This window comes from Pseudopipra pipra, chromosome 4 (genome assembly GCF_036250125.1).
Source record: "Pseudopipra pipra isolate bDixPip1 chromosome 4, bDixPip1.hap1, whole genome shotgun sequence".
Classification (NCBI taxonomy): domain Eukaryota; kingdom Metazoa; phylum Chordata; class Aves; order Passeriformes; family Pipridae; genus Pseudopipra; species Pseudopipra pipra.
This window is the reverse complement of record NC_087552.1, coordinates 57,169,885-57,220,450: the sequence shown is the minus strand read 5'-3', so window position 1 is coordinate 57,220,450 and position 50,566 is coordinate 57,169,885. Positions and strand designations below refer to the sequence as shown.

Here is a 50,566-nt window from a genome sequence, read left to right as displayed (position 1 = left end):
CAGCCCTCTGGGGTATCGGCCACTCCTCCCGGTTTTGTGTGGTCAGTGAACTTGCTGAGGAGGCATCTGCCCCTTTATCCACTGATGAATAAGTTAGACAATACTGGGCCCAATATTGAACCTTGAGGAACAGCACTAGTGAAAGGCCTCCACCTAGACCCTGTGCCACTGAATATGTCCCTCTGGGATCACTATTCAGCCAGGTCTCAATCCATCCCACTGTTCACTCATTCGGTCCACACTGCCTGAGTTTGCCTATGTGGATATTGTGAGAGACAGTGTCAAAAGCCTTCCTGAAGTCAAGGTAGGCAACATCCACTGCTCTCCCCTCATCCATCCAGGTAGTTGTTTCATAATAAAAGGCAGTTAGGTTGGTCAAGCATGATTTACCTTTACTGAATCCATGCTGACTACTTCTGATTACCTTCTTGTCATCCATGTGGATAGAGATGGCCTCCAGAATGAGGCGCTGCATCACCTTTCCAGGGGTTGAGGTGAGGCTGACTGGCCAGTCATTCCCTGGATTCTCCTCCTTGCCCTTTTTGAAGACTAGGGTGACATTTGCTTTCTTCCAGTCCTCAGGCACCTTTTCTGATTGCCACAGCCTTTCAAAGATGATCATGAGGGGCCTAACTGTGGTGTCTGCCAGCTCTCAGCACTCATGGAAGCATCCCATCAGGCTCATGGACTTGTGGATGTCAAGTTTGCCTAGGGGTTCTTGAACCCAATCCTCCTTGACCTAGGGAAATTCTTCCTTCCAACATTTCCTTACCCTGGTCTCCTGGTTAGAGATTCCTGAGGTCTGCTCTTGTCAGTGAAGGCCAACTCAAAGAAGGCATCCAGTAACTCTGCCCTCTCTGCATCCTCTGTTACCAGGTTCTCCCTCTATTTTGTAACAGGCCCACGTTATCCTTTGTTTTCCTTTGGTATTTGAAGAAACCCTTCATGTTGTCCTTGACATCCTTGGCCAGATTTAATTCCAGATGGGCTTTGGCCTTCCTTGTCTCATTCGTATTTACTCTGACAATATTAATTTCAAGTGCCCTGACTCTGCTTCCGTCTCCTATGTGTTTCCTGCTTACACTGGAGTAATGACAGGAGTTCTTTATTCATTCACACAAATCTCTTGCCCTATTTGACTGACTTCTTGCTCATTGGGATGCACTGTTCCTGAATCTGGAGGAAGTGATCCTTAAATACCAACCAGCTCTCTTGAATCCTTCTTCCCTCCAGAGCTTGTTTCCTTGGGGGTCTTCCAAGATCCCTGAACAGGCTAAAATTAGCCCTCCTGAAGTCTGTGGTTGCACTCTTACTTGCAGCCGTGCTTCCTCCTTGCCTGATACTGAACTCCACAATTTCATGGTCACTGCAGCCAAGGCTGTCCCCTTCCCACCTTCACACCTCCAACATTGGAGGCCTTCCCTCTTTGTTAGTATGAGTTTGGCAAGCATGCTATTCCTTCTGGGATACTCCACTACCTCTGCCAGAATCTGTCGTCATTGCATAACCTGGACTGTTAGTGCTTTGCTGTGTTGCTTCTCCAGCTGATGTCAGGATAGTTCAACTCCCCCATAAGAATCAGTGCCTGTGACTTTGAGGCTGCTTCTATCTGACTGCAGGCATCTTCATCTACTTGCTCCTCCTGATCAGGCTGCCTGATCCTCCAAAAATTCTCATATTTGTGTAACAAAAATAGTCTAGAATTTTCTACATTAGAGCAGGTATATCTAGGTTTCCCCTCTTGGTATTTTAACCAACTGAACTGCATTGGTTAACTTCTTTCCTGGGACTAGCATGCTGTGGTTGACTCAAAAATGAAATCAGAAGAGCTGTCCAAGCACAGCTGGAGCCTGCCCATTTGAGAAGAATCCTCCTAGACAAACAATGGCCAGGCACCATTAGGGAAGGTTTATGGACCAGGACTAATTCCAACGAGCAGCAGAGGAGTTAAATGAATTTCCAGGAAGAATTCAACTCCTTGCAGCCAGACATTAATACATATCTAGCCAGGGAGATTTGCTTCTAACTTGCACAGGTACTTGCTGTGTAAATCCATTACTCAGGCTGTGCTGTAACAAACAGACAGAAAATGCCAAGCAGGTATCTCGGTTCCTGCTTTGGCAGACTGTCATAAAAGGGTTCTGGGTTCTGCTAACAGACTTGTGCCTTTTCCTGCTCACCTGGCAGAACTGATCAGAGCAAATAGCAATGCTGAGTATTAGGAGTTATCTAGGAGGTTGATAAGTGATTAATGAGAGGTCACTGGGGACAAATGAAAGAAACAACAGGAATCAGAAAATGCAAACTGGGAAGGGAAGTAAGGTCAAGGAATACGTTAGCAGAAAGATCACTGAGCACAGTTATAAACAAACCTGTTGCAGCCAGTTTTCTTCTAAGTGGTTATTAAGATGCCCAAAGGTGGATGGGTATCTGATAGCACTGGCTAAACAACCCAAGTCCCTTAAGTCAATGGGTACACAACACTTCTGGTGCAATTTAAGTTTGGAACAACAGTGCTTCAGAATATCTAATCTGCTGCAGGTGGTTGGGTTTTTGCTTGGGTTTTGTTTTTTTTTTTTTTTTTTAAATACATATTTAATGTTTACTGTAACTGCAATTATGCAAGTGATCGTCTCCTTTCCATTTTGGTTACTCATTACTCCTGATCTTGCCTACTTTTCATGCTCACTTATCTGTATGTGGCTGCTTTTACACAAACACCTTCTATTAGGCATAGACTCACTGCTACTTTTCTTATTCCAAATAATATTTTGGTCTTTTGGCATAGGAATTAGGTATTTTGATAAACATTGAAGCTGTGATGCATTTTTTCTTTTTTCTTCATTTACAATATTCTGTTGATTATTCAGGAATTGCTCCTGCCACCTACATCTTAGAAGATAGCATAGGAAATTGCTCCATGCTCGGATTCCCCTTGATATTCTTTAGTTTCCTTACCCTTGGGCTTGTTCTACAAAAATTCCAGACTTTTCTTTTACTTTTGTTCTCTTCCTACATCCCAGTCTTCTAATGCAGTTCATTCATTTACGGAAAGAAGGAGAGGGTATGTGGGTGGAATTTTCCAGGCAAAGCTTATTCAACTTGTTTTGCACCTTTGTGCTGTCACTCATCCACGATAAGGGTCAACAGCCAGTGTTAAATGTCATAGTCCATTAGTCAATGGGGACAGCTTATATAGACAAGAATCTGCTATAAATCAATTCTCTTCACAGATAATCCATGTTTCACACGTGGTTTTTAAAGACCATCTAATCTTTCCCAGTAGCTCAAATGGGAGCTATACCAATGAAGGGTATACTTACTGTAGGTAATCAGTACACCAGGACTAATTCCCATGTATTGCCCCCTCTATCACTGAATAAAATTTCTGTTGCAAGATATTAATATAGAACTTTGAATCCGTCCTCATGCCTATTTATTGGGATGTAATGCTCATCACTGCATGGACTGGGAAGCAGCAGCATGCAGTTAGTGGTTGCAGACATGCCCATAAGGATGCCCCCTACATTTGAGGCTGTCCTGCTACTACCATACTGTGCAATTCTAAGATGAACAAACTTTTCAGCATAGTTTCAAATCTTTCATAACTGGTTTGAACTGTCTCCTTTATAACCTTGTAGTTGTTAACTAGTCAGAACTGATCAACATTGATTTATTTTTTTCAGCTTATCTTCACGTATCTAATCCTCCCTTCTTCCCATAGTGCTTTGATACGTTGCATGTAACAAATTCTCTCCCTTGTCACTTGCTGTAACACGCAAATTGGTTTACTTGGTGTAAATTGCATTAATTTCAGATAATTGGGCACCTATTTTGTAAATAACCCTCTGAAATTCTCTGTTGTCTCTAATTCATTTGCTGAAGACGATTCTGGGCTCAAACAAGAGAGAAAGAGAAAAATGGGCATCACTTGAACTGCCTTACACATGACCTGTGTTGTTCAGAAGACTGGACTGCTATCAAATGTGTATAAGCCAGGTATATAGAGCATTTTAGCTCTATAAGGGTGATTTATTATTTCCTCATCCCCATCCTAATCACCCAGCACCAGCTGCAGAATCTATAAACTTCAGTGATCTGTTTCAATTTAAGAAAAACAGTTCTTGATACAGCAGCTCTCCTCCCTCCCACTCTCCCCCCCATTCCTTGTGGATATAGCAGAATTACGTAGCTGCTTCGCTTAACTAACCATTCACTCTTTTTCTCTGAGAATTGGTTGATTCTCCAGGTTGTCAAATAATAGCCCCCTGGATCTTACATTATGATCCTTCACCTCTTGTAACTTATTATTTTAGCCTTAAGGATTGCCAGTTTATTGTGAAGAGCTGCTTATCTTAACATACTTTAAGTATGCTTTGGTAGAACTTCTGATGTTATAGGTAACAATAAACAAAGACTGAACTATTAACTGCTGGCGTCAAGAAATATATTGCAGCTTCAGCAACTGCCTTCTGAAATACAGGTGTGAAATTATGTTTCTGGCAGACGTCCCCAAATTAGTTAATTACTAGAGAATATTGGCTTTGGAGAGGAAAATGGAGTCAGCCTGACTGCTAACACTTAACTCTAACCTGTATGTACACAATCTAAACTCCTGGATTGCAACACATGGGTTGCAATAACACCACCACCACTGACAAACTCCCATGGGATTAATATTTCACCAGGGGCTTCAATTTTGCTACATGTGACATTTGTAGTAAAATACACCTTGCATATGTAGCTAACTACAAGCAAAATTTGCCATATGCATGTCCAAATAGTTTTTTGTGACCATTTAGCTCTACTTGCCATTTGGTACCTAACACCATGACTATGTTGTGACAATTGTCTACTTGTCTTCAAGGGCTACGCTTGACTTTCTGCAATACTTCAGGGTTTACCATCTAAACCTGTCCCAGTTTTAATATAGATGCATACTGCTTTTCTTTATTAGGTGATAAAAGTAAAGTTGAAAGAGCTCCTGAAATATCCATACATTTGTGTTAAGGAATTTGAAGTAATTAAATTTATCAAATTTTGCAACTCAAAACAGACTCAAAAATAATGGGAATCCATTTGCAATGGATATCAAAAGCACAGCATCTAACCCCAGCAAGTCAACAACTTATATGTAAAAGTCAAGCTCCTTTGTAACACATCAAAATACCTACCTATACATAAAAAGAACAAAAGATGTATCTACAACTTTACTAAGAACAAAAAGTACTCTTTGCACAGTTCTTGATCAATTAAATGAAAAACTCAGTACCATGGCCCATAATTTACTTTCTGAGCTGGAGGAAGGAGGGAGCTTCAATATCTTAATTTTTTTCCCATGATTTGTCAACAGAACTTCTGCTTCAAAGCATCAAGTCTCCTCTCAACATTTTGGAATTTTCAGTTTTCAGCAAGTGAAACATGCCCTGATGATATGTGTGTATGGACACACACATATATATATATGTATGTATGTATGTATATGAATCTCTCTTGAAGGTCAGAGCTTTTTTTCTTTTCAATCAATCCTTTTTGACTGAAACCTCCTATGTCTTGCTTGAAAAACAAAACAAAAACTCTTCCAGGTCTGGTCTGTGAGAACGCTGCATTCCTCAAATAAAGTGCAGCTGATTGTCCCATTTGCAGATAAGAAAACAGACATGTAAATAATGATCTGGAGAATTGGCAACTATTTCATCTGACTGGTGCTTTAAAAGAAATTCTTCCACATACAGGCTGAATTAGAAAAATATTTTTATTTACAAGAGTAAATAATGTAGTGCAAGGCGAGTGGATTTAACCCTCAATAATGCATAGATTGATGCAATTTAGTCTGTGATCTACATCATTTTGCAGAGGTGATTGCACACCTGCTATAAAGGTTAGACCTCTCCTATAGCCACTTTACAGATAGCTTTAAATCAGACAGAAGGTATTTGCACTCCATACATGTTATCCATCTATCCCATCCAACATTTATAAAATTAAATAGGTGCCTTTAAGAGTTACAGTAAAACACAAAATAAATCCTTTCCAGTGTTATCTATGGAAGAATCCAAAACCAAAATGTTTGTCCAATTTGCGTCACCTGATCACACTTAAATGTTCTTTTATTTATTCATTAGGGGAGCTACTTGCTCTAATCAGTTGCTCTTGGCAGGGAAGGAAATATTCTGTTGTGTCCACCAGGGAACTGCTGATGCTTGTAAAACTTTGACTAGGGCTTAGCCAGCAGAACTACTATGTTATGACCATATTGCAAATATTCCTGGTGTGTTTTCTTTCAAAATAAAACACTTTTTGCATAGAAAAAATAGGAAGCAATATAAAATACAAAACACCTAAATGTTACCATTGCATGTATTAAAGTCCTGGCTGCTGTGCCACAGAACTTGGAAAGTGCTGGTCACTGGGTTTCACTTTTATGTAATTTCCATGATTTCAACTTGGAAAACTTTGGTAACTTGACCAATAAATAAGCTCAAATACAGTAAAGGCAATTTAATAAGAGATTAGATATGTAAGTAAAACTTCTTCATCAAAACCTGTGGGATGTTTTCTCATTCTTCAATTAGGCAAAGACTCTGCATATTTCCTTCCAGGTCCTTCAATGACATACAATGATCATGTGTTTGGTATAGTGAGATACTCTGCATTATCTGTTCGGAGTGTTAAATAAATTATAGGGATGGTTTTCCTCTATAACAGAGAAATCAGATCAGTGAATTTCCCTACAAGTTCAGCTGTTGGATTGCATTATTAATGTCACGTACAGGGTTGGTTGCCAGTTCTTAGATTTGTAGTTGTTCATATCCCATCTTCCCAATGGATGTCAACCTTAAGAAAACTATGCTTCAGCTTGTAACAAGAGGATTCTGAGGGTTTGACTCCTGCTGTACTAAATCATTTGAAAAAGTAGTTTCATCTTGCTGTACAAGTCTGGCAGCATCCTCGTTGCTATTCCCTGAGGAAGAAGGGGCATCATCTGACAACGGTTCTGATCTTCCAGGAGAATTACGGGCTTCAGAAAAATGTCAAAAGAAATTATTAAAAAATACCCCACTGTGCCTAGGAAGTCTATTAATCAATATTTAAATATTATGTGGATATAAAGTTACATACAAAGATAATATTCAAAGATTAGGAAATACTGAAAGAAGAATATCTAACTATATACTTTATACATATGTTGCATGATTCCCAACTTACATAAATTATAGCTAGTAAGAAAAGAAAGCAGGATTTCAGAATTACTTCCATATTCAGCATATTACTTACAGCTACATGTCTTAATTCAAATCTTTTGATTTAATGGTGTTGGGTTTTTTAATACTATTTCCTATAGGTTTAGGTTGTCAATGTGAAAGTAATTTTTTCTGTATTTTATTACAGAAATATGTCAGAAAACATTATTTTCTGACATAGGATTAAGCTGCCTATTGGGGTTAAAACACAATGTAAGAAAATTTATTTAATGGAAGAAATTATTTTCATAACTGGTCATATTCATTTCACAATTTCCTTATCGAGAACAAGTCTTGTGATTTGAATTGAAACACTTGATTGAAGCTGAAAGTGCTTTTTAGACGATTCCTCATCATTTTTGTATGTGATGGTAGGGGTTTTCTCCCCGTTCATCAGCAATGTTGTTTTGTCTCTGATATCTCTTTCAATGTGGTAAAAAAAGTGATGTGAGTGTCAACAGACTGAAGTCTGGCATTTGATTTTCTGTCCCTTAATATTCTCCATCCCACCAGAAAAGACAACATAGAGCAGAACTTTCTAATTTAGGACAGGAGAAGTCTGCAACTCCTGACTAAATGCATTTACTGATTCTGTTACTGGCCAGAAAAGGCTGAACTGACTCTTCCTAAGTTACTCCAAAGTACCAGCTCTTGGAACCATACTTTTTCTCCGAATGGAGGAAATCAAAGTCATATAATTACTCTAACAATACTGCATGCTGAGAGATGGGAAATAATCTCATGCACTTAATGTTTTTATTAACCACCTTCTCTATCAAGGGAAATTCTCCAGAAACCTTAGAGCTAAGCTTTGCTTCACCCACCCCTTTTCAACAATAAAAAAATGACTTGCATGTCAAAGAAGCTACTGTTCAGAGGTAACTCTCTCAAATCTAGAATTCTTGCTTTTATTTTTGAAGTTTTTTCCGAAATAAAAAGATCACTCCTCTTTCTTCAGTTTTGCTGTGACACATACTTACCAGATAATGACTGAAAAGACTGCACTGCAAATGCAACAAGAATCGATAAAAGAAAGGTTCCCATGAAGTATATCTGTGACAGTAATTTTAAAAACATAATTAGAGCAGTGCAAAGCCAAGGCAGTGTTCCAAATGAACTGTACATGCATTAAAAGAGCAATACATACCAGAGTAGACTGTATAATATTGTTCCAGACAACTCTCATGTAAAAATAAAGCAATGCTAATGAGCATGGACTAATTGATTCTTGGTTACTACTATTCCAACACCTACAAGAAGAAGATTAAAACAACTCATTAGTCCTCCTCTACAATTCTGTGGTATCAGTCATCTGGGAATCTCAATGGGTTTGCAGAAAACCTCAGTAACCCAGAAAAACAAATAAATATCATCATCACTACTTCACAGATGGTGAAGAAAAATTCAGAGAAATTCCAGATTAAATTTATTAAGCATAGAATACCTTACCCTAGGAGTGTATTTTTTATATTCTTATTAGTCAGCAATGGGTCTAAGCATCCAAGCTATGCTTGCCAAGCAGTCAGAGCACAAGTTCTACTAATGTGAGTCAACAGCAGTAGGACTTGATTTAAGACTATATGTACAAAATTTAGTTGCCTAAGCAGGATGCTGGTGCCTAAACCTCCTTTAGAGACAACGGAGTACGACAGTACAAGCAGTTAGAGCCTGAAGAGTGCTTTAGCTGACTAGCACAAGGTACCTCCTGGGGGGTGAGCTGAGCAGCTCTCTCAATTAGGACTCTACCTACAAGGGGAGTTAAGAAAGTTAAATCACAGGCACCTATTTTAAACTTCAATTGACTCTTTTTACCAAGCTGAGGAAGGAGGCGTGGGGTGTGTATATATAGAAACAAATTTTCTCTATACATTTTATTATAAATATACATATAAATTAGTTATAAAGTTATAAATTCTATATATATATTATATATATTTAAAAAATAGAAATATATAAAAGTACATGCCCTTCTGGATGAAAGTGTATGATGATGGAAAAACCCTTCAGCACTCTCAACTCTGGAATTATTCTCGCAACAAAGCAGACAGATTCAGCTCAAGTGAAGGCAGAATTCAGACTCAAGCTTACAATCCCAGATGGTCCAGAACCCTTGTTTATCTAACCAGCAGTCTCATATGGAATGAAAGTAATTTAGGGTACAAGTTCAGGCTAACTGCAGTGCAGAACAATTTCACCAGATTTTGGTGAATAGACAAATGAGGTTTTAGTGTTGGTATCATCTCCACTTTTTTGGGGTCACACAACACTCAGTAGAAAAACAGATGACAAACCACTCATTCTTGGTTCACAGCGTCATGTATTAAACATTAGCTTCTCCTTCTTTAAATATTTGAAAGGCAAATCCAGCAAAGTTTAAGCTTCCCATTCCCACTGTGCTTTCCAACACATGTTGCTTTACCTGGATAAAGGAAACTCAAGTTCTGTACCGGAACCAGAGCTCACTAGGTGGTTTGTGCATGAATAGTGCTGGCACAGGTAGTTCAGGCAGCAGACCTGTACCCTTCTCAGAAATCTAGTGCTCTGTGCTCTGTAACAGGCTGGAACATCTTTGCAAAATCATTAAGGAAGGAGTGCTTCCTTCCTTACACATTTTAAAGTTCTGTATTAAATTACGCTATATTTATCATTGAAATGTTTGAACCGCACACAAACCACCAGTGCCTAACTCAGGAACTTAAATATATTGAACTGGAAAAGACCTCCTGGATCATTAAATCCAGTCCCTGCTATTCCAGGTAACCACATGTAATCAGGTCTCTTTAACAGGCATAAACTGAAACATATATAGGGAATTTAAGCATTTTGAGTATGTTGACTTTAACCTGCCTTAAATCATACAAATGAACAAAGTTAATAATTACAGGAGTTGCTGTTCTCCAGAGTAAATGTTATTTATGTGGAAAATCAGAAGATGCTGATTAAGAGGGAAAAAGACTCACCTGTAATAAAGTTCCTGCAGAAGTGATGTATTACTAGAACGCAATGCTTGATCAATTTCCAAGTGATCCAGAATGTAGGAAGGTATGGAGTTGCCCTCTTCTACGACAAGGGCCAAATTAAAGAAACCCTAACAGCAAAAAAAGCATGCACGCTTTTTAACCATCAAATTTTCATGTGTATATCTAAACATCAAGAATCTAAATAATTATAACTGTCTTCTATAAATTAATTGAATATAATATGATATTCACTGAATAATTATGAGGCCCTTTTCTCCTAACCATAAACGTAGGTAAATACTGAAAACGCAAAAGAAGCATTTAGATGTTGTGACACTATTTTCATAGAAACCATCTGGAAAAAGACATAAGCTTTATAGTTGCTCTTTAAACACAGTCACTATATCAAATTGTCATCTTTTATCTACTATAGAAATACAGACTGAAAGCAGAAATGGATTTTTGTTCTGTTCAATTCCCCTCCAGCCAGCTCCACAGATCAACAGCATCTGAACAGTGAGAGTGAGAGTGGAAATTTCCTCCAGACAATTTAAGTCCATAGTCTTACAGTTTTGCCTACCTGGACAAGTCTTATGCATCCTTATGTCTCTTTAGAGCCGTGAAAATGAACACACATGAGACATATTACAGGATTCCCCATCAGTTTGGCTTTCATACTTTATAGTAAATGAACTTTATAGTTCATGCATCTCTTCTCTCCTTTGGTAGTTCAGCAGTAATGTCTTGTCCCAGTATCCTCAAAACAGAACCCAACTATGCTACCTCTAATAATTTCACATACAAGATACTGTCTGGAGACACTGGCATAGGGACAGGGAGAACAGAATACTACAACTAAGACAGTTTAGGAGGGTCTGAAGACAGGAAACTCAGTGTTGAAACATTGCATGTCTTTGGTAATGTGATATGGTGAATCTTTTAATTGTAAAGCTTTTTAAGATGAAACCTTTGTGGCAAACAAAATTCACCCTAGGATTTATTTAACATACCAAGGGAAATAGGCCAGTCTTCTTTTTTATATCCTAAAATGGCAGGGGATAGGATTGGGATAGAATTCAGCAGTCTATTAATTCATCCCCTTGTAATAGCAAAAATGCCAAGGTCACAACTGGGTCAATTGTGCCAAGGCAGGTAGCACTGAATTAGGCCATTCACCTTTAGCTGATAAAACAGCCTAATTCTAGGACTATCCATCTATGCTAAGCTTACCCCCTATTATCATGAATCAGCAACTACTGACTCACAAGGTATTCTGAAATAATTGTAACTTATTCTAGCAGGTTTCTTCAGTGCAGATGTAGCCAAGCAGAAGAACCAGTCTCAGCTAAATTCTCAGATTGTTCTAAACTCCAGTGTTTTATAAACACTCCACAACTGCAGACCCACCTGTGAATCTCCCTCCAGTGCAGCTTGTGCGTACATCCGCATTGAGAGCTCCAGGTCTTTAGACTGGTTCTGGTAACCGTAGTAGTAGAAATCGCCCATCTTCAAATAAGCTGTGCAAGAAACCAGTAGAAGATAATTTAGAATATTTGTAGGAATAGAATTAATCAACTATTAATGTGATGGAGAAGTTAACAGTAATTATATTTAAAGCACAATACTAAAAAACAAAGGTACTCTTTCCCTCTGGTTGTCTCTGTGGATACTTTACATCAGCCTCTCACTGAAAATATTTATCCTGGATGAAATTTCTCATGGTCTAGAAGGAATCAATGTCCAGAAAATACTTAACAAATATCTTTCTGTGATATTGCACAGTAACGAAATGCATCGAAAGATAAGGCACTTACCCAGACAGGAGCAAGCATGACATTGCACTAAGCTATGCTAAGGAGATTAAAAACTCCCAGAACTCCCAGGACTTATCTGACGTAAACTTTCCTCAAATGGGTTGAAACATTTCTACATGTTGCATTGTGCACCTGTAGCAGCTGCCTAGAAATCTCACCTGCTTTTTGCAGTGGACTATAGCAGAGCTCTTCCAGGAAGCAAGGTAGTTACCAACCCAACAGCAAAGGCAGAAAGGCTGCATGGACAGGCTAACACAGATACAGAGTGGAAGGCCATGAATGCTGTAGTGAATCATCAAGAAGAGGGATCCCCTCAGCTATACCAACGGCATCATTCCAGGCCTGGCCTGGAGTGCACTCCGCAACAGGCAATGAATTTGAGGTCACCCTGCATTGCACTGATAAGGTAGCCCTGGAAATCTCCACTGCCAGGGTTAGACTCTTCATCTCAGGCCCTACACTGGGGATTTGATCCTCCACTACTGCAGAGAAGGGTCTGAGATAAAACTCCCCTTCTGTTACTGATGTAAGGAAGAGACAGAGTAATAAAATTCTACCTCTGTTGAACCCAGCAAGTCTTTTCTCCTTTATTTGAATGGTATTACAGTCCCACCCCACGAGTCTGACCTTCAGAAGTTTCTCTAATGTATGATTGTACCAGTGGATCTACCGAAGCGTCAGGTGCTAAGGAGCTAAGGTGCCTACAAGCTCCTCAGTAAAGCTAAGAGGGCTTGTCAGCTCCTGTGGCCTCAGGCTATATCAGTGTTAAATTTCCACACATTTAAATTTTCCACACTGTTTATTTAAATGAATAGCTTGACTTATTTTTACACTCCACTTTTTCACATGCTTATTACAAACCATTTAAATGCTCTTGTGAGACAATCAGATCAGTGTTTTCAAATGTTCAGCAATGCTTTCAAAGGCACTAAGATGGTTCAGTTACTAAAGTCATAGATGAAGTAAAGTTTAAGGCCTGAGGAATGTAACTTATATGTAAATAGATCTTTTTTTTTAACAGAGAATCCTTTAGTTCCCCAAGGTAAGCTCTGCCAACATTGATAAACTCTGTACCCTAACAGAAAAACTAGTAATAAATTAGATAAGGAATCCTTTAGCCTTTATTAGTTTCTCATGACTCAATTACGATACGGAAGTATATTTGCTCTTGGATTTTCCCTTTGATAAACTAAACAGCGGGAACTCCTAAAGTCTACTGCTATCTTTTTTTCTTAAACTTTAAACTTCTTAAACTGAGTCAACTGCTCAAACTCCTGAATATCTAGCTCCTCCTCAGGGCTTAGCTTTTTTATTTTATTTTATTCAAATTTTATACATTAATGCCATAAGAAGGAAATTTTCAGAAAAGATGTGCTGGAACACAACACGTAAATTACCTTTCCTCCCCTGAAATTCCTATCAAAACATTAAAAAAGGAAATGCATGATTAACAGGGATTAATCTTCCCTTAACTTGCTCATTCACAAAGAAGTTGTGACAAACACAGTTTTTGAAATTTAAAAAAAAGCAAAATTAAAATTGAGAAAGAATTCCTTATACATACCAAATGATGGGGCATTGACTTGAGAAACAGAGAAATTGTAGTATCTCCAAACACAATCAGTTGCTAGGTATTTCCTTGCTAGGTCCTTTAAAGAAAATAATTGATTCTTTAACATCACAGGTAAGAGAGTAGGATCACATTATTATTAACAAGTGTTCCTTTTGGGATAATAAGTTGTGAATACATTTACTCACTGGTCTTTCTTCACAGATGTGTGCTAAATTTGACTGTGACACTTCAATCCCAGTTTCAGCTGCTAAAACATAATGCAGCAGAGCTTCATGCCTAATGTTAGATAAAATAAATTAATGAAAAACCTAGCAAAAATAACATGCATTTTAGTTACAGTTAAAAAAACCCTGAAAGCACTAAATAAATTTAGAAAATCACCTATGAGCGAATTTTTGGTACAAAGTTTAAGAGCAAGAGTCCGGGAAACCCAGGCAACAGCGACATATACTGGCAGTGCTCGGCATAACCAGCCATGCTGGACCTCAAGAATTTGCAGCCTTTTCCCTCTTGCATTGCAGCTAGAATAACTGGAGTGTGCATTTACTCCAAGTGCCAGACTGATGATAAAGAATTGATACTAAGCCCAATTATCTATCTAAACGTTTCAGATAAAACATTCTTAAAAGACTCAAAAAAAAAAATCCGTAATTAACTTGGCTGTGTATGTATCTAACACTCATCTGAATACTTCTTTGGTATGCTTTACTGTGTTATTTATATGACTTATTTTGTCTTGTCTTGGGCTTTTTGAAACAGGATTTGTCTCTCATTATATTTGAATGTGTGAATTAAACAAATCTCAGTCTCTTTAAGGACTCTTGGCACCTCACTGACTGTAAAACAAGTAATAAAAGCTAATACTGCATTTGCACTATAGCAATTCGGTACTGTGATACTAGAGGTGAGCAGCTCTCATACTCTCTGTCACTCATCTATTCCATATTATGAAGACTACACATTTAAAATTAAGAGGAAGTCTTTAAAATAACATGTGTACTTTCAAAATTACAAGATAAACAAAAAACCCACTTGGTGTACTTTTTTCCTACTAAAGTTTCCTATAAAAGGGTCATGCTTCCAATGATTTTCCCCACAACACAAAGCTAATACCATGGCAAGTTTCAAGTTTCAATGGCTTGTTATACTGGAAGTGAACATGGTCAAATACACATTTGACTTCAAGGGTAGGTACTTAAGCAAAGAAACTTTAAAAGAAATTGTGAAGGCAGCTCTCCTGCAGAATTGGCAGGTGTAATCTCCTGTTTCCCAACTATTTCTGCAAGATTACAAATTACTCCTTGTACTTGCCCTATAAAAACATCTAGGACAAGAGAGACCTGAGACTACAGAAAGAATTTGGGATTCCTAAACTGGGAAATTGATTCATCTGATTCTTAGGTCTCAAAGGGCAATTCAGAAAAGAAATTCCATTTAAAGCCTTTAAATCGGCCTGGGAAGATCAAACTGCCAGTACCATGTACTGACAGATGTGCAGAACATGTCTGCAAACACCAATGACTGAAGAACACATATTACTTGGTCTGGTTGGCAGTGCAACAATTTACACCTATGCAAGGTACATGAAGAGTTGTTCAGAAGCAAACATTTCAACATGAACATGCTCCTAAACCCAGAGATGAGTAGGATCAGTATTTATAAGTAACTATCCAAACACTCCCAATCATTGGCATCTTAAGTGGTGCTCCAGCAGATTTTTCATCCTAGCTGTTGAGCCCTGACTTTCTGGAATCTTAATGCTCTACCTGTAATCTACCTGTGGATGCTCATGCTGCTGCAAAGTGAGCTGGGCAGAGTCACAGGCTTGTACAACAGAATATACTACAAAAATACCAACAGTTTTTCAGAGTTGAAAACTGAGCTCAAGCCTCAGGAGAAATGTCTGTGATGGACTGAGTAAAAAGACACTTCTAGGAATTGGTTACTTCAGAACAGTCCACTGACAGTTCCTTGTAGATCTCCTAAGCCTGAAGCATTAATTAAGTACTCGCAGGGGGACACTGCAGGATTAATGAGCCATTGTTTTAATCACATATGACAGTCTGATGCCTGTACATACAGTATCTGATGCTCATGCCTCCAGCATTAACCTGGAGGCTATTTTGAAACCTCTTGACTGGCTTATTGGATATTGGAGGCTCCTATTTTAATTACAGAAAAGATAATATTAACCATATACAAAAAAATTAACAAATCTAATCCAGCAGACTGAGTTTTCATGACATGGAATTATACAGAAAAGAGAAAGCAAAATATGGGGTTTGGAATAAAGAGAATTTTAAAAGTGAAAGGTGCTCCTCTGGTTTATCCAGTGCACCTCACAAGCCACAATATTATGAGTTGAAAACCACGATCAGCTGATTCAACTATTTCACTTTACAAACTCCTTATTTTTCCCTGGATTCTGTCAGAACTGTTGAATTACGCTTTGGGTCAACTCCTCCTTCCCTTTATGTCAATGGATGTTTAGCTATGGATTTCAGTGGCGCTACTATTTCTTTTTTTCTTTGAGGTGATCCTGAATATTAATTATTTTATCATGCTATAAGTAAATGAAAAATAGAAAATAAGCTAAAAGGGAACAGGAGAAACATACCATGAAAGTTCCAGATAAGCATTGAGGGCTCTTCTGATCACATGACCTAAGTAGCCATTCTTCTCTGCAATGTGTTTTGCCCATCTGTGGAAATGATCAAACAAAAGTCAACAGTTGAGCTCCAGTAATGTAATCCCAACTCAAGCAGATTCAAAGAATACAAAAGGATATGGGATCACCTTCTGACTTTTTCTGTAAAACAAACTATGGGATTTAATTGTAATTGCTGCATCAGTCTTGTAAAAACTGACTGAATGAGAACATGATGTCCATTTATCTCTATGAGCATATTAGAGACATCCTGGTTTTTCTTGGCAATTTTTTTTGGAGAAAACGAACATAAGTTAAAAAGTGCTATCAGTAGTTATCTGCCTCTTTTTCCCATGCAAAATACCAGTTCTATCACATCAGGAGTCTGACATTTCTTGAAAATCCAAAAAAGCAAGGCTTTGTTAGATACAAAATTTCCAAGTTGTTTGATACAATCTCTACAAGTTGTTCTGGAAAACATAAAAAATACTAGAAGTACTCAATATCTGTCAAAATCTACTGGTCATTTAAATAATACACATGCTCATGCAGATCAAACATTACTGTAGAAGAACCTTTTGTCAAGGAGGTAAGCACCGTGAAGTACAAGACTTTATTTAGACTATGGACTTAAAAATCACCAGCAATGACAATATTCACATCAGAATTATACTGTCATTTAGTAAATGGTCTCATTCCTTACATTACAGCTTTTTCTGGATCTCTAGGGAAGTCTTCCATATTTCCTGTGATGTAGTACAGAGAGCACCGTAAAGTCCCTTCTATATGTCCTCCTTGGGCAGCTTTATAGAAATAGCGTGCAGCAACTGTCTGTGAAGAAACAAGAGACAATTAGCAACTCTGCACTACTAATATTTATTGAGATTTTTTTCCTCAGGACTTGTTTCATCAGACCAATTAAAATAGGCAATTGGCTAATGAAGGCAAGACAGTTTAGTGCACAACCACTGTGCTCAAATCTTTGAAACTGCTTTATAAAAGAAAACACAGATTGAGTAAGTAAGGCCAGAACTGCAGAAGTGGGAGGGTTGTGTGGCTCTCCATGTTTTACCCTCAGAAACTGTAATCTATGAAGTAAAACAAAACAGCATACAGCCTGAAATAATTTATTTCAGGAAATTATTAACCATCAATATATGTTTTCTGTGATTGAGCATAGACTTCAGAGTATCCATCATAGCCATAACTTCTCCTTGCCCTTGGCTTTGGTGATTAAAGAAACCTGGGCACTTTTAGGTGTACTCTTATAATCAGTTCGCTTTGAAATGTGTTTTTTGGTCCCCGGGAAAGGAAAATGTGTTTGCCAGATGCACATGTTGTTGAGCACCACTGCTGTTGGAAGCAAAAATGCTCACTGTCTGGAGTTTATCCAGATCTCAGAACTCACAGGCCACACTGGAAACATCTTTCAGCTCCAAGCATGAGGTCTGCCTGTGTTTATTACAGCCTACCTCACTGTATTCGTGCTGTTGGTCATAAACTAATTAAAAGAAATAAATTAATTAAAATTAAGAAATAAATTAAAAGAAATATAACTAAAATAGACCCTTCCCATTAGGGGAAAAATTATTTTGCACATATTGAAAAGTTAATGGCTTGTTTCACAAAAAGACAAAATAAAATGCTGCAGTCTACCAGAACTGTAATAAATAGTTACATTTTCAAGTCTGGATTGAAGGCCTTTCACTGCAGTTCTGAGGTTTGCAGAAGCTACGTGAATGTAGCATAGCTGTTCATGAGTTCAGGGACAAGGTTGTGCTGCTTTCAGTTACTGTGGAATCCTTTCCCTATATACTTTCCAATCTAAAACTGAGAGAAACCAAAAGATCACATGAAGCGAGAGCACACACTATCTTTCCTGGCTGCTGTCACTAGAAGGAAGAAAGCAAAGGCAGTTACTGGAGGAAAACCTGAACCTGTTTTGTTTCTAAATTGAGGGAGTACAAACACATGCACATAATTTTGACTATTTGAGTAACATCTCTAAGCAATCTGACTGAATCCCCCAGTAAAACCTTCCTTTGTGATAAAAGGTATCAAAATCCAATGCAGAGTGAACACAACAATCTCAAGAATGAAGCAAAACCTTTTAAACTGGGTCCTAATGTAAGAAATAGTAACGCTAAATATTTACTCACTTGATTTCTACCAGGTACTCCAGGGTAAATCCCATCTAAATATAGGACACCAAGGTTGTATGATGCATCTGGATTTCCCAATTCTTCAGCTATTAACCAGTGTTTGGCTGCTTTTCTGTAGTCTCTTTTAAAATTGTGGTAATACCATCCCAAGCCATTCACTGCCTGGGGCAAGCCCTGATGGAAGAAGAAGAGCACCCTCAGGTCACACATTTGGTTCTGCTTTGGGTCACTTCTGCAACTAAGGTTTTTTCCCCCACTACTCTTCCTTGTGGCCTCATATTTAGAGTGAGGAATAAGGCTACAGTGTCATCTTATTCATCTCAGCTGTGTCTGCATTCAGATTTTCACTTGTTGACAGGAATAAATTGTGACAAATTTTTCACCTGTTTCCTCTGCAAGGACAAAACAGGACACTTATTCTTGTGAACTCCCAGAACCCAGTTGGCAGGATTAGCAATGAAAAAACCCACTTCTTTTAAGCTAGAACATTTCCTTAGGAATAAATAGAAAGCAATGAATACAGAACTTTTTAATGCTGCTTTCAAATTGCATTTGACCAATATCATACAGATCTGCTTAAGATATTGCTACTTGCTATTACCAAGTAGCATTTTTGCATCAATAATTACCGATCAAGAGGAGAAAATCTTTTTGGGACAGTTTTTATTTTTGTTGCAATGAGTCACCACCTCCTTGCACAAACTGGTGGATCATATGGGGCTGGAAGTATGACAGCCTGTTATTAACTTACCCATTAGAAGGTAAAAGCAGTTAAAATTTTCAATAATTATGGTGTTGTTTTTGTATAGAAAATGTGCTCTGGAGCATAAAACCCTAAGTATCTGAGTTCAAGGAGAGTAAGGAAATTGATGTCTCTAAGATTCTTCCTGAGCCAAGGGAATTTTGATCACAGCATGAAAGCCACTCAGTTTATTCAAACCTTTCCCAAACAGGCAGTGGAACAGGTAGTCTCTCCTGTTTCAAAGAAATCATAGAACAGGCATAGAGCTAGTCTCCCAGTTTGGGAAAATAAGGCTTTTGCCATTCATGGTGAAGACACTGAAGAAGCAACCAGTATTTACACAGAATTATGATAACAGGCATTTCATATAAATCAGAGTTCATTATTATTAGCACCTGGCATAGGACTTCTACAATACAATATTTATTGCATTTTACCTTGGCTGCTGCTTTCTTCATCAATTCCAATGCAAGTTTCATATTCTTTTTCACACCTTGGCCCTAGGAAATGCATATGTGAAACAATCAAATGCAGGCTGATAAAAATTCACTTCCGCACATTCAAAATGTCTTTTAACACTGATACTACTATTTACCAGGTGTCACTTGGCTTTAAACAGTTACAACAAAACAAGTAGCTTTGTGTCATCCCTCCTTCACAGCTTTACAAAATCTCAGTGATTCAGTCTAGGAACAATTACTTCAGCAGCATATTCAAGTGATTTTTATGGGTAAATAATATCACGAATCTTTAATTTTTGGCATCTGAGCAAGAATGAACAGCATTCAAAGGGGCATAGGTTGCTCACAGTAAGAGCTCTCAGCTTTCCTGAAAAAGGATGTCAAAGTGTCTCCAGAGGAAATACACAGATATCATGCTTATGATATAAATTAATTCCAAACACGGGTCAAACAGATTATGGGTGCTCAAAATTAACACAAACAAATCTAAAGCAAGCATTTTGTAGAGAACAACCCTGCACTGTCAAAGAAATGGGATGAAGACTTAATGGTTCTTCACTAATATCTCTAACCTTTAGTGCTCATGGCTGTTTCATGGGTGACACTGCTCAGCTGATATACTTTATCTGACTCAGGTGGGGTTGGTTATGCTTCAGTTTAGCCTCTGCTGTCTAGTGCTTCTAGCAGGGAAAAACTAACTGCATGCAGAGACAATTTAATTCCAACTTAAAAAAAAAATCCCAGAGATCTAATGAAGGGCATTCTAAGAAAGGATCAAATTTTTACCTACATCTCTACACCAAGGCCTATGCCTACTAACTAGTTGGATTTTTGAGGTGACAAGACATTAGGAAAAATTAAGACTCACTAATTGGGTGGTATTTTGATCCCGAATCTGGCTCAGAACAAAGTGACTAAACTGCTTTTAACTGGCTCTTCTTAAAATTTTTGTGCCTTTCTGATAAAAAAATCAACATTAGCTTTATGTCTAGTGATTGATTTTCAGAGTAAATCTAAAAGCACTTGTATACAGTCTTCACTGCAGACAACTTAGAAACATCATGTCATAGGAATGATTATTTTGAAGTGAAAACATGAAACTTGACTTACCTTAAATAACACAATGGCATAATCATATATTAACACTGGATCTTCTGTTTCTATTGCACCCTTTGCATACCATTCTATTGCAGCTTCAGGATTTTTTGCCACTCCTTGTTGGCCCCAAAACAGCATCTGAGCCAACCGTTGCTAAAAGAAAACAGCATAAGCAGTAATGTTATAAATGCTAGTATTGAAACTGGAATTGCAGGAGCAGACTTTTTCAGCTTAGATGCATTTCAAATGTATTAACAATATACAGTTATACATCCTCAACAGTTTGAAAATGATTGGTTGTCAGGAATATTCAGAGGGCTTCCCTGATATTAAATCTACAGCAGGGATATTTTTACAGCTGTCAGTATCACAGAAGTCTGGATTGATTTAAGTGCAGAGATAAGGGATAAACACAGATTTGATGCACGTAAATGGCTCAGAATTACACTTATTGCTGCTGGTCTCAGATCAGCAACAGGAATTGCACTGTATCAAATACAAACCCGGGGAAAAGGATCAGAGAAGGAGGTTGCCAAGACTTGACGACTCTTCCCTTTTGCCTTGCATCATCGTTTTAGCTTTTCATGGTTACTGGATACTATCAGACAGAAACATGGGAAATAGTTCAAGCTCATAAAAAAGAAGCAATTCTGGGTAGAAAGAGAAAACATCTGTCTGCTTCACTCTCCTCCAGCACTTTTCTACTAATCCTATAGATGTACATACCTGATGTGTGTCTAAAACCAAGAAAGAGGAAATTTATTACTTTATACCTGTGCAGCTGCATTTCCTCTTGTTGCTTCGTGCTTTAACCACATAAAGACATCACCATTTTCTTTTGTTTGGGCTTTTAGCAGTTCATCATCCATCAGTCTTATAGTTTCAACAAATGCCTGAAGAGTAGGTGAACAGAAAAAAAATTATTACACAATGAATTTACAGATCTGCTACCAAAATGAAAATGCTTTCCATTTCCTGCTTAGCCCTAAAAATTCATGATCCATTCTGGGTTTTAAAATTCTCATCACTCCTCTGATGACCAGTCCATTAATTATTCTTACACTCAATGTAAAAAACACTACTTTGCTACAGTACAAAAATGTAAGTCCACTCTACACTGGAAAGGTACACCAAGATATCAACAACTGAAAAGAAACCCCAATCCATCTTTTAGTTTTACATCCAAGTAACAATGACAAAGAAGTGCTTTTAAGCCTTTTAAGACTTTCTACTTTCTATAAAAATCTCTTCCAAAAGATAAAAAAGGCTAGCAGAAAGTTTGATGAAGACCTGCCCCACAGAACTCCATGGTACGTCGGCTGATTTTTAGATTTTCAGCAATCAAAATCTCTCTATTTTCTGTACAATAATCATTCTTTCTGATAAGCCAGGATTCTAGCACTAATCTACCTTGAACATTCTTTACAGATAGAGCTGTGTTACCACTTGTTTAGTAGCTCATTCTAAAATCATTTTATTGTAACTTTACCAGGTAACTATTTAACAACCAACATTTGATTATAGAAAACGTATAAATATGGAGAGGACAATTTATCTCTTGCATGAACTTCATTATGTTTGCCTATTAAAATGGCAGATCAGTTGCTTAATAAACACATCCAATTATATTCATAATTAAAAATCTGAGTGAGGAATTCGGGCCCAAGAAAAACAATTAGACTTTAATGAAAGATAGGCATGTGGACAATTCTGAGGATTTGAGCCTAATTTTGATTTTGATTCCCCCTTGCTAAGAAACAAAGTAATGATACCTACATATAATTTGGGGGATTTTGTAACAATCGTCAAATCATAGAATGATTTAGGTTGGAAGGGACTTTTAAAGATCATTTAGTCCCACAGCTCTGCCATTGGCAGGGACATGGATCAGATGAGCTAATATTTGTAAATCAAGACCAAAATGTTCTGGCCACACAATTAATATTAATACGTGAAAAATAATTTGCACAGAAAACAAATTCAGATGCAGTTATAACTCTTTTACCTGTTCCCCTTTTATATTGTGTTGATCCAGTGATGTCTTTATTGCAATATTACTGTAATAAGCATATGACAGCTCCAAATCAAGTGGATAGTTATTAATGCCTTGATAATGTTTATAGCCAAGATTCATCATAGCAAGTCTCTCATTCCCCTGAGCTCCAACCAAACTATACAGCAGTCCCTGAAAAAAAATCAACAGACATAAACAAGAGTGAATTCATTGCACATCTCACAAGTTTAGCACTTTCCAGGAGATTTACAGGGGACAGAGTGTTCATAGTGGTAGCTGATATACTAGTTATACCATGTAAACACAGTTACAGCAAGAACAGCTCCAAAGGAGTTAAAGTGTCTTATCTATGTATAGAAAGACTTGAAAGAAAAGCTAGACTGTAAATACTTTGGAAGTATTGCACTTATTCTGCAGCAATTTTTTAATGTCATTTTATTACAGTGTTGTTTATACTCTGACACTTTTTATACCCAGCAGTGACTTAACTAGTCCCACTGATGCCAAGTGGAGTTTTCACAGTGAATTCAGTGGAAACATATGGAAGTTAATGAACAGCACCTAAGAATTTTACCCTAGGGATCTGACAGAACTAGTAGGACAGGACCTGTGGCTGATAAGGTTTCAGCACAAATCTCCCTTGAGAAACATGTTAATTAGTCTATGTACCACACATTTGCCCAAAACCATTTTCAGCACTACTATTATTTTTCACCTGTATAGATTTAAAAACAACGGTGTTCTATTTGTGCTGGATATTAAATTATTTCCTACGCTATCTGAAGCAGATCCAATGATGAAATGACTTAGCCTCCATAATTACCACTAGGTATATTCCCTAATTAGAGTATAAAGAAGGTTTCTGTCTAAGGTTTCTTGTGTTTGAAGAATTGCAGGTGAGCTTGAGGTCTCTGATTGGCCTCTCAGAGGTTCTGCTGATTTAGTGTCCTGTAACCATAACAGGCAGATCTGCTATTTTTTAATGAGTGTTTTATATTATACTATTATATCACAATGAAATATCTGTTGGCGATTTTAGTGTTGCCCTCTTCCCGTGACATATAAACACCTTCCCTTTATTTGACCTTGAAACTGAATCACATGGAAACATTTCAGTTATTTGCAACCTGCCTAAAAGGTCAAAGTTCACATACTCTGCAGTTGCTCAGCTGAAGCACAGTCACTTTTTTCCAAAAGTAAACTGTTCTACTTTTGTTACCCTTAATCATTTGACCATAATATACATAGTGCCACATTTTTGCACACTGTAAAAAGGGACTTCTTTCCTGACTGTACTATGCACCTTTTCCAATTTATGAGATTTGCCTGATGTAAGACTTTTTTCTTACCCATCTACAGATGACTGTGGGTGTCTCAAGGGCTATTACCTCATCCTAGCTCCACAATGACTAGGAAAAGCTGTACATTCTATGCTTTATGGTTCACTTTACCACCATTTTCAGGTCTTACTAAATCATTGCTTTCCTTGTTCTGGATGAGCAGGATAAAGATTCCGACCACCAAGACTTCATAAAGACATCACTGTTATCAAGTTATTTACAAGTAGCTTTACTGGGAAATCCCTTCAACCACTGACTGGATCTGGAGGCCATTTCAATTTTTTTAATTCAATTGATCACAAATTCATCCCATTTCTAAATTGCCCTTAAAGGTAATTAGTTTCACAGACATAACCACACATACTAAACATACTACCTTTATACGATCCACGGACACACCGAGCCCCGTTTCAAATATAACTGCAAGGAAATAGGAAGCCTTATGGTATCCACAACAACTGGAATCCATCAGGAGAGGGACAGAGGAGCCCATATTGCTGAGGCCATTGGCACTGGACAGACCTTTCACAACCTTCTCAAATATCCTCCGGCCAACTTCTACAACTGTATCACTTCCATCTTCTAACACTAAAAATAAAATATAGGATGCACAGTTATTGCAAGAGTTAAAATTAGGAATGGATTTCCCCTCCTTAAGTTAATGGGACTGAGACAGATTCTGTTATTTCTCATGCTGAACGGTATTCTCAATGCAGACAAGTAAAATTCAACCAAAATACAAGGTATTATTGAATAGGAAGGGTGAATAAAAATCAAAAAAACCGCCCCAAAGTAACTAACCACTAAAAACATAAGGATATTTCTATGATTCCTTCTACCTAAAAAGCCATCCTTTCATCTGCAGCGTATTGTAACATGATATTCCTTTACTAAGTTAGCTGATGTGAAAAAAAAAGGTATAACACATGAACTGAAGTCAAAGGACACTAACTTACATGACATATATTGTGGAGTTATTCAAGACCAATAAAAAACCCCCCATGATTACCATCTGGACTACTGAAGTCTATCTCTTGTAACAGTTTGAACAAAGTGTGGTACTTCTCCCTGAGCTCTTTTCCCCACATGAAGGCATCGCATTTGGATATTTTTCCATATTTGTGAATCAGCTCCAAATAATAGTTTTCATAGTAACCTAGAGAAAACAATACATTTAAGATATGAAAGTTGACTTTGCCGGCCTTGAAAACAAGCTTCTGGTAGGAAAATGATGTTTCTAGGGTAAACTAAAAAGTCATGGACAAGATGGGCACCTTCTTGACACACAGCAGTACTAAAAACTCCTATAGCTAGCACCACTTAAAAATACATTAAGATTTCTTCTTCCATACTCTGGTCACAATGCATGCAATTGACTGCTAATTAGAAACATGGGCTTGTTTTCAGCACACATTTTAAGACACGTTACTTTTCTTTCACTAAAGTGGATACTTTGATATAAACCTGTTAATTACAGACCGTTAGGCAACTGTGGCAGAAACATTACCGCAAAACTCATCTATTTTTGGGAAAGGGCTTAAAATACATTTGCCTTTAGGGTCATTTTGAAAAAGAAATGGAAGAAAGGCAATTGTATAGACTACATGTAAGCTTGAAAGTATTTCTTTTTCCTTTTATGCACTTGTCTTATTAGAGAAGACATATCAAGATGATTAAAGTTTGTATTTCACAGTACAAAAGTATTTGCAGGGACAAAACCACAGTTTTAGCTACCAGTAACAAACTAAACTCTTGAAATTGCATTTTTTTCTTGTTATGGCTGAATTAAGTTTACTTTTGATGATTGATATCCAGATTCTTTTAAAAGGAAAGCAAACAGGACTCCAAGGATGACAGTTTAAAATTCCTGTGTCATAGATCAACACTTACAACTTCTGTGAGCTTTTTCGCCTTGCCTTACAATATATCTGTACTCATGAACTATTTCTTGAATGTCCATACATCTCTCGTAGTAGAGTTCAATTTGTTCCACTGTGTCTTTGTCACGAAGAGGATTAGAAATCTATAAAAAGGCAAACGATGGATAAATGTCATCCCTAGTATCTGTTGTTGTCTACGCTCAGCTAGAAAGAAGTGTTGTGGGTAAATAACAAAAGGAAACAGATTATTCACTACAATCAGTTTATCTGGCACATCATGTGTTAGACAACCTAATGGTGGCCACAACAGACTATGACTTTAAACAGTCAGCATAATCCAAAAATCATGGATGAACTTTCAAAAGCGACCAATCCCATGTGACTTTTACCACCAATTTTAACAAAACCATAGATTAATCTAATATGTCCAATACTGTATCATCAGAAAGTGGGAACAAAGCATTAGTGAAAAGAAGTCCTTATTAAATATAGATTCATGAACATTGCTTTACACATTCACTGCCCAAAGCATTATCTTTTAGTGTTTGAAGTGGCAACTAATATTGCTAATAAAGCTAATGTGTTCCTAGATATTATTATGCTTTATAGCAAGTTTATCACTTGGTAAGAACTCCAGTTAAAAAAAATAAAATACAGCCATAGTTGGCTGCTAATATTTAAACATTTCCAAACAGTGCTTTTGCTTACCTGATCTGTTTCCAACACATTGAGACGATAGTATTTCACAGGTCCAAAGAATGCTTCAATACCACTTACATATCCACTGCCTCCAAGAACAAAGTATCCAGCAGTGTCATCATAATAGAAATCTTCCCTAAAACTTGAGAACATTAAAGAGAAGTAAACTGACTATCTAGAGGCATTGTGAAAGAAAAAAAGAAATTAGTATCTCAGAATTCCTGTAACTGACAGTCTTAAACTCATTGCAAGTGTCTTTTTCTTTGTTCATTTGTTTATTCTCAAAATCTACTCTACCATTTAGTGTGATAAATTTTGGAGTAAATGTAACAAATCCTTTGTCTACAAACATATCAAACCAGCAGGGTGTTTTATTTTTCTGACCTGTAAGTATCTTCTAATGTTTTATGCACCATTACCCAACCTCAAAGATTTCAGTTTCACTTCTCCCTTGCACTTTTCTAAAACTGGCATATGAAAATTTAAGTTATATTCTACATTTATTATTTACAATTTTTCAATTTCTGGTTTGTTAAGCATAGCAGAGAAGCAACAATATTGAAGTCTGCCATGCAGTTCACTGTTATGCAGTTTTCTTATTAACAGTGGGTTTTTTTAATTATTTACACAAGAAAGAGTCAATCTTAACTTATAGTGAAAGGGAACAATTAAAGATTCATTTAAAAAATTATTCAGTTGCTTAGAATAAAGGATAGAGCAAGAATACTTTTGGTAGCAATTTTGCTCTCTAACTAAGCAAAGCAGGTAACAATTTCACTGGTGAAATCCTAGCTCTCTCACAGCAACAGCAAAACTTGACTTCAATAAGGCCAAAACTTCATTTGAAGACTGATCCTAACGACACCGACCTGGCAATCAGTTTCTAGTGAGGGCTTTCAGACTCTAGTACTGGATCATGCACTGTGTTAACCAGCTTATGGCTTTAACAAAAACATTCAGCTCATGCCCAATGTAATCACAGTAATGCAAACTGGTTTTGAAAGCATAGTGTGGAAGAAGACCACAGACATTTTGAAAATCAATTAGAATATCAGTTACAAACTTGTGCTCTCCTTCTGCCATTTTCTGTATCTGAACACACACAAACATATTCCTCCACAAAGGGGAAAATGCTGCTTACGTAAAAGATTGATGATGACGTCTTTTCAAATTCTTCCCAACACTGCTTACTTCTATCTAAAAGAACACAGAATATTAATTATAATAGAAGAAATGTTACAGGGTACATTTATTTCAGTCTTAAGTTGCTCCAGGGGAGGTTTAGATTGGATACTAGGAAAAATTTCCTCCCTGAAAGGGTTGTCAAGCACTGGAACAGGCTGCCCCTGGAAGGGGTGGAGTTACCATCCCTGGAAGTGTTCAAGAAATGACTGGATGTGGCACTTGGTGATATGGTTTGGTTGACAAGGTCAAAGGTTGGACTCGATGATCTTGGAGCACTTTTCCAGCCTTAATGATTCTATGATTCTTGTCACTCAATAGATGCAAGACCTTCACCTCAGGGCTGTTCTGAATCCACTCTCTGCTCAGCCCGTATTTGTGCTTGGGATTCCCCTGACCCAGGTGCAGCACCTTGCACTTAGACTTGTTGAATGTCATGAGGTTCCCATGGGCCCACCTCTCAAGCCTGTCCAGGTCCCTTTGGATGGCATCTCTGTCCTCCAGTGTGTCAACCACACCACACAGCCTGGTGTCATCGGAACACTTGCTGAAAGTGCACTCAATCCAACTCAGTCAATCAAAGTTAATTTCCCAAAGCTGGATGTCTGAACGTCCCCGGATAACTTCTAGTTTTAGATTTTTCATTCTTTTAGTATGTGAGCATGTACAATTTACAGTATTTCTCTCAGTCTCAGCTATTAATGAATTTGTCAGAGGCATAATGAAATAAGACACATCTCAGCCTTGACCCAAGCATACCTGCCCACCCTTAAAAGAGAGATCCAGTCGAAACCATTGCTTCAGAGGAAGGCTGAAGCTAGTTTTCACTGCAAGGTCATCACCCTTCACGAGATGCATCTGAATATGCACATAACCTGACAGCAACAAAGGAAGAAAAAGGAAATAAACACCACAGAAACATTAACAGTAAGAATGGGTTTCCTAATGTGATTCTGTCCTCTTCATCCTCTTCATCACCAACAGAAATCTGGGCATGCACCAAGCCAAACATCAGCTCTCACAGAATCCCACAGACACATGCTCCACATTTCAGTTACACATCTCAGATGCTAATGCTCAGCCTCCCATACGAAACTACAAAATGAAAGCCAACTGTCCGAGGGATAAACAGACTAAATAAAAGGCAAACAGGGAGGCTCAAACATCAGAAAGCAGATGTGACTTCCAGTAAAAAGCAGAAAGGAACAGTAGACAATGGTATCCACTCAACACTAACTGGGGGCATGTGAGTGCAATGATCAAGTACAACATGACTCTACCCTCCCCTATTTGGACCTGCAGAAGCTAGACTCCTGGTCTGAGCTCTTAAGACCAGAACAGGCTATTATGCTAGTCTAGTCTAACACTGAGAACAAAACTGGCTGCAAAACTTCTCCAAGCAAATATCATAATAAAGCTGATAACTTCCATTTTTGTTTGTTCTTCAAAGAAAAGCATCCAGTTTATAATGGATAAACTAATTATCTAGATTGGTAGCAAGACAGAGAAAATGAAAATAGCAAAAATAACAGAGAGGAAAAGATCAGTTGTGAAACTTGCAAAGAAGGGAGGAAAAATGTGTTACGAGAAAGCCAGGTATACACTTTTACAACTCTGCATGCTTATTTCCTCTGTGAGCCTGCCAGCCAGCTCCCAGCTGTTTCCCTGGCAGGAATAGTCCTTTACTGCAAGCATTGAGAGACTAAGATGGTCCTACTACCTCTTAACTTTTTTCTTGATCAGGGAAACAGACTGGGATTCTTGAACACTGAAATGCAGACGAGACCTTGAATCATTTTGTCTTTTTCTAAGGCTACTTCAAATTATAAAAAAATTTCATGTAGTATGTATATAGGAATTAAGAACAATTTAAAACAACACTTTAATAATAAGAACAAAGGTTGTTCATTGAGGTAAGACTGTTTAATCCCAGTGTGTGTTCCTGGTCTGTAAGATTTAGTCCATTCTCCTCACAAAGCAGATATTTCCTGAAGTGAGCCACGAATAGATGCTGTGCAACTATTTCTCAGTTTTCCCCTATTAATTTAGTAGCTACTCTCCTATTGAGACACTATAGTCAAAAAGAAGCATTTTTCAAGGAATCAGGTCTGATAACATATTTTTATAAATGTTATTCGTAGGCACAGATCTATAAAGACTGTATCAGACCCCTTCTGAAAGCCATTAATAATATCCCTTACCTTCCTCGTTTAGAAACACGGCAGGAGTACCATACATTTCTTTCAAATCAATAAAATAGATTATACCACACAGATCCTTTTCACAGTGGTGGAGTAGATATAGCCAGATTGAAACGGTGAACCTGCATGAGCAAAAGCAAACAAAAAATCCACTCCTGATGAAAACTCTCTCTAGTTTGAAAAGCATGCATTTTACTTTAATTTAGCAAAACTTTCTCACACATGTAATCTTCAGAACAGAACACATCCTCTGCAGTGAAAACCTTCAGAATAACCACACTTAACACTCTCGGACCTTTGATCTCTTTTTAACCACAGACTTTTGTGGTAATGACAGAAGAGAGTAAGGAAGCATTATCTGAACCAATTCCAGAATACCGGGTCAGAGCTACTTCCAGATCCCACATCAACATGGAACTGAAAATACAACAGAGACAACTTGGAGCCAACCTCCCACATGCAGGCTACACTACAAAATCTCCAGATGCATGGTCTTGTCATCTTGACTGTTGAAGCCAGTAAAAACTTTTGTGTCTTCTACACTAAAAGCAAACTGTGAAAATGTGTTTGGGAGTAGCAGCTAAAAATTAATCCAATCTCTGGACAGTACAGATAGCTATGAATAGCTGTCACAGAGCTATCACAGGATAAATAAAGGTGGAGCCTCTGCAAACTACAGAGAAGCGCAAAATAAAAAACCGAAGACTTATAAATGTCTGTACAAAGCTGGTTGAGGTACTAAAAGCTGAACTTGTACCACAATATCTAATTTTAAGGAGTTCCTCTGTGCCAGATGAAATCTGCTTCTATGCTTTTAACAGCAATTAGATCACTTATTTCTGTAACATTGCCATAGCAGTTAGGTCAATGCTGAATGCCTTTAAAAACTGTACCGCCAATGTACAACTCAGCAAAGCACTATAACTATATCATATCTGATGAAATAGTTTACTTTTCTTAGTGACTTTTAGAAAAAGATATTCAGCTTTTGCATTTCTTAATTAATTAATAAAGGTCAATATTTGTTTATAATACTTCAGCATTGGGTCAGCTTGCATTGCTTCTCTCTTAAGAAGTTGCTTAACACGGTACTTTGTATGTTTTCCTAAACTAAAGCAATGTTGATCTGAAAGGCTAGCACCTGTTCTCTTGCTTTAAACAAATGCAAGGGTGATTAAGTTTTCCCTAACAGAAACTACACTTTAAATAGCTAGTATCACCATTTCCACCAGAGATGGTGAGGTAGAAAGGTTTGTAAATCACAACCACTTGTATATTGATTGTTATGACCTACAGGCAAACACTGTGCTTCCAGAAATACTGCTCATGCTCATATATCGCTCTTTTTACCTTCCATCTCTGCCAATATAGCAAACTCAAATGCCGCAGCCTTGATTGCCAGGCTGAGACCGTATCTGTTCTGGACACATTTCCTGGGACAGAGTTTGGAACAACGCTGACTCATTTCACATTCCCCATTGCTGCAGAATGACGAACAGCATGAGTAGTCCCTTACAGTCCCAGCCTATCCTTGCTGCAGGCTGTCCACTGGTAGCCACCTCAAATGACAGTTGTCTATCTCCAGCTCTCTTTCTCTACAAATCCCTGACTGAACCCAAACAAGTAACTTCAGTTAGATTCATCTGCTTCTATTGACCTTTTGGTGCAGTGGGGAACCACTGCTCACATACAGAGAACTGAAGAAAACCTCTCTTCCTCTTCCTTGACAGAGCTACCTCAGGCTGTCACGCAACCACAACATGTACTGGAGACATCACTTGAAGGAAAACACTGTGCGGATCAGGTAAAGAGCTTCATAAATTCATGCCATGTATTCTCAACCAGAGCTTGAGCGCCTCAGTGCCAGAAGCAGAATGCAACTGTGTTGGTGAGCAAAGGGCAGCAGGCTGTCACCCATCCTGAAGAAACTAGGAGCTAAAAATTGCTCTGTAGTTATGGCTTCAGAGCTATAGTCTGAGGGCTAGTAATTTGCATGCAACCTGCGCTCTCTGGCCAGTCATCTTCAGCACTCTTCCTGTGCTCACAGGCCAAATGCAAACCAGCAGGCAAGTTCCAGTTCCTGCAATCATTTCCTACTTCTGTAATAATGTTCTCAGAGTAAGAGCATCTGGTGGAAGAGAGGTATATTTATGTATGTCTTGTCCTCCAAAGTTGCAAAATATGACTGACAAGTTGTGACAGTTTTGGGAAGGGGAAGAAGAGCAGAGCAAGATGATCTTTTAAGAGCAATTCCTCTCTAACTGAATAGTGTGCAGAGGCTAAGGAGTTTTACTCCTGACTAAGTAGAAGAGTTTACACAGTGATGGTGAAAGGAAATAGAGTAAGGTCAAGCTGGAAGACTTATTTAGGCGGAGGATCCTATCACTAAGGGCTTGTCAGCCGCAAAATAAATCAGAGTGTGAATTCATAGGGATAAAGCTGCTCCAAGCTGCTCGCCCTTGCAAGAAACCTTACTCTGCACTTGGTCTGCAAATAATGTTATAAATGCAGATCTGTTTGTAATGCAGAAAACCCCAGGCTAGCTAGTCCTGAGGAAGCAGCCTGATCATGACAGCTAACTCATCCTCCTAACTGTACCTAACCCACTCAGTTACACCCACTATTGGCTTCTCTTGCATAGCACCGCACTGACACCTACTCTAAGTACCTTTCTGAGGTTCAGCTTAATCCAGTCCAAAACTGAGATCACAAAGAACTGCTAACTAGATTACTTTTGCACCTTTTCTCAAATTACTAGGCAGTATTCCTTTAACTTGTGGTGTAGCCCAAGAGTTTAAGCACATTCTATAGCCTTCAATAATCAAGTACAGCCCAGTTCAATTATTTGCCTATACTTACATGGGATAATCAATCTGATGTTGTCTGGCTGTCTCAAGTTCTCTATTTTCAAATTGTTCAAATTTCTTCACAATTCCTGTTTTTTCCCCACTGGAAGCATATATAAATTCAAGAATCTGGACCCCATCTGTAAAATACAATCTTTCTTAATCTGCCAGACAAAAAGCATTGATAACCAATTAATTAGCTCACACTCCTACAGTCAAACATTTAAAACACAGATTAAAACAGATTAAAAATTAATACAAACCCTCAATAAGTCCTTAAACACAAATTCACTTGCTGTTATTAAATACATTACAGTCTTGGACCAAATAACCCATGGAAAGCGAAATGGAGTTCATTTCCAGCTGATATTAGAAGCAGAGAAAGAACAGACTAATTTAAAACTAGATACGTAAAGAACCAGTTAGTAAGGAAGAAACCTTCATTTATCTCATTTGCTTAAATCTCATTTTATCTTCAATTATGCCTGTGTGACATTACTCCACAGCTCTTGGACTTGTTCTCCATTTGCACCTCTCTATATTGTACGTATGGATAGACACCACTTTTGTTCTTAACTGTATGGATAATCCTGTAATAAAACTGATAAAGCTGCCCCTCCTAAGAAACAGGAGAAAAATCTTCAAGGCCATGATATATCTACTATCAGATTGCTTAGAAAAACTCCAAAATCAACAAAAAAAACCCAAACAAAAGACACCAATAAAACAACAAAATAAACCAAACCCTGAGGAATTTGTTACAAGCTTATTTTAAGAAACTAAATTGAAAAAAATGTTATTTCCTCCTATTTTGTGTTATACTGATTTAGATTAGAATTAGATAATACATAAGATATTTCACAGTGTTGTCAGGTGTCATATGCTGTCTCCAACAAACATTTTAGAAAGCCTCCGAAGGAACCAACATCATCGCTTTCTTGTTCTTCTTCAGAGCATTTACAAGTCAGTGTAGTGAAAATAAGTGACACAAATACCATTGTGGGATTTTCTAGGAGAGAACTGTGTAGCAACAAATAACCTTTTTCCTTTTAGGTTCTGCTTTGAGTATGCATTGATGGCAAAAACAATTGTCAGCAGGTGTAAAGCTAGAGATAGGTAGGCAGAAATAGAAGTCAGAACTCAAAAAAATCTAGAAAGCAGAGTTGTGAGCTTCAATAGTCTATACAGTTGGCATGACACAATTTTTTATTTAAAATTATTACTTTTTCTTTTAAAATGCTTGTCCATAGTGGTTTGCCAGGGAGAGGGGGAAGTGGTACTATGAAGTTTAGTGCACTATAATGCTTTAAAATGTATTTCTGGTGTGTGGCCATCACCTTAAGCAGAAGTAGATTACCTGTGTGAGAATTATGTATGCACGAACTGCAGAACTGACTCTGAAATAATGCAGTAAGGGACTGAACAATTCTCTGAACACAAAGGAATGATGTCCACTGACATCAGTGGGTTTTGACTGAAGTTGCTTGAATACACTTAGAAAATAGAAGGCCATGCTGCTACAAATCTCCAGGCTTGCTATGATGAAACAAGCTGAAGGGCTCGATGCCTTCAGTCATTTGCAAGGGTAACCTCACAGTTATGAAGTTTACATGTTCAACAATGTTTCCCAAGTAAACCATCCTAGGTAAAATTTACTACTTACTACCAGTAGTCACTTTTTAACAGCTTATTTGTGTTATTTGTGTCCCACTAGGTTCCTCTGCAAAAAAAAGTGACATTACACCTACCACTTTCATGAGGGCACTGAGGTATCCTGTTTGCCCGAAGCATCCACAAATAGTCAGCACCCCACTGAAGACAAACTTTGTGGTCCTTATATGGCCGTTCAAAAGGTGGAACTGCCTCTAAAAATGTGTAATTCTTGGCAACTGCAGCCTGGTAGTCTTCATTCTGTTCATCATCATAGTTGCTAGCTGATTTGTGACTAATCCATGCATACAATATCACACTGTGCACTATTATTGAGTTTCTGATGATATAATCATCTCTGTAAACCATGATGCTCGGAAATTTCAAGCGTACTTGTCGTGTTCTGCTAACATAAAGGTTCTTCTCATCCTTCCATCTCCTTCTGTACACTGGTACGCCAGTCCTGAACTCAGAGGAAGCTACTGCTTCCAAATTGACAATACAAGGCTTAGAACATAAATACTGAACTGACACCTCAGAATTGTTAAGAACTTTCTTTTCTAAAATGTTTAAATGGATAAAGTCCACATAATCCATGTTTTTCTCAAACTGTGGAGTAACTGCTGTTGTCTGTAATGTCTCCTTTCCAAAGGATGGCACAAAATTCTGGAAAAAAACCCCAAAACACAAGCATGTTAGCCAGAGAATCATGTTATCCAGAGTATCCAAGTTTACATGATTACTCACATACTCAGAGTAATAACAGAACATTGCACAAGCAGAAGGTTTATATACCATATTTTAACTCCAAAATATGAGGTTTCTTTCACACAGCAAGTAGACATGGATTACTGGAGAGCTACCATCAAGATTTTAATGGTAACAACTTCCCTACATCAAGTTCTCAAAGTTACACATGCCTCTACAAACAAACTGTATTTACAGGGTGTATCCTTCAGCCCTTACGCAAATGGAATCCGGTCTAAGATAGCGACTTACACATCATGCTATGTACACATGCTCCTAGGATCAGGCCTAAAGAGTGTACCCTAAAATGTACTGGCATATGTTCATTCCATCATTGTTCACTAGTATTGCCACTTCTTGACGTTTCTGTATCTTCTTAAAGAGTAACTAATTTTACTACCATGCAGGTACCTGAAGGGCAGAATAACAACTAAGGCAGCTCTCAATGGTTTCCTGAGAAAGAATTAATATTCATGAAGTGTTTAGGGGTTTATTTTTGAAGTGTTCCTATCCTGAAGATGGACTTGGAAATCTGAGCAGCAAGACCAGCAGGCTGCATTTGCTCAGCTTTTGCTCTCCACACCTATGTACACTCTAATACACTTTGAGAGTGAGTGCTTGGACACACACCAGGATTATCCTCCATGCTGAAGTTCTTGTCTCTAAGACTTCAAACAGCTTCTTTTCTTTCTGCCCTGCAGTCGGCATCCGGCTTGATGCACTGCCAAGGATAGCGGGGATTACTCAGCTCAGAAGGCCAGCCACCAGCATGGCACTTCTGCCAGGTCCCTTGGTCTGTCTAAAATATTCAGAATTGCCACTCAGAATTACCAAGGAAGCTGGTTGTCAAGATTGCTTAACATGAGATCTGTCTCAGGTAACTTTTAACTTTGTTAAGCTCAAACAAATCAAATTGAAATTTATCTTGGATACATAACTTGGACTGATAGTTTTTTCACTGTGATTTTCAAGATATTTAAAAGCTTTGGACTAGTAATTAGCACACTTCTAATCATAGAAATTCTGTGCTGTGCACCTGAAAGACAAGACTTTGCCCATGATCCAATGTGGGGATCAGTAAAAGTCCCTAATGATAAACTATTTTGCTTTTTATTTCTTAAGAATATGTTGACACTCCTTGAGAGCTACACTGAAAAAATATCAAGTCAGTAAGATCTGGAAAGGTGTAAATACTAGGAAAAGTCAGAACCAGGTTTACCTGTACTACTTCCTTGTTCCTACAGATGAGGATTTTGGATTCAACAATGTGATCAAATGCTGTTTTCCCCCCAGTTCCCTGTCTTCTTAAAGGCATAAAGCAGCTCCAGGATTGCGAGTGGAACACAGCTGTACATAGGGTAGAGTTTTTACTTTAAGACCTGGATTTCTTTTAGGGCAGACATGGGAAGACATAACTGAATGGGGGAACTTTCAGATGAGAAAGCTAGATACCATTGCTGGCAGATGGGTGATCTAGATCACTAGATTTATTTAGTGATCCGAGGTATTTCTGAACTTGTCACTTAAACCACTTTCCATAAGTGCAACCAAATGCTCTTTATCTTCTTGTGTCTGACAAGACGCTTGAAGTGAGATGTGCAGCGATGTTGAACACTGATATGTAAGCACCAAGATATACACTGTGAACAAATAAAATGCTATAAAAATGCAAAACACTCCACAATGTCAGTATCTAGACTTTCTACAATAAGTACTCTTGTCAGAGTGACAGCCTTCCTCTGTGCCTCATTTCCCACTCTATAGAATGGATATTGTAAAAACAATGTGTACAGAAGGGGCTAAAAAAGGAATAGCTATAGGAGGTGGGTGTACATTGAAACACATATGGAATAACACACGCACAAATACTGAGATAAAAGTTCATGAGAGAACCTTGATTTTAACACTAATTTGAGTATCTTTCAGAGCTTGACTTGACAAAGATACTGTTCTTTTATATCGCCTACATAAATTTTCTTTGGTTATAGATACCTTTAAAGCATTAAAAACACATAGTAGCAACAACAAATTATCCTAAACTTCTTTTAGTTGATGGTTATAATTCACATTTCTTGATCTTACAGTAAAGAGTACTTGTAAACAGCTTAATCCTTGTGATATGGGGGCTGTGTCATAAGGAAGATGGTAATATATTATGAAAGCAATGCCATGTGGTTATCACAAAATGTAAAAGTCTACCAGGTAGACACTACAAAGCATTGTGGTATCACTGTGTGCTTACCACACACACACATTTACTGTCAAAATACACAGAGCCAGCTCAGGTTTATCCAATACAGAGATATGGGAACTGGCTGCCAGCAAAGACAGCTTGGGTCTGGCACAGTTCACTAACAAAGATGCAGCAGTGTACAAATGCGTCCATCTGATTTTCAGTGAATGGCAGAAATTTTGTGGTGGGGATCCCAAGGCAGCAAGCTCTGCAATGCAAAGCCAGTTCCTTGTAGAACAATTTCCATGATGTTCCTAGAGCACTTAAGCACATTGCACCATGACTGCTGATCCATAAGGTTAGCTTCAGCCCTTCTGGTCTTAGTGCCTTTCCCTTAGTGCCTACTCTGACAAAGGACTCCCAAAGAGTTACTCAAGAGACTTTACTTTGTATTCTTTGGTCCCTGGGTATTATCTGAGGAATATGCTGCCAAAAGGCATGAAGCATATTCGGGTCTGCTGTTACACTCCCCTAACAAACCCTTCAGGAGGCTCATCCAGTAAAGAGCGTGGTGCAAAGAACCCTGAGCAACTCCACACCACTGGAACTGTGGCGGAGACTGTAGACCATAAACTCCTAAACCACGGCTGAGTCTCTGTTACCACTCAGTCACCTCTACACACTCCTCCCTGGTGAAATGCACAGTGTGCTCATCACCTAAATGTTTCTCCTGGGTGAGGAATCCCAGCATTTCCCTCCCTGCTATATCACACAGCTATAGCAGAGTTAATTGTGCATCACCTCTGAATACATCAAGCAAGGATGTAAAATTACATTAAATGTTGAGTATGATTAGGAGACAAATATAAAAGTTTCCCAGCACACCAAAGAGTCTAGCTACACTGATTCAAAATGTTACCATGAACTAGGCAGAGTTCAACAAGACAGGCATAAACTCTTTGTTGCGTGGGGCAACTTAGCCACAAAAGCTGTAAGAGGTTTTTTCTTTACTTAAACCCTGCTGAATCTGAACGAATCAGTCCAAGTCATCCCATCAGATCTTGGGATAAAAATCACTGTGGGAGGCAATCACAACAAGTGTTAGGAAACTGAACATCTTCAGTAGTGTAATAATACAGAAATGATCGAGAAACCATTTTTTCACTCTCTAGAGTCAGATCTCAGCAGGACCTTCAATGAGTTCACCCCTACAGAGATTCCACATAACCCTATCGAACTGCACGTTTGCACAAGACTGAAGATAATCGCAGTCCTTCACCTGTGAACGCCTGACACGTCATGCTACATTTTAAGATGCGTGAAAAGACAAGACAAAAGGGGTGTTGATCAGCACCAGTTCGGTACAGGAATACAATGACTTTAACCGGAGCTTGTGTTTAGCAGCATAAAATACAAAAAAGTAGCTCAGCACATGCCTCTAAAACGCGGCTGTTTCCGTAAGCCAGTGCAGGAGCATGCTCAGCCGTTCACCTGTAAGTAGATGTCAAACACTTCCTTCTTTCCACACTAGAAATTTAACGTCACCCAGGACAGAAAGCTTTTTAACACCTGGATGTGACGACTCGGCACTCTCCAGCTGGATAAGGCAGGGGGCCCTTGGGGGCCAGGCCGGGCGGCCGCGCACTCCGGACAGCGGCCCCGGCTCCCTCTGCGCGAACAACCCGCGGCCCCGCACGGCCCGGCCCCGCCGCGATCCCCGCGCTGCGCCGGGCGCGGGGCAGGTGCGGGGCCGGCGGCACTCACCGTGAGGAGGAGGAGCAGCAGCGCAGGGGGGCGGCGGAGCTGGGTCGGGGGCCGCATGCTGCTGCCGCCGCTGCCGTGCCCAGCGCGTTCGGGAGTGCGCGACCGGCCCGGCGACAAGGATGCGGCAGATCCGGCTTCCTGGAGGAGGGGCAGCCGCCCGGGCAGGGCAGGGCAGGGCCCCGAGCCGCAGGTGCGGAGCGGCAGGACGGGCCCGGCCCCAGCGATGCTGCGCGGCTCCCGCTGCCGCCGCGCAGCTCCGTCCAGCAGGCGTCGGGCGGTGTCCCGGGAGCGCCGCGCCCGGGCGGGACCCCGCGCAGGGCCGCGCCCGCCCTCCCGGCGGCTCCGCGGCGGCCCCCGAGCTCCTCCCCTCCCTGGCGCCTCGGCGCTGCGCTGCCAGCGCGGCCGCGGCCCGGGGCAGCTCCGCCGTCCCGCCGGAGGGCGGGGCGGCTTTAGGGCGGGGCGGCGGGACCGGGGCTCATCGCTCCGGGCGGCCCGGGCCGCGGTGACAGCGCGGCGGGAGCGGCACCGGCACCATCCCCGCACTGCGCCCCTCCAGCCGCGCGGGGGCGCTGCCGCCGCCCCGGCCCCGCCCCGGCCCCGCCCCGGCCCGTCCTGTCCCGCGTGTCCCGGAAAGGCCCCGGGCCGTGACCGCCGGGCCATGGCGGGGCTGTCCCGCACCCTCGGCATCTTCGGCGCCTTCGCCGCCGTGGTGGGAGCCGCCTTCTACCCCATTTACTTCCGGCCTCTGCTGCTGCCCGAGGAGTACAGTGAGTCCTGCGCGGGGGGAGCGAGCCAGGCCCGGCCCAGCCGCGGCTGGGGCAGTGCTGGGGCTGCCGCTCGGGGAGTGACTCCCGAGGGCTTTCTGCTCGCCTAGGATGTACCTAAACACGAAATAATAACCCTCGAGTTACTGGGCAGCGCGTGATTAAGAACACCCTTCAGCTCTTCTGTAGAGGGTTGAGGGGCGGCTAAAGAAGCTGAGATCCGAGGGCTGGAGCGCTTCTCCTACGAGGAAAGGCTGAGAGAGTTGGGGTTGTTGGAGAAAAGGCGGCTCCGGGGAGACCTTATAGCAGCATTTCAACACTTGCAGAGGGCTTATAAGAAAGGTGGGGGCAGAGTTTTGAGTAGGGCCCGTTGCAGTAGGACAAGGGGTGATGGTTTTAAACTAAAAGAGAATAAATTGAGAGCAGATAAACGGAAGACGTTTTGTAGCACTAAGTCTGATGAGAAACTTGTTTGAACATGTCTTAGGATGGCTCTTTGTGGTCCCTTTGTAAACACGTGTTTCTTCTTCCCAACACCCCCCCCCACAGCAACTGTTATCTCCCATGCAGGAATGTCCTGAGAAAGGTGTCCTGAGGTGTCCCATTGGTCCTTGTTAACCCCTTCCTGTGATTGGGTGTTCCTGTAAGCCCCTTGAGACTTCTAATTGGTTAACCTGTGATTCTCCCTAACCCTATAAATGTGACATCCCCAACAATAAACGCGCTCTTGCCTCCTCTCCACGCCCGGTGTGCTGTCTCTGTGCCAGCCATGGGGCCACGTGGGTGCTGGGGGGAGGGGGGAGCACCTCTCCCCTCCAGGCTCGGGGCCTGAAAAACCCTGTCGCTGGAGTTCCCTTTCCCCGTCCTTTCAAGACGTCGGAATGGTTCTTCAGATGGAGAAGGAACCACAACTGGGCTCCCCCACGTCGAGGGTGGGGAAAGGGATCCAGAACTGGTGCCACCGTGTGAAGAAACGAATTTACTGAACTCTTCTATGAAGATAGGTGATTCCTAAGGCGCAGATGCGACATCTGTGTTCCCCGACGCCCCGAAGTCTTCCCCAATCCCCCTCAATCCGCCGTAATTGGTGCCACGTGGTGAAGGCCAAGATTGTTTGAACTCTTCTGTGAAGATTAGAGCAGTCCTAACGCACAGACTGGGGCGAAGTCGTGCTCAACGGTGGACCGGAGTCTAAGCGTCAAGGTATTAGCAGACGGCATCACCACAAGAGAGCAGCCTGTTTTGAATACCTCAACCTTCCTGAGGACATTCAGGTAAGGAGCAGACCCGGCATATTCCCTTATAAGCAGACTTCGGCATACTCCCTAAACCTCTCCCCCTGTAAACCTGTAACTACAAGAAGCGTGCATGCCTCTTTAAGAGAGAAAAAGAAAGCTTAAAGAACATATCTAATTCCATCCGCAAGTCATCTAATAAGACTCTTTTGCTAACCTGAAAGATAGTCCTGTTTCTAACAAGGGACTTAGACCACGCCAGCATGGCGAAAAAAGGGTTAAAGCTGCTCGAAACAGCTCCGCAGCAATCCCCCTGCGCGGCTCCCGGCCCCGGGCCGGCCCCGCCGTGCCGCGACTCCGGGAAAACCCCTACATCAGCCGGCCCCGCTCCCGCCGCTCCAGCTCCCACCTGCCGAGCCGCCCGGGGTGCACCCCGCCCCGCGACAGACCGGACCGGACACCCGCGGTACCGCCGCCCCGCCGAGACCCCGGCGCTGCTGGCGGCCCCCGCCGATCCCGTCGATCCCGCCTGCGCCCTGCTCCTGCCGCACACAGCACCCCCCACGTCCCACCATGTGGCCGAGGCAGCAGCCGCCGCCGCAGCCCCTCTGGACACCAGGACTGCCTCCGAGAAACAGAAGAAAAGAACCATTTGGACTCTAATGAAACTAAAATTAACAGCAATAAGTAGTTTGTTTGGTTCAGCAGTAAATTGGAAGTTTGTGTAAGTGAAAAACTTGTTTATGAATACATCAATAAAAACATTTTTAAATTCTGTTTTATAGGGACACCCTCAGACACTAAGAGAATGGGGTAAATTTAAAATCCATATATCAATAAAGACATATTCATCTTTAAGGAATAAAAAAGGGTGGGATGTAGCACTAAGTCTGATGAGAAACTTGTTTGAACATGTCTTAGGATGGCTCTTTGTGGTCCCTTTGTAAACACGTGTTTCTTCTTCCCAACACCCCCCCCCACAGCAACTGTTATCTCCCATGCAGGAATGTCCTGAGAAAGGTGTCCTGAGGTGTCCCATTGGTCCTTGTTAACCCCTTCCTGTGATTGGGTGTTCCTGTAAGCCCCTTGAGACTTCTAATTGGTTAACCTGTGATTCTCCCTAACCCTATAAATGTGACATCCCCAACAATAAACGCGCTCTTGCCTCCTCTCCACGCCCGGTGTGCTGTCTCTGTGCCAGCCATGGGGCCACGTGGGTGCTGGGGGGAGGGGGGAGCACCTCTCCCCTCCAGGCTCGGGGCCTGAAAAACCCTGTCGCTGGAGTTCCCTTTCCCCGTCCTTTCAAGACGTCGGAATGGTTCTTCAGATGGAGAAGGAACCACAACTGGGCTCCCCCACGTCGAGGGTGGGGAAAGGGATCCAGAACGTTTTTTATTGTGTGGGTGGTGAAATACTGGAATAGGTTGCCAAAAGAGGTGGTAGTAAATGCCCCATCCCCGGAGACATTCAGTGTCAGGTTGGACAGGGCTCTGAGCAACCTGATCTCGTTGAAGGTGCCCCTGATCATTGCAGGGAGGTTAAACCAGGTGATCTTTACAGGTCCCTTCCAATTCAAATTATACAATGATTCTATAAGCTGTTCGAGTTTTGTTCTCCAGCTGCAATTGAAAATCTAAATTAAAACGTGGTAACAGGTTTTTTACTGGTTGTGATGATTCGCTAGAGCTGATCTCGGTCTGTAAAACAGACTCCAGAGGAAAACCCCACTCTCCTACCAGAAACACGGAAAACCTGCCAGTGCCCACAACCAGCTCTATCCAGGGAGCTCTCAAAGGCATCTGCAGGTCCAGTTGCAAAGCCTCAGCAGCTTCAGGCAGGTGCTCCATCCTGCGGGAGTGATAGGGGTAGCACCTGTTACTCCTCAACTCTTGTGAAATACCACCCAAGGAAACGTGAAAGTTCTGGTGGAACTAGCCTTGCCTCCTTGCTTTAACTTTTATGAAACTAAGCAAGATGTTGGTGATAACTTGAAGATGTATGTGGTTAATCTGCCAAGACAACAGAAGATTCCTAGGAAGAAAAAAAAAAAGGAAAAGGATAACAAACTTATTGATCTTATTGGAGGGGCTTTGGCCTTGCATCAAAGCTGAAATAAAATTTAATTTGCAAACAATTTTTTATTTAGGGAAGCTATGTCCTTAAAAAACCTTATTATTAATTCATTTTTGCTTATGCTATACTTTCCAAAAATATTATATTAGAAGTGTGGCTCGGCATTAAGGAAAGGACAGAACTAATGGACCACTTTCTCCTTTGCATTTGTGAATTACATAAGCAGATGTTCCCTAATAGGTTAGGGATTTTTAAATCTCTATTTAGGAAATAAAATGAGTGATGCACAGTTAGCGTGTAAACTTGCAGTTTGATACCTGATGCTGAACTTTATTTATTGCATGCTGCTCAAACTCTCCTCTGATCTCACCTTTATTCATTTGCTGTGTTCTCTTGATGGTCATTGCTGCAATATGAGAGAGGCACAGGCATTCATTATCATAATGCTTTAGGCAAAAACATGGAATTTTGCACTTGAGTGGAAGTATTTAATCTTTGGGGTACAAAGGATTTTCAGAGTATAGTCTGATAAGCTGTATGATGACTTCTGTAGAAGCTCCCACCCTCTATTGGCTTGATCTGTGGGTGAATACTCAATATTTCTGTGTTTTGGCATGCTGGATCCCAAAAGCTGGACATTTTCCTTAGCATCACATGGTAATCCTGCAAAAGGCAAGAATGGATTTTAGTTATCTGGAGTGACATTCAACTGTGTAAACATGAAATGCTATCTTTTCTTTCTTCAGTCTTGTTTTTCTTGTGTATCTTCCAAATTCTACACAAAGGAGGTACATTAATGTTCAGGAAGAAGACTATTCTGCACAGCTCTCACGCATCTTTGGAGTTGTTCCTAGCCATTTAACAAATGAAATGGAAAGTACTTGGAAAAACTGTATGTAATCAAATTGTTAATATGAACCTTAAATTGTGCACAAAGGAGTTTGACCTGATTTCATACAGAAATGTTATGATTTTGTAGGTTTTTAGCACCTCATTTTGTGGCCTTGACGTTTCTAATATTTTCCTGTCTGTATCTAGCTTTAAGAAAGACTGTTTTCTCATATGAAACATGTAGTTTAGTGGCAATGATGAAACTTTGAGGCCTTGAGCACAGACCTTTTCCTTGTGAATTCATTAAAATAGTGGTTTGACAGCTGCTGCTTGGGGCATTTTCACAGGTTTTGTGATTATCTGAATTGTGAGACTTGGCTCCTTCCCCACCCTGTGGGGAAGACCCCTCTCCTCAAGACTGGGTCTTCCTCATTATCCTTTTTCTGGCTTACCTGTTTTCCAAGTTGTTTACAGGCCCCACACCAGTCTCCCTATTGAGGGTTTCATGTCTTATGTGTGTATTTCTCACCTGTTACTTCTTTGCACTGGTTTTCTTGCCTGACCAATTGACAGCTCTTTCTGTTCAACCCAAGTGTGTTCCTGGACCTCTCAGATTGATTCCTGTTTTGGTCCCTGCCTCTCTTCTGATCTTAGCTTCCACTTAAATATCTTTCTCCTCTATGTCCTACAGTAAGTCTCATTCCTTGCCCATATCTGTTCTGTTCTTCCTGTTTGGGTTTTGTACCATTTCCTTTGAAATTAGGCAGTTCCTTTGTCTGCTAAAAATGATGGAATGGAATTACTACCTCAGTGAACAGAGTTGGAGAAGCTGGATCTGCTTCTAGTGCCTGGCCCCTTGCAAAGAGAATCAATTACTGTGATATTCCTTCTAGTCTCTAGTAGCATTAGGCTTGTACCTAGACAGCCTGATAATACGTAGTGCCAGTGCATTCCCAGTGGGATAGGATGAAAAATTTCAGTTTTAAGGTGAGCTTAGTTCTGAGCTTCCTCTGAGAATTTTTTAAAGGCTTCAGAAGTTCAGTGGTGTGGGCAAAAGGCTAATCCGGTTGAGCTTTGACTTACTGCTTCAGATTACCACAGTGGTGAAGAGCTTAACTGGAAGTGAAAGAAAAGGAGGGACATTTAATAAGGGAAATAGTATAGTTTTCTCCATTTCTCTTCTTGGAAATGGTTTAATCTTTCAAAGAAAAAAGAAAAGCTTGAGACAGGCCCCATGTATGGAAAAAGTATCCCTCTGATACTCAAATTCACAAAGTTTACAAGCAGTAATTTCATAGGTGCTGTCATGAAATCTACTTGAAAGATCTTTCAGGACCTGAGAAAAGTCATTCTGGAAAGAAAAAAATATTTTGAATAGTTTCATGTTGAGCATACGAATGATAGATTCTAAAATTACTAGTCATTCCTGAAATGTTTGGATAGTGGCAGGTATTTTGGTATTTTTTATTTAACAGTAGTCGTTGTTTTAAGATGATTATCTATTGTTTGTAGTCTTTCAAAACAGACTAGCTGTTAGTTTCTCAGTGAAGTGGGAATACTACATTTGCATTGTGTAGGTGGATACTCAGCAGAATTTTACTGTGTAGCATCTAGAATTAAGAAAATTTTCAAGATTCTTTTATTGGGTGCAATCAAGATATCTGGTATTTTCTTTTTTTTAGTAGTGTCCTTTCTGTTTTGTTTTCCAGAGAAAGAACAATCAATAAACCGAGCTGGTATTGTTCAAGAGGATATTCAGCCTGCAGGTATACTTGATTCATGTGTTTACATTTATTGTTTTAAAGACCCTCTTGAAGCGAGTCTTGAATATTTATATGGATTTAAGTAATACAGTGAAGAACACCTTCAGAGAAAACCTATATAATAAACTTGCCATGACATTATTTTTTCAGGCTAATTCTTCACTGGAAAATTATGGTTTTAATGAAACTTGTTTTAAATTGACGTAACTGGCCAAATAAGTTGCAGAATTTCTGTTATCCTCACACTTTCTTAAATAGATGCCAGTTTCCACTTCTGAACCTACTCAGAGCAAGCCAGAACCATGCGTGGTCTGAGCTGCAGCTGTAAAGAACAGTATTGTACCCTAGTTTTGTGGAATGCTGCTTTACAACTCAGCTGAAACACAGTTTATGAGCACTTTAGCAGAGCCTTCCAGCCTCATGGGTGGACAGGCCATGCAGAAATCCACTACATGTAATGGAAAATTTGGAATGCCATGGTAATAGCTTTTTGATCTCTGCTGTTGCCAGTGGAAGGTGTAGAAAAGCATATGAGGGAGATAAAATTCAAGTAGGCAGACTATCCTTGATAGTTCATTGCTTCATAATGGTAAATGGAAGGGCCATTCATTATGCAAGGTTGGCACTTGTCAATTAAAGACGTGAGAGTGCTTGTCTTGATGAAACAGAGTATGTTAAAGGATAATTTATTCCTATTTTTGAAAAAGCCTAACACCAGCAGCAGGGGAAAATCAAATAGGATTAAAGCCATGTCCTTATTACACATATCAGTTAAATCATTAGTGCAGGACTTACTTTCCAGGGAAGTGGTGAAATGCTGAAGAGTAGTAGGAAGGGTGTTGTGAAATAGAAGTCTGGTAAACCTGTCTATTTTACTGAGCATTCAAGTGCACTGGACTGGCTCATTTATCCAAGATGCAAGTACTTGATGAGGAGTTCTCCTCAGTATAACTGTTCCGTCTAAATTTAGCTGCTGATGAGAAGATATGAGATCCATTAGTGGAAAATTAAATCTAGAAAAATTTAAGTGCAAGGTGCAATTCTAGATGATTGATCCAACAGTATTAGAATACCTTACCTATGAATGTGATAGATTTTTCCATTATCTGAAGCTTAAGATCAAGATGAGGTTGTCTTTTACATATTTTTGCAAGCTTAAGCAGAGTTGCGAGTTAAGTGCAGAAATTGTTGGGTTCTTTTATTGTTTAATACACAAGGGCGGAGTATTTTTTTTCTCTCCAACAGTCTAATTATGAACTGCTGATTGATTTGTAGGGTTAAAAGTGTGGTCTGATCCATTTGGAAGAAAGTAACGTTGGCGGCTGTGCATATTACAGAACTGAAGATGGACATCTTCAGCTGTTTCTTCTTTCACTGAAGTGTGACTTTGGGTGTTGCTGGAGAAGAATTCTGAATATGCTGTGTGGGCACGTGAGGAGCAACAAAGGCTGCTGGTTGGAATCCCAAGAGATAAAAACATGCTAGTTTTGACAGAGGATGCTGGTGCATAGCTCACAGACTCTTAGAGAGCTGAATGATTATTGAGTATAGAAGTGAAATATTTATTTCCTTGAGAAAAGGGAAAAGGATTTTTTTTGAATCTGTAGACACTTGTAGAATAAATTATGAATAGAGTAAATCATGCTGCAGTTTCCTCCCTAGCTTGAGATTTACTTTCTGTAGTTTTATTTTGAAAGCACGGTAGAAGCATATAATGGGAGAGATCAGTGCAGAAAATGCAACATGGTTAGTGTAAATTTGTACATTAAAATTTTTAAACCAATGAGTACTTTTTTTATTTGTTTTGCAAGTGGGTGTGGGAGGTACCTTGGCCACCTGGCAGGTGTCCCTCTGGATATTCTTCTTGCCCCTGCTCCTCAAAAGGACAGGAGGAGTAAACAGAATGACAGAAGTTGTGAGACCTGATAAACACAAGGACATTGCTTACCAGTTACTTTTGCAGGCAAAACAGACTCAACATGGAGAAAATTAATGTCGTTTATTGCCAATTAAAATAGATTTGGATAGTGAGAAACAAAAATTAAACCAACATCTTCCCACTGCCTCCCTTTTTCCAGGATCAATTTCACTTCTGATTCCTGTTTCCTCTTCTGAGTCTCCTCAGTGGTGGATGGGGGCGTTACAGTCAGTTCTTAACAATTCTTCTGCTCCTTACTCCTCCCCTTTTTCTCCAGCTCCTGTGTGGACTTTTCGTGAGCTGAAATTCCTCCAGGAAATTCCCAGCTGCTGTGGTATGGATATCTCCTCCAACATGGTCTTCCCCATGGGCTGCAAGGGTCTAATTTCTCCAGTGCCTAGAGCACCTCCTCCCCTGCACTATTTTCTGATTCTGTGTTCACCTGCTGTTCCTCACTTATTTCCCCTCATTCCTCTGCTTGTCAAAAAGGGGCCACTCGCTTGGCTGCTGGGCTCAGCCCGTGTCTTGCAGTGTGGGACCTCTGGCAGATCCAGCTGGAACTGGCTGTGGCCAGCAGGGGGCAATTCCTGTAGCCCACCTTCCGTGCTGCTGAAATCTGGGCCGGTACACGTGATACAGGAGATTAATGCTAAATGTTGGGGTTGAAAAGCAGATTCTTTAAAGAATCTTTTTTAAAAAGGACTTTTTCATGGTGAGTATAATGTTCATTAGAAGAAGAGAGTAAAGGATTGCCTTTGCTGAAAATCTTCACCCAACTTGGATGTCTGTCTAATAATAGGTTCTGAATAAACTATGTGTTTTCAGATTTCAGAAGGAAATAGTCTATAACCTATATAACCTATATATGGGCACTGGAACAGGCTCCCCAGGGAAGTGGTCACAACACCAAACCTGACAGAGTTCAGGAAGCATTTGGATGATACTCTCAGGCACATGGTGTGACTCTTTGGGTGTCCTGTGCTGGACCAGGAGTTGGACTCAGTGATCCTGGTGGGTCCCTCCCAGCTCAGGATATTCTATGATTCTGTGGTTACAGAATAACGGAACAAATATTGTTCTTGAGTACAGGTCAGGTAGCATGTACGTTTAGCTTGAATATGCCATTTTTTTCTGAATTAATTTTAGCACTTCATTATGATACACAACATTTTAAAGACCATTGCAGGATCCTATATGTTTTGAAGAATGTATGCACAGTGAGTGTTATTTCTAAAGTTAGCAGATGTTAGTTTGTAATGTTTTTTTGGACACCACAGTTTTATTGGGACAACAGATGAGCAACTCAATGTTTGCAGCATTCATTCCCAAACTGGCATTCTGTTACTTGCTATTCCATTTCTACATGTCCTTGTCATTACCCTCCCACTCAGACAAACCTTTCTTGCTCTAAGTTTATGTTTTTATTTAGTCTTCTATTATCACTAAGTGTTAGGATATTTTGAGTTTGCTTGCTGGGAGAATGTGGCCATATTTGATTCCTTTGAGTTCCTAGGTGATTTTGCATGATGGTTGGAGCCAGAGTGAGTGCACACATTCACTGAAGGGATCATAGATTGGTGTGGGTTGAAAGGCACCTTAAAGATCATCTAGTTCCAACCCCCTGCTATTAGCTGGGACACCTTCTACTAGACCAGGTTGCTTGAAGCCCCATCCAACTTGGCATTAACAGTCAGTTGCAGCAAAGTTGTTTAACCCAAAATATATCCTAATGAAAATAAAGCGTTGCTTAAATGCACATACTCCATCTGTAACCAATGAGCTGCAAAACAAAGAGTTTTAGGAGACTGTGGGAATTGTTCAGTAATGCTGCATCTGTCACTTGGTGACATAAATGCTTAAAAAACATACATCGTGCTAGTGTGGAACAGTTACTAAATCATTCAGGATAAAAGATGTGACAGAGGATCTGAAATTACTTATTTTGGAGTTACGAGATAAGACAGTCTCTGCTACTCATTTACTTTGTGAGTCTGGATCTTGCCTAGAAAAATGTTAGATGGTTTCAGAACAATGGCTGTTGGTGACAGGTGCTGAGCCTTTTGTCTTCAAGTTATTTAAATGTTGCAAAATATTTGAGTACCTGAACTCCTTTATTTAGCATTTATAGAACTGTACGTGTCTGTTGGTCGTGATCTCTAGTTCATTCTGGTCCAGAAACGCTTGGTAAGTTTTGTAATTGCCTGTACAGAATTTACAGCAGTTCGTATCTGTTGAGTTCTACTGAAGTGAATCTAAACTCTGAAAATGGTGCACATTGTTTTTGATGATCATCACTTCCCACTCACTGTGTTCCACCTAATAAAGTGGGCTGATCAGCCATGGCTTTAAAGTGTTAGGATAGTGAATATCCTTTTCAAAGCTTTGATAGTCTGTCTGGATAAAGCTGTTAAGTCAACAAGGAATGTACTGCAATAATTGTCCAGAATTTACACTGAAATTTGCTGATTGCTCTGGCATTTGCCAGACTTTAGACCCAATTCTCGTGTGGTAAGTCCTAGTCCTGCAGCTGGCTTTGAGACAAGGCTTTGTTCTGCTCGTGGATGATGGACATAAACCTCTCCTCCCAGCTACCCAGTGCCAGGGGAAGTTCACTACAGTGAATTGTGCTCTCTTGCTCTGGAAGAAAGAATTTTTGCTACTTTTGTAAACTTCAACAATTATTATTTTTCAACACAATCACACAATGATGTTAGATGTATTTATAATTATATGTAATTTTATGTAATTATTAGTAAGTGAGAGGGCCTAGGCCTGCCTTTTGCAG

General features: G+C 39.9%; 2 protein-coding genes and 1 long non-coding RNA gene across 4 annotated transcripts; 2 read left to right on the top strand and 1 right to left on the bottom strand.

The window, feature by feature from the left end:
- Positions 1–5,737: 5,737 nt before the first annotated feature.
- SEL1L3 (SEL1L family member 3) lies at positions 5,738–39,319 on the bottom strand. Its single transcript, XM_064653076.1, has 24 exons — positions 39,198–39,319; positions 34,612–35,179; positions 32,877–33,003; positions 30,018–30,139; positions 28,576–28,691; positions 27,776–27,831; positions 26,644–26,776; positions 25,946–26,078; positions 25,065–25,211; positions 24,432–24,643; positions 22,707–22,886; positions 21,475–21,594; positions 20,714–20,854; positions 19,580–19,642; positions 18,398–18,574; positions 16,942–17,069; positions 16,209–16,292; positions 13,777–13,867; positions 13,583–13,667; positions 11,612–11,721; positions 10,205–10,332; positions 8,392–8,494; positions 8,225–8,297; positions 5,738–7,021 (listed from the first exon to the last, which is right to left on the bottom strand). Exons 1-24 carry the CDS (start codon positions 39,252–39,254, stop codon positions 6,855–6,857), a joined length of 3,321 nt encoding a protein of 1,106 aa, XP_064509146.1. The 5' UTR covers positions 39,255–39,319; the 3' UTR covers positions 5,738–6,854.
- Positions 31,486–34,664, top strand: LOC135413401 (uncharacterized). The gene is made up of 3 exons (XR_010430212.1): positions 31,486–31,640; positions 31,748–31,821; positions 34,578–34,664. It is a non-coding gene; the product is annotated as an uncharacterized LOC135413401 (long non-coding RNA).
- On the top strand, positions 39,253–47,646 carry SMIM20 (small integral membrane protein 20). Of its 2 annotated transcripts, XM_064653079.1 has the most exons (4): positions 39,253–39,964; positions 44,694–44,790; positions 45,810–45,866; positions 47,139–47,646. In XM_064653079.1, exons 1-4 carry the CDS (start codon positions 39,253–39,255, stop codon positions 47,155–47,157), a joined length of 885 nt encoding a protein of 294 aa, XP_064509149.1. In that variant the 3' UTR covers positions 47,158–47,646. The 2 variants fall into 2 exon arrangements, with proteins under 2 accessions (XP_064509149.1, XP_064509150.1); XM_064653080.1 differs by lacking the exon at positions 44,694–44,790 and having other exon boundaries at positions 39,787–39,964.
- Positions 47,647–50,566: the final 2,920 nt, after the last annotated feature.

Bases quoted from the DNA above. Each gene is read 5' to 3' on its own strand.
- SMIM20 (XM_064653079.1), top strand. From the start codon at position 39,253: ATGCTGCTGCCGCCGCTGCCGTGCCCAGCGCGTTCGGGAGTGCGCGAC. The intron at 39,965-44,693 runs GTGAGTCCTGCG...GTTCAACCCAAG, and splicing joins GCTGCTGCCCGAGGAGTACA to TGTGTTCCTGGACCTCTCAG. The intron at 44,791-45,809 runs GTAAGTCTCATT...TTTGTTTTCCAG, and splicing joins TTTCTCCTCTATGTCCTACA to AGAAAGAACAATCAATAAAC.
- SEL1L3 (XM_064653076.1), bottom strand. From the start codon at position 39,254: ATGCGGCCCCCGACCCAGCTCCGCCGCCCCCCTGCGCTGCTGCTCCTC. The intron at 25,212-25,945 runs GTAAGTGTTGAT...TGTTTTCTCTAG, and splicing joins CGAAAAAGCTCACAGAAGTT to GTTACTATGAAAACTATTAT. The intron at 20,855-21,474 runs GTATAAAGTAAT...GTTTTCTTTTAG, and splicing joins GAGGAAATGCAGCTGCACAG to CAACGGTTGGCTCAGATGCT.